This window comes from Pristiophorus japonicus, chromosome 10, assembly GCF_044704955.1.
Source record: "Pristiophorus japonicus isolate sPriJap1 chromosome 10, sPriJap1.hap1, whole genome shotgun sequence".
Classification (NCBI taxonomy): Eukaryota; Metazoa; Chordata; class Chondrichthyes; family Pristiophoridae; genus Pristiophorus; species Pristiophorus japonicus.
The window spans coordinates 180,834,783-180,906,871 of record NC_091986.1 but is presented as its reverse complement, the minus strand read 5'-3'; the positions used below and the strand labels follow the sequence as shown (position 1 = coordinate 180,906,871).

General features: G+C 47.0%; 1 long non-coding RNA gene across 1 annotated transcript; it reads left to right on the top strand.

The window, feature by feature from the left end:
* The first annotated feature begins 45,726 nt into the window (after positions 1-45,726).
* Positions 45,727-60,732, top strand: LOC139274859 (uncharacterized). The gene is made up of 4 exons (XR_011595629.1): positions 45,727-45,865; positions 47,314-47,484; positions 56,733-56,809; positions 59,894-60,732. It is a non-coding gene; the product is annotated as an uncharacterized lncRNA (long non-coding RNA).
* Positions 60,733-72,089: the final 11,357 nt, after the last annotated feature.

The window sequence follows — 72,089 nt, the reverse complement described above, 5'->3', positions numbered from 1 at the left end:
AGCAACAACTTAAAGGGGAGGGATGAAAGCATCAAGAGGGCAGTGGTTTATAGTGGCAGAGAAAAAATTTAGCAGTGGCTACAGCAGCAAGGATATCAATTAATGGGAGCCTCTAAAGCTCAAAACACACAAGCGATTGTAGTAAAAATGTATACCAGACCTGCTTCCAACCTCCTCCCACTGAAGTTGAGGATCCCTTTAAATATCGCTGTCATTGCCTGCCTCCCAACTTCTACTAATCGTGGTTTTTAGGCAGATTAAAGAACTGGCAGGAGCCACACAGGTAGAGAAGCAAATAGATTCAGGATTTTAACTGTAACATTTGACCCTCTTTTCCACATATTAAGGCCTGTTTCCAACAGGAGCTCCAATCACCTAAATCAAGGTGGATGGCTTGCATCCTAGGGTCTTAAGAAAAGCAACGGGAGGGATTGTGGATGCATTGGTTGTAATTTACCAACATTCCCTAGATTCTGGGGAGGTCCCAGCAGATTGGAAAACTGCAAATGTAACACCCCTATTTAAAAAAGGAGGCAGACAAAAAGCAGGAAACTATAAACCAGTTAGCCTAACATGTATGGTTGGGAAAATGTTGGAGTTCATTATTAAAGAAGCAGTAGCAGGACATTTGGAAAAGCAAAATTCGGTCAGGCAGGGTCAACATGGATTTATGAAAGGGAAGTCATGTTTGACAAATTTGTTGGAATTCTTTAAGGATGTAACGAACAGGGTGGATAAAGGGGAACCAGTGGATGTGGTGTATTTGGACTTTCAGAAGGCATTTGACAAGGTGTCACATGAAAGGTTATTGCACAAGATAAAAGTTCACTGGGTTGGGGTAATATATTAGCATGGATAGAGGATTGGCTAACTAACAGAGAGTCGGGATAAATCGTTCATTCTCGGGTTGGCAATCAGTAACTGTGGGGTGCCACAGGGATCTGTGCTGGGAACCCAATTATTTACAATCTATATTAACGACTTGGAAGAAGGGACCGAGTGTAACATAGCTAAGTTTGCTGACGATACAAAGATGGGAGGAAAAGCAATGTGTGAGGGGGACACAAAAAATCTGCAAAAGGACATAGGCAGACTAAGTGAGTGGGCAAAAATTTGGCAGATGGAATATAATGTTGGAAAGTGTGAGGTCATGCACTTTGGCAGAAAAAAAGCGAAGAGCAGTTATTATTTAAATGGAGGAAGATTGCAAAGTGCTGCAGTACAGCGGGACCTGGGGGTACTTGTGCATGAAACACAAAAGGATAGAATGCAGGTACAGCAAGTGATCAGGAAGGCCAATGGAATCTTGGCCTTTATTGCAAAGGGGATGGAGTATAAAAGCAGGGAAGTCTTGCTACAGTCATACAGGTTATTGGTGAGGCCACACCTGGAATATTGCGTGCAGTTTTGGTTTCCATATTTACGAAAGGATATACTTGCTTTGGAGGCAGTTCAGAGAAGGTTCACTAGGTTGATTCCGGAGATGAGGGGTTGACTTATGAGGAAAGATTGAGTAGGTTAGGCCTTTACTGATTGGAATTCAGAAGAATGAGAGGTGATCTTATTGAAACATGTAAGATTATGAGGAGGCTTGACAAGGTTGATGCAGAGAGGATGTTTCCATTGATAGGGGAGAATAGAACTGGAGGGCGTGATCTTAGAATAAAGGGCCGCCCATTTAAAACTGAGATGAGGAGAAATTTCTTCTCTCAGAGGGTTGTGAATTTGTGGAATTCACTACCTCAGAGAGCTGTGGAAGCTGGGACATTGAATAAATTTAAGACAGAAATAGACAGTTTCTTAAACGATAAGGGAATATAGGATTATGAGGAGCGGGCAGGGATGTGGACCTGCCTCCATGATCGGATCAGCGATGATCGTATTAAATGGCGGAGCAGGCCCGAGAGGCCGTATGGCCTACTCCTGCTCCTATTTCTTATGTTTTTATGTTCTTATGTAAGGTCTGCACAAAAATGTAATTGGGTGAAAACCAGCAGTAAGTTGGCAATAAATCCTCAATGGCATTTGGTCCTGATACTGCCCCATTTTTAGTTATTAACAGGGTGGTCTTCTTCTTTGTCCTCCATGTCTAGTGGCATGTAAGACAATCTATTTCTGACACTGGTTTTATGCCCAGCAGATCATGCTGTTCATTGTTTCCCTAACTGAGATCCTTTCTTCTGTGGACAAGTCGTTAGCCTGACTCACAACTCTGTATCAGGAGGATCAGCTAGATACCACGGAGGGGTTGCTAATGCACTCCCATTGAATGTTAATATCCCCCTGGTTAACAGCCCAGCATTCAGAGGCCAGAGCTCACCAGAGCTACACTGGAGGAGGGGAGGCCCCTTCATTCTCATCAGACACAAATGCCCTGCTGGATGTCAACCCAGCATTGAAAGACCGAAGCCCTTGTCTCTGTTCTCCAGTATTGTCTGGAGCAGTGCTCGAACCACATAACCATCTGACTCAGAGGTAGGAATACTACCAAGGCTCACTCTGGACATGGTGGTACTAAGAGGAACATTGTCCTATTATGCATTCATAACAAAATAAACTGTATAAGTGTGCAAAGAACTACGTTAGCAAACATCCCCGTAACTTTTGCCTCATGACCAGAAACTTTCAGGCCATGCAGTGTATAAACTACCTGTTTCTGAGTTTTCTAATGGCCCTTTTTATAGGGTGTAACTTGCATGCGACCTGCAACTAGCATTAGAACAAGAAATCGGACTGCAAATTGTACTGACACCAAAAATGCAATGAAAAATTGCCATATGCATAACAGCGCTTGTTTCAGACATAGCACTGAAGGGGACTTCTGAAATGCGGACAGGATATTCGGCTGTGCAGCACCCATTTTTCAGGTGCCAAAAGGGCACTGAAGCCTCCAATGTGGCAGGCAGGGAACGCACTTTCATTACGAACCAGAAGTACATCACCCGCCACATTGGTAAAGGCCAAAAGATTGTTGTGCGCTGCCGCACCTGAAACAGGTATTAGGCCCTTTGCATGCACAAACAAGGGACCTAACGCCTTTTTTGAGGCCCCCCCTGCAAGATTGGTTTGCTCTGAGGCAGCCTGTGCCAGTGCTGGCTGCACTCAAGGAAACCAGGTCTAAATGCGGCCTAGCAGGTGGTCCTTAAATGGACCACCCATTAGATCACAACCAACAAGAAACGTTTTTAAAATATACTTACCTGAATATAGAACCGGACGGAGCAGGAGTGCTCTTTCTGACTCCACGTTCAAGGAACCCGATCATCCCCATTCCTGACCCGATCGCCCCCCTCACCCCCCCTCTCACATATCTGATCCAATCTCAATCCTGCTTTGCCAGAAAGCTGCCCGTTACTCCCCACAGATTGCCAGCTCGATGGAAATTACAGACCTCTGTCAATATTTTTGGTTGCTGCGTCTCCTGGGATACTTAGTCCAGAAAAATTGGTGGCAGCAAATGTGCAAAATAACAGGAAAATATTGAATAGGAGGCTGTGATTCAGAAAAATCAATTATAGTTTATCAAATATATAACAAGCTTTAATAGGCAGCAGAACTGCTCCAGAAACACCACTTGCTGTTCTGGTGCGTGGGCTGACAGTGTTAGAAGGGTGACAAGGATGATTCATTATTTTAAAGTCTCCAAGAATACCTTCAACAGTCGAACGAAAAACAACAACCTCTAACATTCTGAAAAATGTAAATTGGAATACAACAAAATCATCAAAATATGCCATCTGTCTATAAAAGACAGATTGTCTATTGACAAAATCAGAGAAAATTATGGTACAGATATTTCAACTCTTTTGAAGCTCCTGTGAAATCTGTAGAATAATTGTAATTTATTTTGGAATCAAAAATACATAATATAACTACGGTCGTAATTTTACCAACACTTAGAGGGTGGGATCTGAGGCTGGGTCAGGTGTCAAAATAGAAATGATAGACAGTGGGTTGGGAGCCCGCTGTCAACCCGCCTCCACGCTCGTCTCCCAGGGGTCGGGTCTGTCAGTGCTTAACGGTCCCAACACCAAGCGGCAGGGGAGGCAATTTACATCTAAAAGGTAGTTAAAAGCCAATTAAAGACTATATTACCCTTTACTTACCATTTTTCCAGCTTTTTGACGCAGGTCATGGTGCTCAAGGAACACATCAGGTAAGTAGGTTGGGTGTTCCATCAGTATCCCTTCTTCTGAATAGTTGACAGCTGAAAATGTGGTAAAAAGCTACCATTTCACAGCTGTTCACTTTCCAATCTTAAAAGCTGGAGCCTTCAGGATTTGGAAGACACATACGAGCTTTATGCAAGTTGGAAGTGTTTGGAGTAAACACCTTATCCACTGTCACGTCTTTGGAACAACCTCTCTCACCATTGACAGATCACTTCTGTCATCTAAGCCTCACCTGTCTTCTATATCATCAGCACCGAAAATATCTTAGAAACCGACCACGATCAGCCCCAATACCAACATCACCAGGCTTACCAGCATCACCAGGCACACCAGCAGCACCAGGCACACCAGCAGCAACAACAACAACACCAACCTTCTCCACAATCACCTGACGCTACACAGGACACAGGGCATCAGCACCCGGGACACCAGAGATGGACTCACCATGGTCAGATTTACTTCAGTTGATGCTGTACATCCTGACTGCCTCATGATGTGCCAGGTTGGCACTACCCCACACCAACACCATAAAGTATCCCTGAAATGCCAAAACCATTCCCTTCTCATTCATTAGCATTGCGGGGGTACTCTTATCTCTCACCATTCACTGCAACTCACCAGGCCACTTCCAAAGGCTACAAATTTGTCCAAGAATGCAAAATGTTGAAAATAAAGATATTTATCTTTGACACCAGATTAACAGAAATATCCAAGTGGCTACCCTTGTGTAGTATTTAGTTGGTATGCTTGCACCAAGGTAGGTGTGAGGGGTGGCTAGTGAGATGGGGAAGTGATAATGTAGAATGAGAGAGGGATGGTGAAGGTGCAAGGTAACTTGGTGTAGATAAAGATGCGTAAGAGTAGGGTAGGGAAGGCAGAGTAATGGGGATGTGATGAGTGGCACAGCAGGATGAGGTTGAGTGTGGCTTTGCAGTAACATTTCATGATCTACTGAGATCGTTGAAGGGTTTGCGCCACTGCAGCCTGGTCCCCCTGATGACACCCCTGCTTGTGCCCTCCTGTGCAATGTGCAACTAGGCTGTGTTGGTCTCCTGAGGAGGTCTCTTCCATCCATTGCAAGGGAAGAGAACCACTCTGTGTGCTGTGACTTCCTCCATGAGCATCTGCAGGGAGTCATGTGAGAGCCTGGGTGCAGCCGTGCACCTCTGTGCTGTGCTTGTCAGTGTTTTCAGCATCTCAATGCTGCAGAACATTGACAGCACAACTGTCAAAATGAATGTGGACATGGTCCCTTTAAGGAAACCGGCTGATGACGTGTCATCAAATGACATCATCAGACTTGCTTCCTTTAATTGGCCGGGAACCTCGTTGGGCAGGCTTAACAAGCCCCATCAAGCTAACATCACTTGGAGAGAATGGGCTGCAGCCAGGAGCGGGGCGGCACTTTGCTCCAGACTTCGGCCGCCCCGGACCCGCCTCGGTCGGAGATATTGTGGCCGACAAGATTATAAGATCACTCTGTAATATGCATGTCAACAATAATGTCTAAATAATTCTGTCCACGTGCTAATGTCCAATGTCCTCCCTTGTTGTGTGCGACCTTTTACTATGTTTGATACAGTCTTTCTCCAGGGGAAGGACCAGCACAAACACCCTCAGCATTCAGAATCCTGTTTGTCCAGACCAAATAAGTTATGGTCTTCCTGGAGACCACCGTAATCCCCATTTATTCAATTTCCTTGGCGGGAGGTAGAATTGCAGCATTGCAATAGTCGAGTCTGGAGGTGACAATGGTATGGATGAAGCTTTCAGCAGCAGATGGGCTGAGATGGGGGCTGGTGGCAGTGATATTATGGTAGTAGGCTGCCTTTTCAACAAAGTGGTTATAGGGTCTGAAACTCTAGCTCAGATTCGAATAGGATACTTTGATTGGGAACAGTCTGAGGAAGTGGCCCGCAGGGGATGGAATTGGTGACAAGGATACAGAGCATGTGGTTGGGGCTGAAGCTGATGTTTAGTTGGAGATAATTGTGGCTCATCCAAGATTGGATGTCAGACAACATAAGGCAGTGAGGTATACCAGGTGGTGGAAAGCCAGAGCTGGGTGAAGTCAGCAAAGCTGTGGAAGATGGTCTCATGTCTCCAATGATAACCCCAAGTGGCGCCATTAGCAGCGCTGAAAAGTGTAGGAAGGAATTTTAGCAAGGAAACTCAGGTATACGCAATTTGCATTACTTGGCACCTTTCCCCTGAGATTCATTGATCTTTTTGACCCCTTCCACAATCCACCCGCTGGGCTTAATGCATAAGTGGGCCTATCAGCCAGTGGCACTATCAATGTGAATTTCCTGGATTTACCCACTATTGTACACTGGGTAAGCTATACCCAAATATAGGAGGCACAGTAGCTGCCTGTGTCGCCTGATCATTGTGGATGTATAGGGGCTGAAATTGATCAAAGGCAAGTTCCGCCCATTTACTGTCGAAAAGTCCTCTAAGGTCCTGGTGGTATTTTGGGCGGAAGTTTTGTCAAAAAAGGAAAAAAGCACCCGGCGCCAAAAATTGCCGTTACACGCTGATTCTGGGTGGTAGGTGGGATTCTGAGCGGGCAAATACAAGCCTGGAGAAAGTTATACCGAGGGTGGAGTCGGGCCAAGGGAGGGGAACGCACAAAAAAAAATGTTCAAAAAATAAAAAACAAAACATCACAAAATCTCCAGAGGACCCTTTCACACAAAATCCTGCAAAAGAAGTAAAGAAAAAAATCTCACTTACCTTTTCTTGCAGGTCTTCATACCGACCATCCAGGTAAGACCTGCTTCCATTCGGCAGTCTTTTCTCCTGCAGGAGTGGAGGACCGCTCGGATGAATCTCGGGCAAGAGCGGGCAGAAGGACTTTTTTTGGTATTGCATGCCAGCAGATGCTCCTCAGCGGTCCTTCCAAACCGCCAACGTGAGAGCCTCACCAATCTCCCACGGAGGGGAGAGTGCCGAAAAAATGGGAAAACCGCCGAGAAAACTCGGCGGCAACCGACGGCAGGACCATCAATTTCGGGCCCATGGAATTTTTGAGTTTCAAGAGTCTGCGAACTTTGTTTACTGATTTCTGTTGTTGCCCTGTGCTCACTGACCTACATTGGCTTCCGGTTAAGCAATGCCTCGATTTCAAAATTCTCATCCTTATTTTCAAATCCCTCCATGGCCTTGCTCCTCCCTACCTCTGTAATCTCCTTCAGCCCCACAACCCCCGAGATGTCTGTGCTCCTCTAATTCTGCCCTCTTGAGCATCCCTGATTATTATCGCTCAACCATTGGTGGCCGTACCTTTTGTAGCCTAGGTCCCAAACTCTGGAACTCCTTCAAGACGCTCCTTAAAACATACCTCTTTGACCAAGCTTTTGGTCACCTGCGTTAATTTCTACTTATGCGGCTCAGTGTCAAATTTTTTATCTCATAATACTCCTGTGAAGCATTTTGGGACATTTCATTACTTTAAAGGGGCTATATAAATAGAAGTTGTTGTTGTTTGAAAATGTTTCTTCAACCCATTTGTTGTTCTTTTATTTTCATACTGAGACCTACACTTGATGTTTCTGGGTCAGATCGCTCGAAGCCCGACACTCAGCAACTGAGGTAAAAAATTTGACACTGAGCCACATAAGTAGAAATTAACACAGGTGACCAAAAGCTTGGTCAAAGAGGTATGTTTTAAGGAGCGTCTTGAAGGAGGAAAGAGAGGTAGAGAGGTGGAGAGTTTTAGGCAGGGGTTCCAGAGTTTGGGACCGAGGCAACAAAAGGCACGGCCACCAATGGTTGAGCGATAATAATCAGGGATACTCAAGAGGGCAGATGGGCTAAGATGAGATGGAGGCGGTGACATTACAGAGGTGAAAGTAGGCTGTCTGTTTGAAGGAGATGATATTGGGTCTGATAAACTGAGAGCAGCAGTTATGGCTTTTACCCTGAGCATTCTACTCCATGCCATTATTATTATGGAAAAGGAAGAACAGCGCAGGCTGGAGGTACGGAGAATCCGTCAGCATTCCAGAAGAATGCAGCTCACCAATATTACTCTCAAAATAATTTACAGGTGGCACAGATTTTTAGGACATGTCTGTCAAGCTCTCTGGAGAGTTCACTGCTCAGAAGCTGCAATTGGGCATCTCCATGATCTGCTGTGTGAAGGTCTTGGGCTTGCTCATCTGCCAGCACTGTTTTCTTTGTGGCAATGAAGGTCACCACTATTATCAGCTTTTATAGCTCAGGCTCCTTTCAAGCAGCCATGGGGGATCTCTGCAACATAAGCTATGGGGCAGTAAAGGCAGGCATACACTGACGCGCCGTACAGTAGAGCAATCCTCTTCATTTGCATTGGCGTCACAGCCAGGCAGCAAAGAGAAAGAGCCACACAGTTCTGTGGAGTTGCAAGCTACCACAAGGTACAGCGTGTTTGCCTATTAGCACTACCCTGTTAAACCTTGGTGGAATGGTGACATTGATGGACCTTCCAGCCAATCCCCCGACCCCACCACGTCAATAGAGTAGCGAGTCCAGTCAAGGAGATGCCCAGAAGGTATTTATTTATTTCTGAGGCCAGGAGGAGCAGAAGTGTTCCTCGGGCTTCCAAATTCACTTGGGCCAATGCTGCCACCCGCCCCACCCCCCTCAACCCTCCCGGGCCCCGTCATAAGAATAGAATCCCCGGACCTACTAAATGGCATGTTGGCCTTCATAGCGAGAGGATTTGTGTATAGGAGCAGGGAAGTCTTACTGCAGCTGTACAGGGCCTGGAATATTGTACACAGTTTTGGTCTCCTAATCTGAGGAAGGACATTTTTGCTATTGAGGGAGTGCAGCGAAGGTTCACCAGACTGATTCCCGGGATGGCAGGACTGACATATGACGAAAGACTGGATCGACTAGGCTTATATTCACTGGAATTTAGAAGAATGAGAGGGAATCTCATGGAAACATATAAAATTCTGACAGGATTGGACAGGTTAGATGCAGGAAGAATGTTTCCGATGTTGGGGAAGTCCAAAACCAGGGGTCACAGTCTCATCATCGTCATAGGCGGTCCCTCGAAACGAGGATGACTTGCTTCCATGCCAAAAAAAAAGGATGAGTTCACAGGTGTTTCGAATGAAGAACCCGAACTACATCCTGAAGGGTGGAAGATGCCTGTGCGTGGATTTTTTTAACATGTGGTGGCCGTTGCACACCAGCCACCACACGGGCTTGACAGAGCTAGGTCTTGGTCCAGTGGCAAGGATTACCCAAGACAACTGGAGACCTGCTCTGCTGCACGGACCTAGTGCGCACACATATCGCAGTGTGGGCTGGCCCATGCTGCCTCTGGGTCCTTGGCCCTGAACTCACACTTCCTCTGCACCCCGATCACATCCCTCCACAGTCTCTCGCCGCTCCTGCTGCATCTGTCCACGCTCCAATCACCGACTTGGACCTTGCTGACATCACTCTTCACTGCCGTCACCCTCCTGCACCAGCTCACACTGGACCTTGTAGTGGTATGCCTCCACGCAGTTCCCTGGGCCGCACGCTGCTCCTTTTATGGCCCCGACCTGCCGCTGATGGTTTCTCGCAGGTCAGGGCCTCCATGCTGCACCCTGGGCCGCACATCACTCCTAATGCAGGTACAGCAAGTGATCAGGAAGGCAAATGGAATGCTGGCCTTTATTGCAAGGGGGATGGAGTATAAAAGTAGCGAAGTCCTGCTACAACTGCTCAGGGCATTGGTAAGACCACACCTGGAGTACTGCGTACAGTTTTGGTCTGGACTTGTCTCCATTCCCGTGCCGAGGGGATTGCTACACCATACGGGAGGGGCAGCATTTGGGGACACGGATTCCCCACCAATTCCCATTCCCCTCCTTTCTGGTGGATAATGGAGGGGCCACTGTGTGTAATGTGCAAGTCACTGAGTCACAGTCTAAGGGTAAGGGGAAAGCCATTTAGGACCGAGAAGAGGAGAAACTTCTTTACTCAGAGAATTGTGAACCTGTGGAATTCTCTACCGCATAAAGTTGTTGAGGCCAGTTCATTAGATATATTCAAAAGGGAGTTAGATGTGGCCTTGTGGCTAAAAGGTCCAAGGGGTATGGAGAGAAAGCAGGAATGAGGTACTAAAGTTGCAAAAATGATCAGCCATGATCTTATTGAATGGTGTTGCAGGCTCGAAGGGCCGAATGGCCTACTCCTGCACCTATTTTCTATGTTTCTCTGTTTCTAGTTTCAGATATTGCGGTGGCCTGGAGTCGGTGGACTATCCTGCGGTGCTTATTTTCTGCCTACAACCCTCAATATGTTAATGAGGCCCAGCCCTCAAAATGGGCCGGGTATCCTGCCAGCACTATCAGGCAGTCAGTCAGCGAGTATGGGAGGAAAATCTACTCCTATTTTTGGCCCTCTCCATCTCTTTCATGCCTTTAGCAGCAAAGTAAGTGTCAAGCATTGCGCAGATTTTGGAAATTTACAGTGTTTCCAATAACTCAATGCAATGAGCTAGTTAAAAAATTGTTTCATGTAAGTATGATGCAGTCTCATGCACCATATGGACTGACTCAATGCTCACAAGTCGGTTTCACTCCACACAAATATCCGCAAGAATCTTAAAATTAATAAAATAGCCAAAAGTTCACAGTAACTGCAACTATTTCTAAGTGCAAAGGTAAAGGCACTATTAACATTGTAGGGAGTAATGATGCTGCAGTAAGTCGCAGGAAGTCTTGTATGTCTCTGCAGGAGAAGGCAGCACTTGACTGAAGGCAGGCATAGCTACTGGATGAGGGCTGTTCAGAAAGTTACCCCATGTGAGGAAAAGGGCAATAGGGCTCTGGCATTAACTTGAGAGAGGTGGCAGCAGATGGTGAAATAAGTGGGCATGTCCCCACTGAGAGTCGCTGTTATCGGCCCATCCTTGCCTCCCAGTCCTGGTTAATATGTCTGAAAATGTCAACTTTCTGGATCTTCCAATACAGATGAGAATGATGAAGAAGCCCATTTGTTCACATTCACCTAATTCATTTGCCTTTATGCTTGTTCCTCTTATGTCTTCACAGGGCAAGCATTTGTATAGAACCTTATCAAGTCCTCAGAATGTCTCAAAGCAATTTAAAAACACTGCATTGTTTATTTGAAGTGTAGTCACTGTTATATAGGCGAACATGGCAGACCATTTTTGCACACACCGTGGTCTCACAAACAACAAATAAATGAAAGAGCGCACAATCTGTTTTTGAAGGTGAATGACTGACTATTGGTCAGGACACCAGACAAACTCCCTAATAGAATCATAGAATGATACAGCACAGAAGGAGGCCATTCAGCCCATTGTGCCTGTACCGGCTCTTTGAATGAGCTATTCAATTAGTCCTGCAAAAGTTTCTCCTTCAAATAACGATATGCGCCTGACTAACCAGACAAAACCTTGGTTTCACATTTCATTTGAAAGACTGTATGATAAGCACTCCAGACAATGTAATATTCCATCAGTACTGCACCAAAATGTTGGAAATGGGACTGTGGATAGCTCTTGGAAAGTGCTGTAGAATTCCATACCAACCTATATTGCATGCTTAGGCTTATAAAGAAGCTTTAAACCCACAACCATCTACTTCAGGGGTAAGTTTGCTACTAGCTGAGCCAAGCAAGGTTCCTGAAGTACTCTAGAATGCCTCTATAAAACTCACATGCTTTCTGTCCTAAATCTCTTATATTTAATCTTATATCCATATCATTCGAGACTCATGGGTCCCTGGAAACAATGGGGGGAATTCTAACCTCCAACAATGGGTGGGTTGAGGGCGGGTGAGAAGGAAAAAATGGTAACATTTTCAAACCCGACCCCAACCTGCCTCTACTTCCGAGTTTAACGGAGGTGGTTGATCATTACCACATGCTAATGAGGTGCATTATCAACTGATTTCAACAAGCATTTGAATTTAATGCCTCTAGCATGGGATTCCCGGGCTCGGGAAACTCGCCAGAGGAAAGGAGGCGAGATTGAATAGCACTCCATGGGGGTGTTGAAAGTTCTGATTGCCCGAAATGAATAAAGGCGCAGTGCTTACAGCTGCTTTCTCAGTTCCCTCTGGCAAACATTTTGCAGAGTGTTCTTGTCATCATAGGTGTGCTTGGAAACTTTCAAACGAACAACGTCATGAGGGTGGGGAGGAGGGGGGCGGTGGCAGTGGTAGCGTCATAGACGTTTTAGATTGAGGATGAGGAAGTTGTGTCAGAAACGAGAGTACTATGCTTAAACAAAGGGGACTACAGTGGGATGAGGGCAGAGTTGGCTAAAGTAGACTGGAAACAAGGACTAAACGGTGGCACAATTGAGGAACAGTGGAGGACTTTTAAGGAGCTCTTTCATAATGCGCAACAAAAATATATTCCAGTGAAAAAGAAGGGCGGCAAGAGAAGAGATAACCAGCCGTGGATAACCAAGGAAATAAAAGAAAGTATCAAATCAAAGACCAATGCATATAAGGTGGCCAAGGTTAGTGGGAAACTAGAGGATTGGGAAGATTTTAAGCAACAGCAAAGAATGACTAAAAAAGCAATAAAGAAAGGGAAGATAGATTACGAAGGTAAACTTGCGCAAAACATAAAAACAGATAGTAAAAGCTTTTACAGATATATAAAACGGAAAAGAGTGACTAAAGTAAATGTTGGTCCCTTAGAAGATGAAAAGGGGGATTTAATAATGGGAAATGTGGAAATGGCTGAGACCTTAAACAATTATTTTGCTTCCGTCTTCACAGTGGAAGACACAAAAATCATGCCAAAAATTGCTGCTCATAGGAATGTGGGAAGGGAGGACCTTGAGATGATCACTATCACTAGGGAGGTAGTGCTGGACAGACTAATGGGATTGAAGGTAGACAAGTCCCCTGGTCCTGATGAAATGCATCCCAGGATATTAAAAGAGATGGCGGAAGTTATAGCAGATGCATTTGTTCTAATCTACCAAAATTCTCTGGACTCTGGGGAGGTACCAGCGGATTAGAGAGCTGCTAATGTAACGCCTCTGTTTAAAAAAGGGGGCAGGCAAAAAGCAGGTAACTATAGGCCGGTTAGTTTAACATCTGTAGTGGGGAAAATGCTTGAAACTATCATTAAGGAAGAAATAGCGGGACATCTGGATAGGAATAGTGCAATCAAGCAGACGCAGCATGGATTCATGAAAGGGAAATCATGTTTAACTAACTTACTGGAATTCTTTGAGGATATAACGAGCATGGTGGATAGAGGTGTACCGATGGATGTGGTGTATTTAGATTTCCAAAAGGCATTCGATAAGGTGCCACACAAAAGGTTACTGCAGAAGATAAAGGTACGCGGAGTCAGAGGAAATGTATTAGCATGGATAGAGAATTGGCTGGCAAACAGAAAGCAGAGAGTCGGGATAAATGGATCCTTTTCCGGTTGGAAATCAGTGGTTAGTGGTGTGCCACAGGGATCAGTGCTGGGACCACAACTGTTTACAATATACATAGATGACCTAGAGGAGGGGACAGAGTGTAGTGCAACAAAATTTGCAGATGACACTAAGATTAGTGGGAAAGTGGGTTGTGTAGAGGACTCAGAGAGGCTACAAGGAGATTTGGATAGGTTAAGCGAATGGGTAAGGTTTGGCAGATGGAATACAATGTCGGAAAGTGTGAGGTCATCCACCTTGGGAAAAAAAACAGTAAAAGGGAATATTATTTGAATGGGGAGAAATTACAACATGCTGTGGTGCAGAGGGACCTGGGGGTCCTTGTGCATGAATCCCAAAAGGTTAGTTTGCAGGTGCAGCAGGTAATCAGGAAGGCAAATGGAATGTTGGCCTTCATTACGAAAGGGATGGAGTACAAAAGCAGGGAGGTGTTGCTGCAACTGTATAAGGTATTGGTAAGGCCGCACCTGGAGTACTGCGTGCAGTTTTGGTCACCTTACTTAAGGAAGGATATACTAGCTTTGGAGGGGGTACAGAGACGATTCACTAGGCTGATTCCGGAGATGAGGGGGTTACCTTATGATGATAGATTGAGTAGACTGGGTCTTTACTCCTTGGAGTTCAGAAGGATGAGGGGTGATCTTATAGAAACATTTAAAATCATGAAAGGGATAGACAAGATAGAAGCAGAGAGGTTTTTTCCACTGGTCGGGGAGACTAGAACTAGGGGGCACAGCCTCAAAATACGGAGGAGCTAATTTAAAACCGAGTTGAGAAAGAATTTCTTCTCCCAGAGGGTTGTGAATCTGTGGAATTCTCTGCCCAAGGAAGCAGTTGAGGCTGGCTCATTGAATGTTTTCAAGTCAAAGATAGATAGATTTTTAAGCAATAAGGGAATTAAGGGTTATGGGGCGAGGGCGGGTAAGTGGAGCTGAGTCCACGACCAGATCAGCCATGATCTTGTTGAATGGCGGAGCAGGCTCGAGGGGCTAGATGGCCTACTCCTGTTCCTAATTCTTATGTTCTTATGTTTTCAATTGGACATCGGATGAAGAAGACAATCACAATCCATGGCAGCAATGTGGTGCTGTGGTGGGATCTGCAGGTGCACAAGAAAGAGGTGCACAGCACAGATCTGGGCAACATAGATCTGGAGAGCAAAGTGGTGAACAACAGAGAGCAGAATAGCAGAGAGGAGAACAGAGAGCCATCGGGACACAAGACAGCATGTCAGGTACTAGCTAGAGAAGTGGGTGGAACAATAGGTGAGAAGTGTAAGTGGATTTCCCCTTTCACCATGTTGAGAATGATAGCATAGTGGTTAAGGTACAAGACTAGCAATCTGAGGGGCCTGGACTAATTGGAGATGTCAATTCAAATCCCACCTTGGCTGCTGTAGAAGTTAAATTAAATAATAAAAAGCGAGTGTCATTAATGGTGACCATGAAACTGCTGGATTGTTGTAAAAACCCAGCTGGTTCAATAATGTCCTTTAGGGAAGGAAATCTACCGTCCTTACCTGACCTGGCCCATATTTTACTCCAGGCCCACAGCAATATGACTGACTCTGAAATGGCCTAACAAGTCATTCATTCAGGATAGATTCAAATCTGGGTATCCATGAGGTGCTGTGGGCCATCAGCAGCAGCAGAATTGTATTCCACCACGATCTGTAACCTCATGGCCCGGCATATCCCTCACTCTACCATTATCAGCAAGTTAGGGGATCAATTCTGGTTCAATGAGGCGTGCAGAAGAGCATGCCAGGAGCAGCACCAGGCATGCTACGCAGCAGAAGCAGCATACTATCAACAGAGCTAAGCAATCCCATAATCAATGGATCAGATTAAAACTCTGCAGTCCTGTCACATACAGTCATGAATGGTGTTGGACAATTAAACAACTAACGGGAGGAGGAGGTTCCATGATGACGGAGCCCAGCATGCAGGTTTGCAACCATCTTCAGCCAGAAATGCTGAGTGGATGATCCATATCGGCCTCCTCCTGAGGCCCTCACCATCACAGAAATCAATCTTCATTCAATTCGATTCACTCCACGTGATATTAAGAAGCGGCTGAGCTCATTGGATGCAGCAAAGGCTATGGGCCCCTGTCATGCTGAAGACGTGCTCCAGAACTAGCCGCGCCTCTAGCCAAGCTGTTCCAGTACAGCTGCAACACTGGCATCTATTGGAAAATGTGGAAAATTGCCCAGGTATGTCCTGTCCACAGAAAGCAGGACAAATCCAGTCCGGCCAATTACTGCCCGATCAGTCTACTCTCAATCATCAGAAAAGTGATGGAAGGTGTCATCGACAGTGCTACCAAGTGGCACTTTCTCACCAATAATCTGCTCACCGATGCTCAGTTTGGGTTCCGGAAGGACCACTCGGCTCCAGACCTCATTATAGCCTTGGTCCAAAACATGGATAAAAGAGCTGAATTCCAGAGGTAATGTGTGAGTGACTGCCCTTGACATCAAGGCAGCATTTAACCGAGTGTGGCATCAAGGAGCCCTAGTAAGCCTGAAGTCAATGGGAATCAGGGAAAATTCTCCACTGGCTGGTCATACCTAGCACAAAGGAAGATGGTTGTGGTGGTTGGAGACCAATCATCCCAGCCCCAGGACATCACTGCAGGAGTTCCTCAGGGCAGTGTCTTAGGCCAAACCATCTTCAGCTGCTTCATCAATGACCTTCCTTCCATCATAAGGTCAGAAGTGGGGATATTCACTGATGATTGCACAGTGTTCAGTGCCATTCACAACTCCTTAGAAAATGAAGCAGTCCATGCCTGCATGCAGCAAGACCTGGATGACATTCAGGCTTAGGCTGATATGTGTCAAGTAATGTTCGTGACTCAAGAAGCTCGACACAAGTGTCAGGCAATGACTATCTCCAACAAGGGAGAGTCTCACCACTGCCCTTTGATATTCAACGGCATTACAATTGCTGAAACGCCCACCATCAACATCCTGGGGGGTCACCATTGACCAGAAACTTAACTGGACCAGCCACGTAAATACTCTGGCTACAAGAGCGGGTTAGAGGCTGGGCATTCTGTGGTGAGTGTCTCACCTCCTGACTCTCCAAAGCCTTTCTACCATCTACAAAGCACAAGTCAGAAGTGTGGTGGAATACTCTCCACTTGCCTGGATGAGTGCAGCTCCAACAACATTCAAAAAGCTCAAAACCATCCAGGACAAAGCAGCTCGCTTGATTGGCACCCCATCCACCACCTTCAACTTTCACTCCCTCCACCACCAGCTCACCGTGGCTGCAGTGTGTACCATCTACAAGATTTACTGCAGCAACTTGCCAAGGCTTCTTCGGCAGCACCTCTCAAACCCACAACTTCTACTACTTAGAAGGACAAGGGCAGCAGGCACATGGGAACACCAGCACCTGCAAGTTCCCCTCCAAGTTACACACCATCCTGATTTGGAAATATATCGCCATTCCTTCATCGATGCTGGGTCAAAATCCTGGATCACCATCCTAACAGCACTGTGGGAATTCCTTCACCACAAGGACTGCAGCGGTTCAAGATAGTGGCTCACCACCACCTTCTCAAGGACAATTCGGGATGGGCAATAAATTGCTGGCCCTGATAGCGACGCCCACATCCCGGAATGAATGTTTTAAAAATCATCCTTCTCATGGGCCAGCTTCACATCACTCCTACCACTCTGCTGGAGAGCAACTTGGTGAAAATCAGTGATGCATTGTAAAGCCATGGATAAGGTAACTGTCATCCTGTTTAAGGTGCCAGACACCTCCTGCACGGCCCTGGACCTGTCCCGCTTAGAGTCATTTGAGAGCCTTGCTTGAAGCTCTACGCTTTCTATGGAAGACATTTTTGCAATGACCTGCGACGCCAATCCACTACAGTTGGAGTTGAACTCCTCCAACATCTCCACTATTGTGGAGAGGGTACGTGGCATGTCTGTCAGTAACTCACAAAGTTGCCGCTGTACCGCCATCATCCTTCTTCTCAATGTTGGCCCCCGGGGTTCAGCATCTGTGTTCAGCTGAACTGAACTTGGAGAGGACTCTCCACAGCTGCCCCTGCCACCAGTGTCTGCTCATGCTCACTTGTGAGGTGTGAATCCTCAGGTGAAAACCCAACTAACTGTCTAACTAGCCCCACTGAAGTGTGAGTATCTGCGCTGGTCTATGGCTGTATTTCCCCTGTGAAAGTGCACCCTCAAAGAAATGAGGTCCTCTGAGAACTCATCATTATGCTTGTCCACAGAATCTTTCTCAATGTGTGAAGGCCCTGGAAGGGAAAAGAAATGGATCTTAAATAGTCTTGGCAAAGTCACAATCTTGGCAATCACCATATTCAGACTTCCCATAGTTCAGTCATTGATGAAATAAAGTAAGTATGTGTGTCAGAGATATTTTTAATTCTGTCACCGGGCATCTGCGAGTTCTCAGTTTCTCCATCTCTGATTGAGAGGTCAGATGTGCCATTTATTTTCATGACCTCCTCCTTTGTATCTGTGAGCTGCACAATTTGTGATGAGCCACCTCTAGTCCTCTCCCTCTCCTATGCGTTTTGTATTCTCTTCTCCTACACAGGGCGAAAGAACAGATCTGTGAGCGACTGAAGGTCACATATTCAACCGATGGATGCAGTGCCGTCGCTGAGGGTGTCAATCAGACAGATGTGTCATATTGCATAAGGATTGAAGTGAGTGGCAGCAGTAGATTGATACATGTGGAGGTGAGGAAGTGCACAGAAAATGAATTATGGGTGCTGCTGAAACGTAAGTGGATTTGAGGAGTGATGTGATGGAATACATTTGGCAAGACAGAGGGAGGGAATGTGGGGAGTGGGGCCGGGGGTGTACACCACAGGATGTGGGTGAATCAGCAAATGTACTCACTTTTCTGGACCTGGTTGGGTAATTACTGCACAAGATAAAAGTTCACAGGGTTGGGGGTAATATATTAGCATGGATAGAGGATTGGCTAACTAACAGAGAACAGAGAGTTGGGATAAATGGTTCATTCTCTGGTTGGCAACCAGTAACTAGTGGGGTGCCATAGGGATCAGTGCTGGGTCCCCAACTATTTACAATCTATATTAACGACTTGGAAGAAGGGACTGAATGTAATGTAGCCAGGTTTGCTGACGGTACAAAGATGTGAGGAAAAGCAATGTGTGAGGAGGACACAAAAAAACTGCAAAAGGACATGGACAGGCTAAGTGAGTGGGCAAAAATTTGGCAGATGGAGTATAATATTGGAAAGTGTGAGGTCATGCACTTTGGCAGAAAAAAATCAAAGAGCAAGTTATTATTTAAATGGAGAAAGATTGCAAACTGCCACAGTACAGCGGGACCGGGAGGTAGTTGTGCATGAAACACAAAAGGATAGTATGCAGGTACAGCAGGTGATCAGGAAAGCCAATGGTATCTTGGTCTTTATCGCAAAGGGGATGGAGTATAAAAGCAGGGAAGTCTTACTACAGCTATATAAGGTATTGGGTGAGGCCACACCTGGAATACAGCGTGCAATTTTGATTTCCATATTTACGAAAGGGTATACTTGCTTTGGAGGCAGTTTAGAGAAGGTTCCCTAGGTTGATTGCGGGGATGAAGGGGTTGACTTAAGAGGAAAGGTTGAGTAGGTTGGGCCTCTACTCATTGGAATTCAGAAGAATGAGAGGTGATCTTATCGAAATGTATAAGATTATGAGGAGGCTTGACAAGGTGGATGCAGAGAAGATGTTTCCACTGATAGGTGAGACTAGAACTAGAGGGCACAATCTTAGAATAAGGGGCCGCCCATTTAAGACAGAGATGAGGAGAAATTTCTTCTTTCAGAGGGTTGTAAATCTGTGGAATTTGCTGCCTCAGAGAGCTGTGGAAGCTGGGACATTGAATAAATTTAAGACAGAAATAGACACTTTCTTAAACGATAAGGGAATAAAGGGTTCTGGGGAGCAGGCGGGGAAGTGGAGCTGAGTCCATGATCCGATCAGCCATGATCTTATTGAATGGCGGAGCAGGCTCGAGGGGCCGTATGGCTTATTCCTGTTCCTATTTCTCATGTTCTTATTAAATTGCTTTCTGCACTGCATCAAGACCAAGGCACATCGCCCCTGCTGCTCCCCTCCCCGGCCACCTCCAACCATACCTTCTTGGTAAGAGCAGAGGTTTCTTCCATCCATTGCTCCCTCCTGCTCCTGACTGCACCCAGCAGTAATTCAAGGGAAGCATTGTTAAATGCTGGCCTTGCTCGGTGTGAATCAATGTTAACTATCTCTCACCGTCGCCTCCAAATTCCATTTTTGCATTGGCCCTTTAAATAGTCGACTTGAGATTGCATTATGCAAGTGCGCATCACGCCCATTGCACAGCTTGAAGACCCGAAGCCCGGAAGGAAACATTTAATGAGGCGACCAACTTGAAATCAGATAATCCAACCGGCTAAGTTATTTGCCGGGTTTCGCGTATTCAATTCTAACCCACCCCGCCCCCGCCCCCCCAACCCTCTTTGCATTATTATCATGGTCTATCTGTTTCTATCTACTTTGTCCTATCCCTTCATAACCTTAAACACACCTATCAAATCATCCCATGATTTCCTCTCGTCCAACTAAAACTGCCCCAATTTCTCAAGCCTTTCTTCATATTTGTATTTCCTTATAGAAGACAGCATATTCTGTTGAAACTGCACTGTACCCTCTCTATTGCTTCGACATCCTTCTTATATTTTCTGGTCCAAAACTGCACACAGTACTCCAACTGTGGTCTTTTTAATTTTTGATATTCAATACTCTCTAGAGATGCCCTGTTGTGTATAAGAGCATCTGCACTATGAGCACCAATTTCCAAATCTATGGCATATTAAAAAAAAAGGAATGAAAGAATCCCCACTTCACAAGTAATCCTGGGTTTCTACAATAAATTGTCATGTATACAGAAAGTAATGACTCAGTTGAAGCATTGGAACCAGAACAGTTCCTGATTCAGCACACTGTACGTCAGTGGTTATAAATGGAATGACATGAGAATGAAGAATACGAATGAAAAATTATCACATTGAGATACTGTAACTGGCTGTGGTTAACAGAGAGAACTGAGTGGGCTGAACAGTCTTTTCTTCTTCCTACATTATTTGGTTCTTAAAAGATTTATTTTTGAAACACGATCTGCACCATTGGCAGAAACATAGCAGAGGATTTTAACAGTAACGAGCGCAGGGGTTTGGGTTCGGGACGGTCATTAAAATCGGGGGAAACGTTAGTGTGCCAGGAAGCCATCTCCAATGCGCTGACCTCCGGATGTAACTCAGGTGCGTTTTGATGCGTGTGTGTAATCCCCTCTGAAGAGGCGAATTACCACTTTTAATATTTATATGAGCCAAATTTGGCGAGATTTTAACTGGCATTTCATCATCATAGGCAGTCCCTCGGAATCGAGGAAGACTTGCTTCCACCCTTAGCATGAGTTCTTAGGTGGCTGTACAGTCCAATACAAGAACCACAGACCCTGTCACAGGTGGGACAGACAGTGGTTGAGGGGAAGGGTGGGCGGGGAGCCTGGTTTGCCGCTCGCTCCTTCTGCTGCCTGCGCTTGATTTCTGCATGCTCTCGGCGACGATACTCGAGGAGCTCAGCGCCCTCCTAGATGCACTTCCTCCACTTAGGGCGGTCTTTGGCCAGGGACTTCCAGGTGTCAGTGGGGATGTCACACTTTATCAGGAAGGCTTTGAGGGTGTCCTTGTAACGTTTCCTCTGCCCACCTTTGGCTCATTTGCTGTGGACGAGTTCCGAGTAGAGCGCTTGCTTTGGGAGTCTCGTGTCTGGCATGCGAACTATGTGGCCTGTCCAGCGGAGCTGATCAAGTGTGGTCAGTGCTTCAATGCTGGGGATGTTGACCTGTTTGTGCGTCTGTCCTCCCAGGGGATTTGTTGGATCTTGCGGAGACATCGCTGGTGGTTTGAGGTGTCTTGAGCGACTTGAGGTGTCTACTGTACATGGTCCACGTCTCTGAGCCATACAGGAGGGCGGGTATTACGATGGCCCTGTAGACCATGAACTTGGTGTCAGTTTTGAGGGCCTGATCTTCAAACACTCTTTTCCTCAGGCGGCCAAAGGCTGCACTGGTGCACTCGAGACGGTGTTGGATCTCGTCGTCAATGCCTGCTCTTGTTGATAGGAGGCTCCCGAGATAAGGGAAGTGGTCTACGTTGTCAAGTGTGGTCAGGACGAGGATGCCATTGAAACCAAGGCGAGAACAGAATGTCAGTTCATGGGGTTTATTAAAGGAAAATGTCATCGATAAGACTGTATGACCTCTCTATTCCCAAACCCTTTGAAAACAGACTATTCATGTAAACAGTTTGCCGTTGTTTACTTCAGAACTATTTCCCCTAAACAAGACTTCCTGCTGTAACAGTCCCTTAACCATTTGAAGAAAAAGCTTTACCAGCTAATGGATTTGCTAATCCTGTTTTATTCCCTAAACTAACGTTACATATTATTACTAACACTTATTTCCTTACACAAGCACTTTACATATCAGAAGACAAGCCACGCTTTCTCCTCACCACACTTCAAAGTCATCCTGTTTATATTCAAGAGACAAAGATGTTCGACTGTTAACCCTTAACTCCCCAAGATGTTCAACATACATCTCTCCAGGATGGCCATCAGTGTTGAGAGGCTAATTTGTGCAATTTGAAGGTATTGAGACTGAAGATAAAGATCATGGATGCTTTAGAATGTACATTGGATAAGAAGCAAGATGACCATCATCAGCAGCAACAGTAGTGACTTGCAGGTGGCCGGAAGCAGAGAGGGGAGCAGAGAGACCAAGTTGCAGGAGGCACTACCTGTGTAACAGTGTACAGGCTGAGACTCAGCTTCCTTAACCTCTTGGAAGAGCAGTGCCTCTGGGGACTCAGGATGTCATGTCATGTGGTGGCAGAAATCTGTAGCCTCATAGAAGAAGACCTGCTCCCTGCTAGCCATGCATTACATGTGGCTGTGAAAGTGACCACCGCCTTCAACAATTTTGCCTCCGGATTCTTCCAGGATGCTACATAAGAAATAGGACCAGGAGTAGGCTCTTTGACCCCTCGAGCCTGCTCCACCATTTAATAAAATCATGGCTGATCTGATCATGGACTCAGCTCCACTTCCCCGCCTGCCCCCATTAACCCCTTATTCCCTTATCGTTTAAGAAACTGTCTATTTCTGTCTTAAATTTATTCAATGTCTCAGCTTCCACAGCTCTCTGAGGCAGCGAATTCCACAGATCCACAACCCTCTGAGAGAAGAAATTTCTTCTCATCTCAGTTTTAAATAGGTGGCCCCTTATTCTAAGATTATGCCCTCTAGTTCTAGTCTCACCTATCAGTGGAAACATCCTCTCTGCATCCACCTTGTCAAGCCCCCTCATAATCTTACACGTTTCGATAAGATCACCTCTCATTCTTCTGAATTCCAATGAGTAAAGGCCCAACCTCCTCAATCTTTCCTCATAAGTCAACCCCCTCATCTCCGGAATCAACCTAGTGAACCTTCTCTGAACTGCCTGAAAAGCAAGTATATCCTTTCGTCAATATGGAAACCAAAACTGCACGCAGTATTCCAGGTGTGGCCTCACCAATAACCTGTATAGCTGTAGCAAGACTTCCCTGCTTTTATACTCCATCCCCTTTGCAATAAAGGCCAAGATTCCATTGGCCTTCCTGATCACTTGCTGTACCTGCATACTAACCTTTTGTGTTTCATGCACAAGTACCCCCAGGTACAGGCATCAACCCTAGTGAACCTTCTCTGAACAGCCTCCAATGCAAGTATATCCTGCCTTAAATACGGAGACCAAAATTGTACGCAGTACTCCAGGTGTGGCCTCAGTTTCTTAACCGATAAGGGATTAAGGGGTTATGGGGAGCGGGCAGGGAAGTGGAGCTGAGTCCATGATCGGATCAGCCATGATCGTATTAAATGGCGGAACAGGCTCGAGGGGCCGTATGGCCTACTCCTGCTCCTATTTCTTATATTCTTATGTTCTTATGACTTCTCTGTTTTTATACTCCAGCTCCCTTGCAATAAAGGCCAACATTCCATTTGCCTTCCTGGTTATTGCTGTATCTGCATACTAAACTTTTGTGTTTCATGCACAAGGACCCCCAGGTCCCTCTGTACTGTATGGGGGTCCCTCTGTACTGTAGCACTTTGCAATTTTTCTCCATTTAAATTATAATTTGCTTTTCTATTTTTTCTGACAAAGTGTATAACCTCACATTTTCCCACACTGTACTCCGTCTGCCAAATGTTTGCCCACTCACTTAGCTTGTCTATATCCCTTTGCAGATTTTTTGTGTCCTCCTCACAATTTGCTTTCCCACCCATCTTTATAGCATCAGCAAACTTGACTACATTACACTAGGTCCCTTCATCCAAGTCATTAAAACAGATTGTAAATATTTGAGGCCCCTGCGGCACCCTACTAGTTACTGTTTACCAACCGGAAAGTGACCCGTTTATCCCGACTCTGTTTTCTGTTAGTTACCCAATCCTATATCCATGCTAATATATTACCCCCAACCCCGTGAAATTTTATCTTGTGCAGTAAACTTTTATGTGGCACCTTATCAAATGCCTTCTGGAAATCCAAATACACCACATCCACTGGTTCCCCTTATCCATCCTACACGTTACATCCTCAAAGAACTCCAGCAAATTTGTCAAACACAATTTCCCTTTCATAAAACCATGTAACTTTGCTTGATTGAATTTTGCTTTTCCAAATGTCCTGCTATTACTTCCTTAATAATGGACTCCAGCATTTTCCCAACAACAGATGTTAGGCTAACTGGTCTTTAGTTTCCTGCTTTCTGTCTGTCTCTCCACCGTCATCCATCTGGGTGGGACTGTACTTGCCTGGTTCCATTCTTATCTATCTAATCGTAACCAGTGAATCACCTGCAATGGCTTATCTTCCCATCCCAGCATCGTTACCTCTGATGTCCCCCAAAGATCTATCCTTGGCCCCCTCCTATTCCTTATCTACATGCTGCCCCTTAGCGACATCATCTGAAAACACAGCGTCAGTTTCCACATGTATGTCGATGACACCCAGCTCTATCTCACTACCACTTCTCTCGACCCCTCCATGGTCTCTAAATTGTCAGAGTGCTTGTCCGACATCCAGTTCTGGATGAACAGAAATTTTTTCCAATTGAATATCGGGAAGGCCGAAGCCATTGTTTTCGGTCCCCGCCACAAACTCCGTTCCCTAGCCACTGACTCCATCCCTCTCCCCAACTTCTGTCTGAGGCTGAACCAGACTATTCGCAACCCTTGGTATCATATTTGACCCTGAAATTAGCTTTTGACCACATATCCGCAGCATAACTAAGACCGCCTATTTCCACCTCCATAGCATCTGCTGCTGAAGCCCTCATCCATGCCTTTGTTACCTCTAAACTTGACTACTCCAATGCACTTGGGACTGGCCTCCCACATTATACCCTACGTAAACTAAAGGTGATCCAAAACTCAGCTGCCCATGTCCTAACTCGTACCAAGTCCCGTTCACCCATCACCCCTGTGCTCGCTGACTTACATTGGCTTCCGGTTAAGCCTCACCCCTCCCGATCTCTGTAATCTCCTCCAGCCCCACAACCCCAGCCGAGATGTCTGCACTCCTCTAATTCTGTCCTCTTGAGCATCCCTGATTATAATCGCTCAACCATTGGTGCCGTGCCTTCTGTTGCCTAGGCCCCAAGCTCTGGAACTCCCTGCCCAAAACTCTCCACCTCTCTGCCTCTCTTTCCTCCTTAAAACATATCTCTTTGACCAAGCTTTTGGTCACCTGCGCTAACTTCTACTTATGCCGCTTGATGTCAAATTTTTTAAATCTCATAATACTCCTGTGAAGCGCTTTGGGACGTTTCACTACATCAAAGGTACTATATAAATACAAGTTGTTGTTGATGCTTTCATCCCGCGGCTGTTCAAACTCCCCGACCTCTTTGGACCTGCAAGCAGAGCGCTCATTCTCAGCAATGGTGGCTGATAGGAGACAAAGGATACCCCCTTCAAACTTGGCGGATGACACCCGTGAGGAATCCCACCAATGAAGCCCAAGAGCAGTACAACGACAGCCATCTGACCATCAGATGTGTCATTGGTAAGCGATTGGCATGCTCTTCTGCAAAGATGTACTTCTGGTACCTGGACCGATCTGGAGGTGCCCATCAGTACTCACCAACAAGGGTCTCCAGAATGATCATGGTATGTTGTGTTCTGCACTACATTGTGCAGTCGCGAGGATTGGAGCTGCAGTAGGAGCAAGGCACTGAGCACATACTGTCTGCGGACAAATCCACTGAAGAGAAGGAAGATGAGGAGGGGGCAGAGGGTAAAGAGGGTGACCACAACGCAGCACTAACCACTCACTTTGCTGCCCAGGATGCCAGGGCTTCTCTTATAGCTGTACGGTTCAGTTAGCCACTACTACTGGACTGATGTCACAACTACATCCAACAACCACTCTGATCCTCTTCCCCAATCCCACCGACATAAAGAAGTCTTGTAACCAACCAACCACACATTGCATATCCCCCATTGGTCCCTGTCAAGTCATGTCTTCCCATTCATCAACAAGCAACTGAAAAGGTAAGTTGCTACTGGCAACCAAGAATGGGAAACACGGGAAAGTGGTGCAAAGTAATACATTTTATATGATTCTACTAAACAACGGAAACTTTAACAACATAACATTTTCCCATACACCCCTGTGCACCCCTGTACTCTTCCTTTTCATACCATTCCTACGAGGTGCAATCCCTGTGGCTTTAGCAGAGGTAGAGGCAGGCTGCTCAGATCCCTGCTCTGACTGCTGAGATGCTCTTGGCCGACGTCCTCTGGGTGTTGGAGCCCATGAGGGCCCTGCCAAAAACTGCTCCACTTGCACTTGTGCAGGGGCAGACTTGGCCATCAGGAGAGGAGGCAGCATGGCTGAGACCGGGACAGGTAAGAAGTGGGAGAGCTTTGAGTTGGACAGCAGCTTGGTGCAGATCAGTGACACGCTGTAAGGCCAAGGCTGACATGTCTGTCATCCTAGTTAAGGCACCAGACATGTTAGTGCCAGAGTATGCACAGCCATGGTCCAGGCATGCAGCGACTTATTTGATTGCCATGATTGATGTTCCACCGAGTTGACCAATCTAACCATGGAAGAAGACATCATCACAAGAAGACATCATCACATTCTCTCTGCAATCATGGACAGTGTGCGTGGAAGGGCTGCCAGTACGTCACAGATTTTCTGCTGCCCCTCAAATGATTATCCTTTTCATTGATGGCCCCCGGGTTACAGCATCAATGTCCAGTTGAGCAGAGCTTGGAGAGGGCTGTGCCCTCCGACAAGGACTCTCCACAGCTGTCCCTGCCACTGGTGTCTGCTCCTGCTCACTTGTGAACTGGGAGCCACCAGGTGAAATCCTAACTATCTGTCTAACTGGACCCACTAAAGTGTGAGAACCTACACCGGTAAGCATGAGTCCTGTGATGGTGCACCCTCAGAAGGAATCGGCTCCTCTGAGGATTCGGTGTCTGGGAGGTCCACCCACTTCTGGTAGAAGTGTGAAGGCCCTGGTGGGGAGTAAAGCTCCACCAGTACTGGCAAGGTAAGAATGTTGCAACGTAGCATTATGAAAATGATCATATTTCACTTGCTGCTAAAATCAAGTCAACATGACTGAGTGTTGTATGACATGTGAGTTTCTGATATTTAATTCTGTAACCATGTGATTGGGAGGTCCTAATCTCACCATCTCCGATGGTCAGGGATAACAAAATGAAATGAATCTCCAGTGCTTCCTCCTCTGCAGTTGTCAGCTGTGAGATCTGTGGAGGCCCACCTCCAGTTCTCTCTCTCCCCCTTGTGTTTTACACTCTCCTATCCTGCAATGGGGGAAATAAAAGATCTATGAGTGACTGTAATGGCTTATGCTCACCCGATGGGTAGCATGCATTTGGTGAGGCTGACTATCAGAGAGAGGCATCAAATTGCATAAGGGTGAGGGTGAGTGACAGTGGTGCTGGATAGATGGGGATCAGTGGAAGTGCATAGAAAGAGAAGGATGGGAGGGCTTGGAAAATAAGAACATAAGAATTGGGAGCAGGAGTAGGCCATTTGGCCCCTTGAGCCTGCTCCACCATTTAATAAGATCATGGCTGATCTGATCATGGACTCAACTCCACTTTCCTGCCCGCACCCCATAACCCTTGACTCCATTACCGACTTCAAAAATCGGTCTATCTTCACCTTAAATATATTCAATGACCCAGCCTCCACTGCTCTCTGGGGTAGAGAATTCCAAAGATTCATGATCCTTTGAGAGAAGAAATTCCTCTTCATTTCTGTTTTAAATGGGCGACCCCTTATTCCCAAACTATGCCCCCTAGTTCTGGATTTCCCCACGAGGGGAAACATCCTCTCTGCATCTACCCTGTCAAGCCCCCTCAGCATCTTATACGTTTCAATAAGATCATCTCTAATTTGTCTAAACTCCAATGGGTCCAACCTGCTCAATCTTTCTTCATAAGACAACCCCTTCATCTCAGGGATCAATCTCGTGAACCTTCTCTGAACTGCCTCCTTAAATAAGGAGACCAAAACTGTACGCAGTACTCTAGGTGTGGTCTCACCAATACCCTGTATAGTTGTAGCAGAACTTCCCTACTTTTATACTCCATCCCCCTGCAATAAAGGCCAACATTCCATTTGCCTTCCTGATTACTTGCCTTACCTGCATACTAATTTTTTGTGTTTCATGTACAAGGTCCCCTAGATCCCTCTGTACTGCAACATTTTGTAATCTCTCCCCATTTAACTAATAATTTGCTTTTGTATTTTTCGTACCAAAGGGGATAACCTCATATGAAGAAAGGTTGAGCAGGTTGGGCCAATACTCATTGGAGTTTAGAAGAATGAGAGGTGTTCTTATTGAAACGTATAAGATTCTGAGGGGTCTTGGAAATGCAAATGAGGAGGAATTTCTTCTCTCAGAGGGTCGTGAATCTTTGGAATTCTCTACCCCAGAGAGCTGTGGAGGCTGGGTCATTGAATATATTTAAGGTGGAAATAGACCGATTTTTGAGTGTTAAGGGAATCAAGGGTTATGGGGAGCGGTCAGGAAAGTGGAGTTAAGGCCAACATCAGATCAGCCATGAACTTATTGAGAATTCAAGCTCTTACATCCCCTGCCGCTGCGCCGGGCGATAACACCGAAACGTCGGGGGGTGCATATTGGACGGCCGGCTGCTACCAGGGTAAAAATTAAAGGTGAGGTGGCTGAGTACAGAAAAAAAACATATACCTTTTTGTTGCCGCTCCTGGTGCGGTTTCTTCGCGGGGTGCTTGAGTGCCAGGCTTATTGCGCGGCACCCCTGCTCCCCGGTGGTCCAGATAAGTGCCTTTTTATTTTGCAGAGTCAGCAGCATGGGACCTACCCTTTAATTGAAGGAAGAGCCCCTTGGACGCGGCAGCGCTGTGTGGCCTAGTGCGTGGTGCTGCTGAAGCGTCCGCCCCGTTACAGCAGTCCACTTTGTTCCAGGGGCGGTAACCCAAATTTATCGCAGGGGCGGGACTTCTGCACCTGGCACTAAGTCTCGTGCCTCCCGAATGTTACCGCCCCCATAGACTCATACAGCATAGAAGGAGGCAATTCGGTACATTGTGCCTGTGCCAACTCTCTGAAAGAGCTATCAATTTGTCCCACACCCCTGCTCTTTCCACATAGCCCTGCACATGTTTCCTTTTTAAGTACATATCCAATTTCCTTTACTGTTGAATCTGCTTCCACCATCCTTTCAGGCAGTGGTCCAATGGCCTCGTTCTACACTGTATCATTCTATGATTCTATCTTTGGCTCTAAAGTGACCAATGTGCTCTCAGATCACTTGCCAACATCGAGTCATAGATTATCTGAAATCTTCTCCAATGTAACATTGGTAAGATCAAAGCCTTTTTGTTTGGGCTCCTGCCAAAAAATCTGTGGGGGTGAATTACTGTTTACATCAATTTTCTGGTGTTTCTGCAGCTATTCTGATGAAGTTCTGGCAGACGAAGTAGAAGAACCCCTACAGAAATTCACCCCCTGTCTATTCACTCAACTGCACCCGCTCCTTGGCTGCTCACTCAGGCTCAAGCCATTGGTGTGTAACAAATGTTGTGCCCTGTTCGAACCTGAGCTGAGTTTGAAACCCCATAAGCTATCCATCACCAAGACTATTCATTCACCTCTGCAACATTGCTTTCCTCCGCCTTTACCTCCTCCCATTGCCACTGAGATCTTTATTCATATTTTTGTTATCTCTAGGCCTACCTTCTCAAAGGTCCTTCTCAATGACCTCCTGACGGCCACTAAACATAGCAGCAGAAATTGCCCTCCGGCCGAAAGGGGGGGCGCACTCACCGATCTTCAAGATTTTTCTCCGCCCCAATCCATGGGGCGGAGAGTAGAGCAAAATTCAGCTCTTTAATTTTTTTTGTCCTTCCGTGCATTGTTCAGGGCGGAAGTCAGCGTGGAGTCACCAGTGCCACACTGATAACGTCAGCGCTGTAGTGTCCCTGCACCTTACTACAAATTCACACGAGGCATGGATATATCAGGCACGGTCACTCTGTGACCTTCACCTTTATTGCCAGGACCAAGGAGTGCTGACCCTGGGTGAGACCTCCTCTTTTATACCTGGAAACCCAGGTGAGGAGCGTCTCCTGCAAGTTCACCCCCTGTGGTCAGGGTATGCATTTCTAGGGTACAGGTACAGTGTACAGGAGTTATAGTTACATGACTATGTCATTGCAAGATGGTTGAATACATGACATCACCTCCCCCCTGAAGTCTTTTTGTTTCAGAGGTTAAGTCTGTCAGGTGGTTGACGCTCTCTCGTGGAGAGCCGCGGTTGTGGCTCTGGTGTCTGAGCCTCGGCACACGTCTCTGTCACTTGAGGTGATTCCGGCCTGTCCGGGCTGGCCGCAGGGACTGTGCATGCTGAGGACTGTCTTTGTTGCTCGTCCGCTGGCAGTGGTGTGGGTGCCATCTCATGCTCTTCTTCAGATTCCTCCGTGTCTATGCTGAACCTTTTCTTTACTTGGTCCAAGTGTTTGCGGCATATCTGCCCATTGTTTATTCGGACCACCATTACTCTATTTCCTTCTTTGCCAATTACGGTGCCCTCACGCCACTTGGGTCCCAAAGCATGGTTAAGAACAAATACCGGGCCATCTATTTCTATACACCTCCCCCTTGAGTTTCGATCATGGAGCTCGGTTTGGGATTGGCGCTTGCCCTCAACAATGTCTGCCAGGGCTGGGTGAATGAGGGACAGCCGTGTCTTGAGCATGTGTTTCATGAGGAGTTCTGCTGGCGGGACTCCCGTGAGCGAGTGCGGGCGGAACCTGTAGGCCAGCAGGAGGCGCGATAGGCGGTACTGAAGGGAGGGTCCTTGGATACGTAGCATGCCCTGTTTTATGACATGGACCGCCCGTTCCGCCTGGCCATTGGAAGCCGGCTTGAACGGCGCTGTCCGGACGTGCTTGATACCATTGCCCGACATAAACTCCTGGAATTCATGGCTGGTAAAACACGGGCCATTATCGCTGACCAGGATGTCCGGCAAGCCATTGATCGTGAAAACCATACGCAGACTCTCCATGGTGATGGATGTTGTGCACGAGTTCAATATGATGCACTCGATCTACTTCGAGTATGCATCGACAACGATCAGGAACATTTTCCCCATGAATGGGCCCGCATAGTCTATGTGAATACATGACCATGGTCTGGTGGGCCAGGGCCACGGGCTTAGTGGGGCTTCCCTGGGGGCATTGTCCAGCTGGGCACACGTCGTGCACCTGTGAACCCAGTGTTCCAGGTCTGAGTCAATCCCCGGCCACCATACATGTGACCGGGCAATGGCCTTCATTAACACGATGCCAGGGTGCTCGCTGTGGAGATCCCTGATGAACGCTTCCCTTCCTTTCTGGGGCATGACTACCTGGCTGTCCTATAGTAGGTAGTCGGCTTGGATGGAGAGCTCATCCATCCGTCTCTGAAACGGCCTGACTTTCTCGGGGCCCGCCCTGTGTGCGGGCGCCCAATCCCCAGTCAGGATACATTTCTTTATCATGGATAGAAGGGGGTCCCTGTTGGTCCAGAGTTTGATCTGGCGGGCTGTGATGGGAGAGCCCGCAATGTCAAAAGCCTCAACGGCCATGACCATCTCGGCGCTCTGCTCCGATGCCCCCTCGGTGGTGGCCAGTGGGAGCCTGCTGAGCTTGTCAGCGCAATTTTCGGTGCCTGGCCGATGCCATATGGTGTAGTCATACGCAGCCAGCATGAGGGCCCAGCGCTGTATGCGAGCTGACACATTGGCGTTGACAGCCTTGCTGTCGGACAACAAGGATGTTAACTGCTTAGGGTCTGTCTCTAGCTCAAACTATCTACCAAAAAGGTACTGGTGCATCTTTTTCACACCGTAAACACACACGAGTGCCTCCTTCTTGACCATGCCATATCCACGCTCTGCCTGGGAGAGCGACCTGGAGGCGTAAGCCACCGGTTGGAGTCGGCCGTCATCGTTGCCCTGCTGCAACACACACCCAATCCAGTAGGATGACGCATCGCATGTGAAGACCAGTTTTTTACAGGGGTCATACAAAGTCAACAGTTTGTTGGAACACAGCAGGTTCCTCGCCTTATTGAAAGCCCATTCTTGACAGCCTCCCCAAAACCATTCACAACCTTTACGGAGGAGCATGTGTAACGCCTCCAACAATGTGCTTAAGTTCGGCAGAAAGTTCCCGAAATAGCTCAAAAGTCCCAGGAATAATCGCAACTCCGACGTGTTGCCGGGTCTGGGCGCCCGGCGGATCACCTCCGTTTTTTATTCAGTGGGCCGGATCCCGTCTGCGGCAACCCTCCTGCCCAAAAACTCGAACTCTGGGGCCAAAAACACACACTTGGCCTTTTTCAGTCACAAGCCTACCCGATCCAATCGGCGTAGCACCTCCTCAAGGTTATGGAGATGTTCCTCGGTGTCTCGACCCATTATAAGGATGTCATCTTGGAATATGATTGTTCCAGGAATGGATTTGAGCAAGCTTTCCATGTTTCGCTGAAAGATAGCCGCTGCCGAACGAATGCCAAACGGACACCTGTTGTAGACAAATAATCCCTTGTGTGTCGTGATGGTGGTCAGAAGCTTAGATTGTTCAGCCTGTTCCTGAGTCATGTCGGCCAAAGTGAGGTCCAACTTCATGAATAGCTTGCCACCTGCTCTCGGAAGTGGGTATTGGTCTTGCAGCGATACTCAGTTAATGGTGGCTTTGTAGTCGCCACAAATCCTAACCGAGCCATCTATTTTGTGGATGGGAACGATGGGACTTGCCCAGTTGCTGAATTCAACGGCCTAAATTATGCCCTCTCTGAGCAGCCTGTCCAGTTCACATTCAATTTTTTCACGCATCACATATGGCACCGCTGTGGCTTTGTGGTGCACTGGTCTGGCGTCCGGAGTGATGTTACTTTAGTGCCCTTGAACGTTCCGACACCAGGTTGAAACAGTGACCCGAATTTTTGCAGGACCTGTGAGCATGAACTTCGCTCCAAGGATGAAATGGCGTGCACATCCCCCCATTTCCAATTCATCTCAGCTAGCCAACTCCTCCCCAAGAGCGCAGGGCCATTTCCCGGAACGATCCAGAGTGGCAGCCGGTTCTGTAATCCATTATGTGTTACCACCAAGTTTGCACTGCCCAGCACTGGGATGATCTCTTTGGTGTACATACGTAGCTGCGTCTCAATGCGTTCCAGTTTGGGCCTGCTAGCTCTGTGTGGCCATCGTCTCTCAAATTGTTGGGCACTCATGAGTGACTGGCTAGCTCCCGTATCCAGCTCCATGTGCACCGGGATGCCATTCAGTAAGACTTTCATCATCATGGGTGGCATTTTCGTGTATGAGCTGTGGACGTCAGCCACATGAACCTGCTGAACTTCAGCACCTATGGCTTTACCTCAGGCCTCATCCTGCATTGCAGACCCCTCGTCTAGTTCCTCTGTCTCGCAGATTAGCCTTGCTACTGCCTTTTTGCACATCCTGGCCAAGTGACCACTGACATTACAAATCCTACAGGTATATTGCTAGAACCTGCAGCTTTTCGCAGTGTGTCTACCCCCGCACCTCCAGCATGAGCTGAGATTGAGATTGCTGTTAACAAAAGGACTATTACCAGGCATTCCTCTCTGATTGCCTATTTGGCTGTATCTAAGCACTCTGGTTATGGGTGTTAATGGTCCCATCGCGGGACGCATTGTTCCTCGAGATGGCGTGAATTTCCGATCTCCTTTCCATTGTCCTTGTTGCGGGCCCACCCTGGAGCCTGTTGCTACCTGGGCGGTTTTGAAATGCCCCAGCCTGCCTGCGGAGTTCTAGCCGCGTTCACAATGTTAACTCCCTGGTCCGTCGCCATGTTTGGACCAGGGCTGCACGCGTAAATTAGCTCGGTCTCCTCTTCCCCTGCCATAAAGGTCTGAGCTATCAACGCCACCCCTTCTAAAGTCAAGTCCTTAGTCTTTATGAGCTTCCTGAAAATGGCGGCATGATTAATGCCTTCGATGAAAAAGTCCCTTAACATCTCCCCCCTGTAGGCATCGGAGAACTTATAGAGACTGGCCAAGCGCTGCAGTTCCGCCACGAAGTCCGAAACGTTTTGTCCCTCCCGGTGAGAGTAGAACCGGTGCCGGGCCATATGTACGCTACTTGCCGGCTTGAGATGCTCACTGATCAGCTGGCTGAGCTCTTCAAAGGACTTGTCCGCCAGCTTTTGGGGTGCGAGCAGGTCTTTCATCAGCGCATACGTCTATGGTCCGCAGCTGGTCAGTAGATGTGCCCTCCGCTTGTCAGCTGCTGTCTCTTCCAGCCAGTCCTTTGTGACAAAGCTCTGCTGGAGTTTTTCCACAAAGTCGTCCCAGTCCTCACCCACACAGTAACGTTCCTCTGTGCCACCGGTGGCCATCCTCGTGGTTCTGTGATTCCCGTTTCTCGTCACCAAATGTAGTGTCCCTGCACCTTACTACAAACTCACATGAGGCATGGATATATCAGTCACGGTCACTCTGTGACCTTCACCTTTATTGCCAGGACCAAGGAGTGCTGACCCTGGGTGGGACCTCCCCTTTTATACCTGGAAACCCAGGTGAGGAGTGTCCCCCGCAAGTTCACCCCCTGTGGTCAGGGTGTGCATTTCTAGGGTACAGGTACAGTGTACATGAGTTACAGTGACATGACTATGTCATTGCAAGATGGTTAAATACATGACACTTACCTTGTGTATTGTTAGTTAGTATGATTAGACTAGGATGAGGGTGAGTGTGAGGGGTGGCTAATGAGATGGTGATGTGATAATGTAGATAGAGCAAGAGGGATGAGTGGAGGTGTGAGTAAGGATGTGCAGCAGTTGGGTAGGGAAGGCAAAGTGATGGGGCACTGAGTTAAAGGGGAGGGCCGCTGCGAACTCTGCCTATCGTTTAGTTTGGCCCACTGGGCCACTAGGGAGGGTTTCAGGGTACCCAAGAGGGGGTGCTGTGTTGCCTCTTGGCGGCCCGGCCGAACCCGTGGGTGCCATTGTCAGGCCGAACTTGGAGTCGGCCGACAATTAAAATAAAATGGCGGCCGCGGCAGCGTGCCCTCCCCTTTCTGCAAATTTATCCATTGTCTAGTTTGACTACAAACACCCTATTCCCTTCTTTAGCTATCACCAAGCCCGCAATCCACTTGGGACCATGTCCATAGTTTAGCACATACACAGGGTCATTCAGATCAATTTCCCGTGACACAGTGGTGCGACCATTGTTTACATATTGTTGCTGCCACCTGCTCTCTGCAGGTTGGGGTGAACCAGCGAGAGTCTGGTTTTAAGTGTCCTTTTCATGAGTAGCTCAGCCGGGGGCACCCCTGTGAGTGAGTGGGGTCTCGTGCGGTAGTTGAGCAGTACTCGGGTTTGGAGTGATTCTTCTGTGACTCGTTTGAGGCTCTGTTTGATTGTTTGTACTGCCCGCTCTGCCTGCCCATTGGAGGCTGGTTTAAATGGGGCCGAGGTGACATATTTGATCCCATTGCAGGTCATGAATTCTTTAAATTCGACACTGGTGAAACATGGCCCGTTGTCACTGACCAGTATGTCAGGCAGGCCGTGGGTGGCAAACATGGCCCTCAGGCTTTCAATGGTGGTGGTGGCGGTGCTTCCCGACATTATTTCACATTCAATCCATTTTGAAAAAGCATCCACCACCACCAGGAACATTTTACCGAGAAAGGGGCCCGCATAGTCGACATGGATCCTCGACCATGATCTGGAGGGCCAGGATCACAAACTTAGTAGTGCCTCTCTGGGCGCATTGCTCAACTGAGCACATACGCTGCATTGCAGTACACAGGACTCTAAGTCAGAGTCGATACTGGGCCACCACACGTGGGATCTGGCTATCGCTTTCATCATTACTATACCCAGGTGTGTGCTGTGGAGGTCCGAGATGAATGTCTCCCTGTCCTTTTTTTGTAGCACTATGCGGTTACCCCACAACAGGCAGTCTGCCTGAATGCACAGCTCGTCCTTTCGCCGCTGGAACGGCTTGATTAGCTCTTGCATTTCAACAGGGATGCTGGCCCAGCTCCCATGCAGTACACAGTTTTTTTACTAGGGACAGCAGAGGATCTTGGCTGGTCCAAGTCCTAATCTGGTGGGCCGTGACAGGTGATTTATCATTTTCAAATGCTTCCATGACCCTCAACAAGTCTGCGGGCTGCCACAAGTTTGCAGGCTGTGCCATTTCCACCCCCGTGGTGGGCAATGGTAGCCGACTGAGAGCATCCGCACAGTTCTCGGTGCCTGGCCTGTGGCAGATGGTATAATTGTACGCTGATAGCGCGAGTGCCCACCTTTGTATGCAGGCTGAGGCATTAGTATTTATCCCCTTGTTTTCAGCGAACAGGGATATGAGGGGCTTGTGATCGGTTTCCAGCTCAAATTTAAGGCATTTTCTTTGCTCCGAACACACACGCTAATGCCTCTTTCTCAATCATGCTGTAGGCCCTCTTGGCCTTAGACAAGCGCCTGGAGGCATAGGCGACAGATTGCAACTTCCCCGCAACGTTAGCTTGTTGTAATACACACCCGACTCCGTACGACGACACGTCACATGCTCGCACACGTCTTTTACACGGGTTATACAATGCAAGCAGCTTGTTAGAGCATAAAATGTTTCTGGCTTTCACAAAAGCAATTACTTGTTTTTATCCCCATACCCAGTTCTCACCTTTATGCAATAACACATGTAGGGGCTCTAAAAGGGTGCTTATTAACTCCAGTAGGAAGTTACCAAAATAGTTGAGGAGTCCCAGATACGACCGCAGCTCCGTGACGTTCTGTGGCCTGGGCGCGTTCCTGATAGCCTCTGTCTTGGCGTCTGTGGGCCGAATGCCATCCGCCGCGATCTTTCTCCCCAAAAACTCCACTTCTGTTGCTATGAAGATGCATTTCAGCCTCTTCAGCAGCAGCCCTACGCGATCCAGTCGCGGGAGAACCTCCTCCAGGTTTTGTAGGTGCTCGGCGGTGTCCCAACCCGTGACCAATATGTCGTTCTGAAAGACCACAGTGTGTGGTACCGACTTGAGTAGGCTCTCCATGTTTTTCTGGAAGATCGCTGCAGCTGACCAAATTTCAAACGGGCATCTGTTGTAGATGAACAGTCCCTTGTGCATGTTGATGCAGGTGAGGCCCTTCGAAAACTCCTCCAGCTCCAGCATCATGTAGGTCGAAGTCATAGAAACATAGAAAATAGGTGCAGGAGTAGGCCATTCGGCCCTGCGAGCCTGCACCGCCATTCAATGAGTTCATGGCTGAACATGTAACTTCAGTACCCCATTCCTGCTTTCTCGCCATACTACTAGGGGGATCAAGGGGTAAAGACTACATCTAACTCCTTTTTGAATATATTTAGTGAATTGGCCTCAACAACTTTCTGTGGTAGAGAATTCCACAGGTTCACCACTCTCTGGGTGAAGAAATTTCTCCTCATCTCGGTCCTAAATGGCTTACCACTTATCCTTAGACGGTGACCCCTGGTTCTGGACTTCCCCAACATTCCCCAAAATTCTGACGGGTTTAGACAGGTTAGATGCAGAAACATTGAGAACATTTTTCCTGCATCTAACCTGTCTAAACCCGTCAGAATTTTAAACGTTTCTATGAGATCCCCTCTCATTCTTATGAAGTCAAGTCGAGCTTGGTGAACGTCTTGCCTCCTTCCAGCGTCGCAAATAGGTCGTCTGCCTTAGGTAGCAGGTATTGATCCTGCAGCGAGAAACGATTAATAGTGACTTTATAATCGCCGCAAATCCTGACCATGCCATCACTTTTGAGTACTGGAACAATCGGGCTGGCCCACTCACTCAATTCCACTGGGGAGATGATGCCCTCACGTTGCAGCCAATCCAGCTCGATTTCCACTCTCTCCCTCATCATTTGAGATACTGCTCGCACTTTGTGCTGAATGGGTCGTGCCTCTGGGACCAAATGGATCCGCACCTTTGCCCCGGAAAAGTTTCCAATGCCTGGCTCAAAAAGGGAAGGAAGTTTGTTAAGAACCTGGGTACATGAGGACTCATCGACATGTGATAGCGCTCGGATTGTCATCCCAGTTCCAGCGGATTTTGCCCAGCCAGCTCCTTCCAAGCAGTGTGGGGCAATCGCCCGGGACAATCCAGAGTGGCAGTTTGTGCACCATGCCCTCATAGGTGACCTTGACCATGGCGCTGCCTAGGACAATGATAAGCTCTTTGGTGTATGTTCTCAGTTTTGTGTGGATGGGGCTCAGGGCTGGTTTGAATGCCTTGTTGCACCACAGTCTCTCAAACATCTTTTTACTCATGATGGATTGGCTAGCACCAGTGTCCAGTTCCATGGCTACGGGTAAGCCATTCAATTTTACATTTAGCATTATAGGTGGACATTTCGTCGAAAATGTGTGCACCCCGTGTACTTCAGCATCTGCCTCCTCTGAGGCTTGAAATTGCTTTGATCCACCATGGACCGATCTTCCTCTGCCACATGGGGTTAGCAGGATTTGCAGAGCAATTTGGAGGTGCCCCATTGTTCCACAGCTCTTGAAAACATATCCTTTGAAGCGGCATGAATAGGCTGAATGGAAGCCTCCACAACGCCAACAAGGTGTGAATTGCCTTGCATTTATCCTTTGTTGGGGACTCTGATCATCTGGGTCACCTGAGGCCTGTTGGCAGTTGCAGACTCGTGGGTTCTGCCCTGTACATGTCTGCTCACAAACACAGTTCCAGTTAATTTATGCAAATTGCTAGCACTTGTGTGCTGAGAGATTTGTTTGGTGTTATCACTGGTGGATATAAATGCTTGTGCTATCGTAATGGCCTTACTGAGGGTCGGTGTCCCTACAGTCAAAGGTTTTCGTAGGATGGTCTCGTGGCCAATGCCCAGTACAAAAAAGTCTCTGAGCATTTGCTCCAGGTAGACATCAAGCTCACATTATCCTGCAAGTCGCCTTAGCTCGGCGACATAGCTCGCCACTTCCTGACCTTCAGATCGCTGGCACGTTAAGAACCGATACCTCGCCATCAGCACGCTCTCCCTCGGGTTAAGATGCTCCCGAACCAGTGTACACAGCTCCCAGTATAATTTATCTGTGGGTTTCACCGGAGCCAGAAGATTCTTCATGAGGCTGTAGGTCGGTGCCCCGCAGACTGTGAGGAGGACCGCTCTCCTTTTTGCAGCGATTCCTTCACCATCCAGCTCGTTGGCTACAAAGTACTGGTCTAGCCATTCGACATAGGCTTCCCAGTCCTCACCCTCCGAGAACTTCTCGAGCTGCCCAACGTTTGCTGCATCTTTGCATTGGATTCGTATTCTTGTCACCAGTTATTGTGTTCCGAACACAGATGAGGCTGCACACAGGGAGGTTAAAGTAACAGTGACCTCAGTCTTTAATAAGACACTCCAGAGTGAGGAACAGACCTTAGGGGCCGGCTTATATACAGTGCTCCCAAGGGATGCTGGGATCCCTTGGGACTTCAGGGGATGAGCTCCCTGGTGGCGGAACATGGGAATGCATGCTTTACAGATACACAACAAATATAGCCACGACTGAGCCTCCATATCCCTTTGGGGTAGAGAATCCCAAAAATTCACCACCCTCTGAGTGAAGAATTTTCTCCTCATCTCAGTTCTAAATGGCCGACCCCTTATTCTGAGTCTGTGGCCCCTTGCTCTAGCCTCCCCTTGCCAGAGGAAACATCCTCTCTGCCAAGCCCTGTATGTTTCAATGAGATCACCTCTCATTATTCTAAACTGTTGTTATCACTTGTGTGGAAAGTAAATTTTGCTTTTACAAAACAAAAGTTCTAAGGAGTTGAAAAGAGGCAAATTAAGATCATGTTTAAGTATTTTTACTTTTACAAACAAACTTTCATAGAAAAAAATGACAGGATTAAATGGGCCCGAAATTCACTGTCGCCAAAGGGATGGCTACCGCGGAGTATGGGCGGTCGATCGAAAAAATCTATCAGCCGTCGCGGTCGGGTACTTTTCCCTCCCTGAACCATATTCAGCTCGGGGAGGATCACTTCTGCCGGAAATGGCGTTGTGAAGCCGCGGTAAAGGTAAGTTCCCAGCGGACAGGGAAGCAGCATGCGGATCGCTGAAAAGCCACCAGAACAGCAAAATTCACCGAGGGAAAGGTAGGACTTTTCCCGGTAGTGCCCCTGCGAGGTTTACGATGCGGTGCTCGAACGCGACACCGCTGGGGCCCTTTGGTAGGTAAATAGTTTTATTACTTATCATTTTCCAGCAGCCGCAGTATTTATCTTTTGATATAGTTTTATTAATTATTAATGTTTTTATTTCATTTTGCAGCATCCGCATTATTTGTCTTTTGACATAGTTTTATTAATTATTCGTGTTTTTATTTCATTTTCCATGGTCCGCAGTATTTAGCTTTTCATATAGTTTTATTTATTGTTTTGGCTCCATTAAATCTGCTCAGTGTTGCTCAGAGGTTTGCACACACCCCTGTACTTTTGTACAACTTTCAGGTCTGGCTCTTCAGTGGAGTCCTGTGGGCTGCAGAGACCTGCTTGGCAGGGTTCACCCTGAGGATGGGAGGAGTGTTGGAAGGGCGACACCTGGTCAGAAGCAGGGCGGCACGCAGGAGAAGGTGTCGCCATCACCACCGTGCAGGCAGGCAGTGGGCAAGGGAGGCAGCAGCCATGATTCGTTCATTCTGTGCCAGACCAGTGTGCCCGCCGTCTTCACCGGCCCGAGCCAGGATTGCGGTTGGCTGCTTGGGGACAAGGGATATCCCCTGTACACTTGGCTGTTCACTCCTCTGTGGAACCCCAGGACAGCGCCAGAGCATGCATACAATGATGCTCATTGTGCCACCAGGTGCAGAATTGAGCAGTGCATAGGCATCCTTAAGCAGAGATTCCGGTGCCTGGACCGCGCTGGTGGCACCTTACAGTACCCTCCTCAATGGGTCTCCATCATCGTCGTGGTCTGCTGCATGCTGCACAACCTGGCCATCATGAGGGGACAGCCGTTGGAGGTCGAGCCAGCAGCACCACCTGAGGAGGAGGAGGCACAGGAGGAGGAGGAGGATGAGGAGGAGGTGGTGCAGGAGGAGGAGGTGGCGCAGGAGGAGGAGGAGGATTCCCGTCGCCCCAGAGCTGGGAGGCATCAACCCATTGCCACCCTGGAAGGATCGGATACAGACTGGCTGCGTCCTCACATATATGGAGGTGCCTGTCACCTCCCCTGCAATCTCCCTCCATGCATTATGTACTGCCTGTCAGCCAGGTCTCACCATGTCAGGAAACAGTATTCTTCTGTCCTCCACACCATCCATCAGTGTCTCCAGCTCCATATCAGTGAACCTGTTGGCACTCCTTGCACCTCTTACACCAGTCATCCTTCCAAACTTCTTCCAAACTCCTTCTCCCCTCAGGGCCTTGCTGCAAACCCCGGCCTTTAAAAAGGCCAGCGAGCAGCTAGCTTATTAGAAACCCTTACCTGCATGCTGAATTTCTCAGTGGTGATAACGCACAAATTAAGACAGCCACACCACTGAAAAATCCACTTCAGAAGGGTTCATTAGCGCTGGAATCCATTTGTTCACTTCTGGAGCTGAATATGGGCTGGCCCAGCCATGAAAAAATTTCAGTGCTAATGGCCAGAAAAAGGTGGGGGGAACACCAGCTTTCCAGCAGTACTGAATTTCGGGCCCAATATATTCTGCAAGGAATTGATTACCATATATATCCTGACATTTGTCAAAATGGTTATCCAGACTTTTGGAAACTATATTATGAAATTTCTACCTAGATTATCCTATTTCTCAGTATTAGAATCAGGCCTGAAGAACTTCGGGCAAAAATGCAAATCATCCACAATGGCTGGATATGTAAAATTTAAGATTGATCTGCTGCAAGTGTGTGTGCCCTCTGGGTATTTAAAACTCTGCATACTTCTAAAATCTTCATTCACATTCAATTAGTAAATTTGCTAATTTATAACAAAATTGAATTTCACGACATGGAGCAGTAAAACTGATAATTTGTCTGGGAACATACTCCATCCTTCAATTTACCAAAAGACACATGATCTAAATACAATTGTTCAACTGTGTAACATTGACTTAATAACAAATAATAGCCAATGAACCAAGGTGTTCTAGTCATCAAGTATGCATTCAGTTGTCAGATTGCTGGAAAGGAGATTTGAGTAGTGTAATACAAAACAGATTATGACAATTTGAAGTCATGCAGTATATCTGCCGATCTGGCCTTGTCTTTATCATATTTTAAATTCGCACAGATCTTTATACAAGCACAATTTATTTATTTAATCAAATGAATCACGGATCAGTGCTATGCTGTCAACCTATCATTAATTTCATCACAGAGCCAAATAATAACATGATCATTAATATACACCCACACCCATTATAAGTCTGACAAATAACTCAGTCAGTGTGAAGACTACTGGACTGAATGGCTCCCAGATTTTGTATTATATTTATTAGTAGCTTACTTGACACTCACAATAACACGAATCTCATAACATGTAAAATGTTTGTCTCCAAGAAATATGTTCCAGTGAGGGAGAATGTACAGTTATAGCTAAAATAACTACTGATTAGAATGCTAGCAGAAGAGGCTGTGTTGTGGAACATGACAAGAAACCTACATGCTGAGTGATTCTGACAACACTGCTACTTAACTGCAATTTCTTGGCTATTATTTTTTAAAGGCATATTCTTGAACAGTTAAATCGTCTACATTTATATAAGATTTTACAATATGCAACTGTGGGAAAAGAAAGACTTGCATTTATATAGCACCTTTCACGACCACCAGAGGTCTCAAAGTGCTTTACAGCCTATGAAGAACTTTTGTTGTGTGGCAAGCGCGGCAGCCAACTTACGCACAGGAAACTCCCACAAACAGCAGGTTGACAATGACCAGATCATCTGTTTTTGTTATGTTGATTAAGAGATAAATATTGGCCAGAACACCGGTGATAACTCCCCTGCTCTTCTTCGAAATAGTGCCATGAGATCTTTTATGTCCACCTGAAAGAGCAGGGGGGGGCCCTCGGTTTAACGTCTCATCCGAAAGACAGCACCTCCGACAGTGCAGTGCTCCCTCAGCACTGCAGTGTCAGCCTAGATTTATATGCTCAAGTTCTTGGAGTGGGACTTGAACTCACAACCTTCTGACTCAGAGGTGAGTGTGCTGCCCACTGAGCCACAGCTGACAGAGTACCTGTTGAAAATAACAGGGGTCTAATAATAACAACTTGAGAGTACCTTCACCACATTGACCACTGGCGGGCAATTAGGAATGGGCATGGGCTTGATAGGCCGAATGGCCTTCTTCCATGCTGTATCCATTCTACGATGCTATGATTGCATTTATATAGTGCCTTTAGCGAAGTACAATTGCCCTCGAGAAGGTCGTGGTGATCCGCTGCGGTCCATGTGGTGAAGGTATTCTCACTATGCTGCAATACTTCTTTGTAGCGGTTTGGTGCAACTGAGTGGCTTGCTGGGCCATTTCAGAGGGCAGTTAAGAGTCAACCACATTGCTGTGCGTCTGGAGTCACATATAGGCCAGATGGGTAAGGACGGCAGATTTCCTTCCCTAAAGGACATTAGTGAACCAGATGGGTTTTTACGACAATCCGGTAGTTTCATGGTCAGCATCACTGGCAGTAGCTTTTTATTCCAGATTTATTTAATGAACTGAATTTAAATTCCTTAGCTATCATGGTGTGATTCGAACTCACGCCTCTGGATCATTAGTCCAAGAAGTAGGTTTTAAAGTGCGTCTTAAAGGAATGGAGAGAGTGGTAGTGAGGCTTAGCGAGGGTATTTCAGAGCTTAGGGCTGAGGCAGCTGAAGGCACGGCCGCGAATCGTGGGGATGGCCAAGAGCCAGAATTGGAGGAGCATAGAGATTTCGGAGGGTTGTAGGACTGGAGAAGATTACAGAGATAGGGAGGGGGCGAGGCCATGGAGGGAGTTGAAAACAAGGATGAGAATTTTAAATTCCAGTTGTTGCTGGACCGAGAGCCAATGTATGTTGGCACAGTGGCAAAGAACAGGCACAATATTTTGTGACCTTGCACAGTGTTAAAGTGCAGGAGAGTTAATCATTTTTGGCCTAGTTCCAGAGCAAAGTTCCGTATTAACTTATTGTCTTAATCTTCAAAAGGACAATTTAAAAATCTTTTATAAAAAAATCATAGGAATAAATCTGTGGGATTGCTGAAAGCAAAACAGAATGGGAATGTAGGGGTGGAAGTGAGCAACAGCAGGAAAGGAAGTCATAATAAAAATGCTTTTCAGTATAGTTAAGAGTACAGCAATGCACACAGGTGTGCAGCATACATACAAACAGTGTATCACAAGTTAATCGGTTTCGGTTAATAGTGACTAGATTCATGGTACTATAATGTGAGTTATATAATGCTTTGGTGAGATCGCATCTAGTTTGTTCCTCCCACCTCACAAGTGATATTGTGGATTTCGAGAAGATATGGAGAATAGCAACAAGGATGATTCCTGGCTTAAGTGCATTGCGCTATGGAGATAGACTTCATGTGTTAAGTTTGGATTTGCTGGAGATGCTATGATTTAGAGATAATCAGTTTCAGGTCTTTAAAATTAGTAAGGGCATTGATAACATACAATTAAATGGATTGTTCAAGGTGATAGGGCTGGGTAGGACTCGTCCACCCACTTAAATTGAGAAAGCAAGGAGTGAGGTTGGATGTTCAGAAGTTTTATTTTTCTCAGGAGCAATCAAACTGTGGAGCACAATTCTTGAGGTGATGGTGAGGACTGACTCTTTGCAGTCCATCAACAAGGTGTTAGACACATTTTTGAAAAATGATGTGATGATGGCAAAAGGAAAGTAAGACAAATGATTCTGGGTAAGAACTGATGAGCTTGAGACCTCCCGGGGCTTGTCTGATCACCTTCGAGGGATCAAAGAGGATTTTTTGACAGACAATTCCTGAATTAGCTATGAGTTGCTGCATGTTTTCCTCCCGAGAAGGTGGTGGGGAGGAAGGATAGTTACATAGGGGTGAGTTCAGCAAAAAATGGGGCCTGATGCCTTTTCCTGTCCTAGGTGAATACAACACCCATTTACTCTGTTTCCTGTTTATCAGCCAACTTTCATTTTCTCGTCCTTCATGTTATTCAGTGCATTATCTTTTTCTCACTATTTCAGTAGACTTATGAGCCTGTAAATTGATTAACACTTCATTAAACTAACAGAACGAGGACTTTCAGACAATTACATTAAACATTTGTACATAATGATCTCACAGCATAATTTCAAGGTCATTCAGAGATAACCAAACTCTTTCATTCTCACACTTCCTGAGGAATGAAACATGTTGAATGTTTCTTTCTGTATTAACCTTGATTAAAGGTTTCTCCCCAATTACAGCCTTGGTTCTCAAAGCAACTTCTTTTTATTATTTCTGGAGAGGAACAGAACACCTTCAAAGTTGGCTTTCCTGGACGGACAGTGGCAGTGAATTGAAAAACAGAAGCAAAAAAGAAAATACAGTACTGGAAATCTAGAGCTAAAATAGAAAATGGAAACACTCCGCCAACTGGTCCACATCTATGGTCAGAATAGACAAGATAACGATTCAAATACTGATGAAGGGTTTACCTGAAATGTTAACTTGTTTGTTCTCTTCACAGATGCTGACTGACTTGTTGAATGTTTCCAGCATTTTATATTTGTTTCAGATTTCCAGCACCTGCAGTTTTTTTAATTTTTATTATCACTCTTCAACATGTTTCATTCCTCAGGAAGTGTGAGGATGAAAGAGTTTGGTTATCTCTGAATGACCTTGAAATTATGCTGTGAGATCATTATGTACAAATGTTTAATGTAATTGTCTGAAAGTCCTCGTTCTGTTAGTTTAATGAAGTGTTAATCAATTTACAGGCTCATAAGTCTACTGAAATAGTGAGAAAAAGATAATGCACTGAATAACATGAAGGACGAGAAAATGAAAGTTGGCTGATAAACAGGAAACAGAGTAAATGGGTGTTGTATTCACCTAGGACAGGAAAAGGCATCAGGTCCCATTTTTTGCTGAACTCACCCCTATGTAACTATCCTTCCTCCCCACCACCTTCTCGGGAGGAAAAACATGCAGCAACTCATAGCTAATTCAGGAATTGTCTGTCAAAAAATCCTCTTTGATCCCTCGAAGGTGATCAGACAAGCCCCGGGAGGTCTCAAGCTCATCAGTTCTTACCCAGAATCATTTGTCTTACTTTCCTTTTGCCATCATCACATCATTTTTCAAAAATGTGTCTAACACCTTGTTGATGGACTGCAAAGAGTCAGTCCTCACCATCACCTCAAGAATTGTGCTCCACAGTTTGATTGCTCCTGAGAAAAATAAAACTTCTGAACATCCAACCTCACTCCTTGCTTTCTCAATTTAAGTGGGTGGACGAGTCCTACCCAGCCCTATCACCTTGAACAATCCATTTAATTGTATGTTATCAATGCCCTTACTAATTTTAAAGACCTGAAACTGATTATCTCTAAATCATAGCATCTCCAGCAAATCCAAACTTAACACATGAAGTCTATCTCCATAGCGCAATGCACTTAAGCCAGGAATCATCCTTGTTGCTATTCTCCATATCTTCTCGAAATCCACAATATCACTTGTGAGGTGGGAGGAACAAACTAGATGCGATCTCACCAAAGCATTATATAACTCACATTATAGTACCATGAATCTAGTCACTATTAACCGAAACCGATTAACTTGTGATACACTGTTTGTATGTATGCTGCACACCTGTGTGCATTGCTGTACTCTTAACTATACTGAAAAGCATTTGTCAGTCTTGGGCCCACCTCCCCAATCTATCCAAATCCAGCTGAAGTTTATATTCTTCTAAGGCCCGTAAGGGGAGAAATTCGGCTGCTTTGCGCTTCCTGTTAGCGCCTGCTGGTAACAGGCGCTAAGGGGTTACTGACCAGGCGTCGGTGAATTTGCTGGTGGTTTTGCGCTGGCACTAACACTTACCACCTTGGTTTCTAGTGCCCCATAGATCGTAGATCATCAGGTGTGCAACATCCCGTTACCAACCTGGATATGAAATTCGCTCCCACTCCCTGCTACATCACTGAGTGTCAACAACGGCAGCAACAGGAGACATTGTCACCTTGGCAGGCTGCTTGGGGAGCGATAATTAAAGGCAGTGATGTTCAGGTAGGCAATCTTTATTCTTTGCACCAGCCTGGTGTCTGCTGAATGCTTTTGACTGCTGTGCGATGTCCAAGCCTCCAGTCTCTGAGAGTGATTGGGGCTATAATGACAGTCACGCAGTTCCCTGGCCACACAGAACTGACTACAAGAATGTTGCAAACCATTATTGCCCCTTCCCTATAAGCGAGGAAAGGGGCCTCTGATGCCAGTAACATTGCACTCCACATAGTTCAGCGCTCTGCCGCTACCGCTCCCTATTACACATTTAGCACCTGAAGAGAAGTGGTTAGCGCTTGATTTAGCACTCCACTTCCCTCTTAGAGTGATAAAGCTGAAGTTCCTGGTATCAAAAAAGGATTATCATCTGCCGATACTTTTCTCAGATTTCAAAAGTTATCGCCCCAAATGGGGCGCAACGGAAATTCTAGCCTTTAGTGTTATGCCTGAAGTTAATTATTGTGCGATCTTATGCCTTGGTCCAGATTATTAATGAACATACACTGACAGGAACCTAATACTGAACCATGAGGATTTCCAGTAGAAGCTAAATAGTTTATAACCACCCTTACGGGGTTTTCTTTTGCCAATTCACCTCACTCCATTATCCTTCATGCCATCAGACTTCATTTTAGCACACAGTCCCTCATGTGACACTTTTCCAAAAACGTTTTTGGAAATTCAAGTAAACGATGTCGACCATAGCCACTGTTCCAATGATGTGGGTTCACAATATCTGTTTCCTGAAGCTGTATTGGATATCCCCCAGCCAGCCTGAGCATTCGAGATGATCATTCACAGCATGTCGAATGAGACTTTCCATTAACATCATCACCACAGAGCTTAAACTCATAGGTCAATATTTTCCAAGCAATGATGTTAATCCTTTTTTAAATAAAGGCAGCATATGTGCTTTGCTCCAATCATCTGACATTTCCTTATTCGCAGTGAGCTACTGAAAATATTTACTAGCGCATATTAAGAAGCTCAGCCATTTCCTTTAGTATCATAGGATAAATTAAATCTGGCTTTGGTGCTTTGTAAATTAGCTTGCACTATTTCCCTTGAGATACAAGCAATAAATTCAATGTTCAGTTTTATCTGCTCTGCAAGGAGCAAATCCAGCGGTCCCACAGTTCAAATTAAAGAGAAAAGTATTGTGTTCCTAACACAGATGAGGCTGCACACAGGGAGGTTAAAGTAACAGTGACCTCAGTCTTTATTAAGACACTCCAGAGTGAGGAACAGGCCTTAGGGGCCGGCTTATATACAGTGCTCCCAAGGGATGCTGGGATCCCTTGGGACTTCAGGGGATGCACTCCCTGGTGGCGAAACATGGGAGTGCATGCTTTACAGATACACAACATCACTCCCCCGCAAAGTAAACGTGAACTATTTACAAGGTGAGGCGGTCGGGAGCCTTTCTTTCCCTGGTGGACCGCCTCGGTACAAATGTCTGTTCTGGTGTGTTGGCTGTGCCCTCGCTGGGCTGGTGTGTTGTTGGCCCTGCAGGGCTGCTGGGTGAGCCTGGCCTTGCTGGGCTGTTGGGCGTGATGGGTTCAATTTCCTGGTCCGGGGTGGTGTCGTTGATCCTTTGGGTGTGTGTTGTGGGATCGAAAAAGGTGGTGTCTGCTGTGGGTTGTTCAGAGCAGTCTGTGAACCGCAGCCTCATTTGGTCCAGGTGCATTCTGCAAATTTGGCCATTGTCTAGTTTGACTACAAACACCCTACTCCCTTCTTTAGCTATCGCCGTCCCGCGATCCACTTGGGACCATGTCCATAGTTTAGCACATACACAGGGTCATTCAGATCAATTTCCCGTGACACAGTGGCACGACCATCGTTTACATTTTGTTGCTGCCGCCTGCTCTCTACATGATCATGCAGGATGGGGTGAACCAGCGAGAGTCTGGTTTTAAGTGTCCTTTTCATGAGTAGCTCAGCAGGGGGTACTCCTGTGAGCGAGTGGGGTCTCGTGCCGTAGCTGAGCAGTACTCGGGACAGGCGGGTTTGGAGTGAGCCTTCTGTGACTCGTTTAAGGCTCTGTTTGATGGTTTGTACTGCCCGCTCTGCCTGCCCATTGGAGGCTGGTTTAAACGGGGCTGAGGTGACATGTTTGATCCCATTGCGGGTCATGAATTCTTTAAATTCGGCACTGGTGAAACATGACCCGTTGTCACTGACCAGTATGTCAGGCAGGCTGTGGGTGGCAAACATGGCCCTCAACTTTCAATGGTGGCGGTGGCGGTGCTTCCCGACATTATTTCACGTTCAATCCATTTTGAAAAGGCATCCACCACCACCAGGAACATTTTACCGAGAAACGGGCCCACATAGTCTACATGGATCCTTGACCATGGTCTGGAGGGCCAGGACCACAAACTTAGTGGTGCCTCTCTGGGCGCGTTGCTCAACTGAGCACACACACGGCATTGCCGCACACAGGACTCTAAGTCAGAGTCGATACCGGGCCACCACACGTGGGATCTGGCTATCGCTTTCATCATTATTCTACCCATCATTACTATGCAGATCCGAGATGAACGTCTCCCTGCCCTTTTTGGGTAGCACTACGCAGTTACCCCACAACAGGCACTCTGCCTGAATGGTCAGCCCGTCCTTTTGCCGCTGGAACGGCTTGATTAGCTCTTGCATTTCAACGGGGATGCTGGTCCAGCTCCCATGCAGTACAGAGTTTTTTACTAGGGACAGCAGAGGATCTTGGTTGGTCCAAGTCCTAATCTGGCGGGCCGTCACAGGTGACTTATCATTTTCAAATGCTTCCAACCATCAACAAGTCTGCGGGCTGCGCCACCATCACCAAGTTTGCAGGCTGGGCCATTTCCACCCCCGCGGTGGGTAATGGTAGCCGACTGAGAGCATCTGCACAGTTCTCGGTGCCTGGCCTGTGGCGGATGGTATAGTTATACGCTGATAGCGCGAGTGCCCACCTTTGTATGCGGGCTGAGGCATTAGTATTTATCCCCTTGTTTTCAGCGAACAGAGATATGAGGGGCTTATGATCGGTTTCCAGCTCAAATTTGAGGCATTTTCTTTACCCCGAACACACACGCTAATGCCTCTTTCTCAATCATGCTGTAGGCCCACTTGGCCTTAGAAAAGCTCCTGGAGACATAGGCAACAGGTTGCAACTTCCCCGCAATGTTAGCTTGTAATACACACCCGACGCTGTACAGCGACGCATCACATGCTAGCAGAAGTCTTTTACATGGGTTATCCAATACAAGCAGCTTGTTGGAGCATATAATGTTTCTGGCTTTCTCAAAAGCAGTTACTTGTTTTTTTCCCCACACCCAGTTCTCACCTTTACGCAATAACACATGTAGCGGCTCTAAGAGGGTGCTTAACCCCGGTAGGAAGTTACCAAAATAGTTGAGGAGTCCCAGGAACGACCGCAGCTTCACGATGTTCTGTGGCCTGGGCGCGTTCCTGATAGCCTCTATTTTGTTGTCTGTGGGCCGATGCCATCCGCCGCGATCTTTCTCCCCAAAAACTCCACTTCTGTTGCCATGAAGACGCATTTCGACCTCTTCAGCCGCAGCCCTACGCGATCCAGTCGCTGGAGGACCTCCTCCAGGTTTTGTAGGTGCTCGACGGTGTCCCGAACCGTGACCAATATGTCGTTCTGAAAAACCACCATGCATGGTACCGACTTGAGTAGGCTGTCCATGTTTCTCTGGAAGATCGCTGCAGCTGACCGAATTCCAAACAGGCATCTGTTGTAGATCAACAGTCCCTTGTGCGTGTTGATGCAGGTGAGGCCCTTCGAAGACTCCTCCAGCTCGGGCATCATGTAGGCCGAAGTCAGGTCGAGCTTGGTGAACGTTTTGCCTCCTGCCAGCGCAGCAAATAGGTCGTCTGCCTTAGGTAGCGGGTATTGGTCCTGCAGCGAGAACAATTAATAGTTACTTTATAATCGCCGCAAATCCTGACCGTGCCATCACTTTTGAGTACTTGAACAATCGGGCTGGCCCACTCGCTGAATTCCACTGGGGAGATGATGCCCTCGTGTTGCAGCCTGTCCAGCTTGATTTCCACTCTCTCCCTCATCATGTGAGGTACCGCTCGTGCCTTGTGGTGACTGGGTCATGCCTCTGGGACCAAGTAGATCTGCACCTTCGCCCCGGAAAAGTTTCCAATGCCTAGCTCAAAAAGGGAAGGAAATTTGTTTCGAACCTGGGTACATGAGGCCTCATCGACATGTGATAGCGCTCGGATGTCATCCCAGTTCCAGCGGATTTTGCCCAGCCAGCTCCTTCCAAACAGTGTGGGGCCATCGCCCGGGACAATCCAGAGTTACAGTTCGTGCACCGTACCCTCGTAGGTGACCTTGACAATGGCGCTGCCCAGGACAGTGATGAGCTCTTTGGTGTACGTTCTCAGTTTCGTGTGGATGAGGCTCAGGACTGGTCTGAGTGCCTTGTTGCACCACAGTCTCTCAAACATCTTTTTACTCATGATGGATTGGCTAGCGCCAGTGTCCAGTTCCATGGCTATGGGTAAGCCATTCAATTTTACATTTAGCATTGTAGGTGGACATTTTGTCGAAAATGTGTGCACCCCATGAACTTCAGCATCTGCTTCCTCTCTCTGAGGCTCGAAATTGCTTTGATCCACCATGGACCAATATTCCTTTGCCACGTGGTAGTTAGCAGGTTTTACAGAGCTTGCAGATCATCTGCAAGCTCGTTGGAGGTGCCCCATTGTTCCACAGCTCTTGCAAACATACCCTTTGAAGCTGCATGAATAGGCTGAATGGAAGTCTCCACAATGCCAACAAGGTGCGAATTGCCTTGCATTAATCCTTTGTTGGGGACTCTGAGTCATCTGGGTCACCTGAGGCCTGCTGACAGTTGCAGACTCATGGTTTCTGCCCTGTACATTTCTGCTCACAAACACAGTTCCAGTTAATTTATGAACATTGCTGGCACTTGTGTGCTGAGAGATTTGTTTGGTGTTATCACTGGTGAACATAAACGCCTGTGCTATCGCAATGGCCTTACTGAGGGTCGGTGTCTCTACAGTCAAAGGTTTTCGTAGGATGGTCTCGTGGCCAATGCACAGTACAAAAAAGTCTCTGAGCATCTGCTCCAGGTAGCCATCAAACTCACATTGTCCTGCAAATTGCCTTAGCTCGGCGACGTAGCTCGCCACTTCCTGACCTTCAGATCGCTGGCACGTGTAGAACCGATACCTCGCCATCAGCACGCTCTCCCTTGGGTTAAGATGCTCCCGAACCAGTGTACACAGCTCCTCATACGACTTATCTGTGAGTTTCACCGGAGCCAGAAGATTCTTCATGAGGCTGTAGGTCGGTGCCCCGCAGACCGTGAGGAGGACTTTTTGCAGCGCTTCCTTCTCCGTCCAGCTCATTGGCTACAAAGTACTGGTCTAGCTGTTCGACATAGGCTTCCCAGTCCTCACCCTCCGAGAACTTTTCCAGGATGCCCACAGTTTGCTGCATCTTTGCATTGGATTCATATACTCATCGCCAGTTATTGTGTTCCTAACACAGATGAGACTGCACACAGGGAGATTAAAGTAACAGTGACCTCAGTCTTCACTACTCCAGAGTGAGGAACAGGCCTTAGGGGCCGGCTTATATACAGTGCTCCCAAGGGATGCTGCGATCCCTTGGGACTTCAGGGGATGAGCTCCCTGGTGGTGGAACATGGGAGTGCATGCTTTACAGATACACAACAAAAGGGATAGCTTTTTGTCTTCCCGGTCTGTGCTGTAACTTGGAGGAGTGAATTGCCTTCCCGTTATATTACCTGCCTGATTTTCATTCCATTGATTAGAATAGAATGAAAATTGGACAGGTTCTTCAATACGCGACTAATCAACTCCATCAGCTTACTGCACAGGCAGTAAAGTTGAAAATTTAACCTAAAGCATCTGTTCAACACTTCTGCCATGCCCTTCCAATCATTTATAATCCTGCTGGAGTCATCCTGCAATAATCCTATTTGCTCACATAAGAACATAAGAAATAGGAGCAGGAGTAGGCCATTTGGCCGCTCGAGCCTGTTCCGCCATTCAATAAGATCATGGCTGATCTTCTACCTCAACTCCACTTGCCTGCACTATCTCCATGTCCTTTAATTCCCTTAATATCCAAAAGCATATTGATCTCCGTCTTGAATATGCTCAAAGACTGAGCCTCCACAGCCCTCTGGGGTAGAGAATTCCAGAGATTCACCACCTTCAGAGTGAAGAAGTTTCTCCTCTTCTCAGTTCTAAATGGCCAACCTCTTATTCTGAGACTGTGACCCCTGGTTCTAGATTCCTCAGCCAAAGGAAACATCCTCCCTGCATCTACCCTGTCAAGCCCTGTAAGAATGTTGTATGTTTCAATGAGATCACCTCTCATTCTTCTAAACTCTAGAGAATACTAGTCTACTCAATCTCTCCTCATATGACAATCTCCCCCATCCCAGGAACCAGTTTAGTTGCGCTCCCTCTATGGCAAGTATATCCTTCCTTAGGTAAGGAGACCAAAACTGTGCACAATACTCTCACCCGGGCCTATATAATTGCAGTAAGACGTCTTTACTCTTATATTCAAATCCTCTTGTAATAAAGGCCAACATACCATTTTCTCTCTTAATTGCTTGCTGTACCTGCATGTTAACTTTCAGTGATTTGTGTACAAGGACACCCAGGTCCCTCTGAACACCAACATTTCACAATCTCTCACCATTTAAAAAATACTCTGCTATTCTACTTTTCCTACCAAAGTGGATTACATCACATTTCTCCACATTATATTCCATTTGCCATGTTCTTGCCCACTCACTTAGCCTGTCAAGAAACATAGAAACATAGAAAATAGGTGCAGGAGTAGGCCATTCGGTCTATATCCCCTTGAAGCCATTTTGGTATCCTCCTCACAACTTCAATTCCCACCTAGCTTTGTATCATCAGCAAACTTGGATATATTACATGTGGTCCCCTTCCAAATCATTGTTATAGATTGTGAATACTAACTACCTCTGACTTCTAACAGAAGCAAATAACACTTTTCCTATTATTTTGGCTTTTTCCACAATCCTCCTCTCCAGATTCTTTTTAGCTTGCCTTTTGATGGTGCTAACTGCGTTTTACACCTATCCCTGCCTAAGTTCCGATTTTAACTCAGGACAAGAATCGAGCGGGTGAGGGCAGAGGAAGGCAGCAAGTGATCTCAGCAGTGTGAGAACTGGCAATTTTTAGCTCCTGTGCCTCAACTGCCTGCTTGGAACTAGTGGGAAGTGGCAGCCGGCCGTTCGATGAGCGGGCTACCCGTTTTCTCAGACCAGCAGTTTAAACTCGAAGGCTGCAGGAAGGGGGCTAAATGTAGGCAGCGAAGTCCCCCAGGCGATTTTTACTGCCCGTATTTTAAATCTTAGAATCAGAGTGATCCGAATGGGCAAGGTGCTTCCCTGCCTCTATCAGCTCTGGCTCATTACAGAGCATTAGTCCAAGATATTATCACATCTAGTGCTAATCATCACATGCTGAATTAAGGAGCAATTAATGGTTGCAGAAACAAAGGCCTCTTGAGGGCCTCCCAGCTCTGTGCCTGTGCCTTGTTTATCCAACTGGTAAGTGGATAATTTAAATCTCCCATCACTGTGACCTTCCCTTCATTGGCTGCTTTCATGATTTGATGATACAGTTGTAGATACCTCTTCCTCTCTTGATTTGATGGTCTGTAACACAGTCCCAGAATCACTCTGGTATTTCTGTTGAAGTGCAGTTGGAGCTACAGGGACCGCTTTTCACCTCTCTACCAACCGGTTTACCTCTATAAATTTGGCGGTTGAAGGATGAAAATTGCAAAATGAACATCGACTTACCACAGAGGTGCCACAAACAAGCACTGCATTACTGATTCCGATTTCCGGGCTGGCCTCAATTTGGTGACCACTGGCAGCATCCAGGGGACTAATTAAAATAATGAAATAGGAATCAGATGGCACAATTAAGACCCCAACATTATTTGCATGTCAATCACTCTTGCCACAACTCATGGGCAGAACAGATCAGGAGGCGGTTATGTCCAACATTACTTAAAGGATTCCTCATCTGCTCTTACTTAAAATGCTGCAAAGGTTTGGCAGACATTTTGCTGGTAGTTTATGATTTTTTTTTGGTCAATTTACTTGATTTTAAAGCATTTCTAGTGGCTTCTGAAATATTAAGGGGATACTGGCAGTGCACTTATTTCAAAATGGCCATCAGGCCAACAGTGACCCACAATAGTGCTGTGGAGCCAGAGGTGCACTCTTGCTTCCCCATCCTGACATGAAGCTAAAATAAATACTTACTTTCCTGATTAGGCTGCTGATGGGGAGCATACTAACAAATCTGAGGGGAACATACTAACAAATTCCTGACAGCGATCCTGAGACAGGCTCCTCATTAACATAACACCTGTTTTAGGCAGCCGCCATGAATGCTTGAAAACAAAGGCAGGGGAGCCCAATTTCTCCCCTGTTGCTTCTAGCTTTGACCTAATCAAAGTGCTGTTTTTACAATATTGCATGTAAGGAGAATTTTAACTCCCTCAATACCCTCAGGAGGATGGCTGGTGGCAGGTTAAAATTTCAAAAATCTGAAACCAACTCAAACCCGCCTCGAACATTAACCGAGGCGGTTTGGGAGGAAGGTGACTAACCTACTCCCAATGGGTGGGGTCAGTTATTTAAATATTCAAATGAGGCTGCATTCCTCCAACTTTAACAGACTTTTAGAATTAACGGCTGCAGGCTGAGTTTCAGAGGACTTGGCTGCTCCTGGGCACGGCCAAGGGTGCCATCAGCCGGTCCAGGCAGCGGGCGGTCGAGGGGGTCGTTCAACCTGACTGCCTGCCTCTCTTCCGCTCTTACATCCGGTCCAGGGTGTCCTTGGAGATCGAGCACGCGGTGTCCACCGGTACGCTCGCGGCCTTCCGCGAGAGGTGGGCACCGGAGGGACTGAAGTGCATCATCACGCCCGGCAACCAAATTTTAATTTGATTTTACGTTTTTAAGTTTAATTTGTTTTAATTGCCGGTGCTTTTAGTGTCCCCCTTCCCTTTTATAGGGGGCACTGGGGAAAATTGTGATTTTAGTGCCCAAAAAAAAACCAAAAAAAGGAAAACACAAAAAAAAAAACCAAAAAAAAGGGGGAAAAAAAAAGGGCCTTATAAATGTCTGGAGTGTCACCCAGGTCGGGTGGCACCGTTTAATGTTTTTTTTGTTTTGCAGATGAACTCCAAAAAGAGTTTCAGAGGACTTGGCAAACACGACAGCTGATTGGTGTCAATAAGAGCCGAAGGTAGCAGGTAAGTGCCTTTCCAGCACTGTTTGTGGAGTAGGAGGAGCAAGGGTTCTCCCCACCCTCACCGGCCCCTTATGATCGGGCCCCTCCCTGGGATCCAAAGCCCCCCCCCAACCCATGATCCAAAGCCCCCACGCTCTCGCTGACCGCAACCGTCCCCACCCTAGATCTCTCCTCCCCAATCCACGATCTCGCCCCTGACCCCACAAACTCCTCCTCCCATTCACATCCTCGCACGATATCTCCCTCCCTCCCTGCTCTCTGCTCCCCGGCTGTGACCTGCCAGCAGAGGACTTCCCACCCGACAACCAGCCTCTCAATCTCAGAACACCTTGGGAAATAAAAATGTAAATGATGTCCTGCCATTAAATTCCGCAGGATCTCCTCATTACCCACATTTCTGGGTTCCACAGTCGCTATGAACCCCACGACCTCCACCTACAGCTCCCCCCACCCCCATCCCACCCATTCGGCCCCTTGGGCCTGCTCTGCCATTCAATAAGACCATGGCTGATCTTCTACCTCAACTCCACAGTCAATATGAACCCCACCTCCACTCCCTCCCTGTTTATACAAGGGCCTAAAACTCTATATTGATAAGAGATTCATGTAATGATCATTTTTTAAATAATTGTTAATAAGCTTTAGGATTTTATTGTCTTTTTAAAGATTATGTGCAAATCACTTAAAATAACAAATTCTGTTCCATGTCATTATAGAAAAATAGCCAAGATCCATGAAAACAGTCCTGGAAAAAGTCAGCTTTAAGAACGTAAAAACATAAGAATTAGGAGCAGGAGTAGGCCATTTGGCCTTTCGAGCCTGCTCCACCATTCAATAAGATCATGGCTGATCTTCTACCTCAATTCTACTTTCCCTGTACTGTCCACATATCCCTTGATTCCCTTAATGTTCAAAAATCTATCGATCTCTGTCTTGAATATACCCCACAGCCCACTGGGGTAGTGAATTCCAAAGATTCAATGAGATCACCTCTCTTTCTTCTAAACTTCGGGTCAGGTTGGGTCGGGTCCGGTCCGGGTGGGGGGGGGGGGGGTCGGTTCGGTTCGGGTCGGGGAGGGAGGGAGAGGGAGGTCAGGTAGGGTGGGGGGGGGGAGCGTGGGTCGGGTCCAGTCCGGGGAGTCGGGTCCGGTCCGGTCCGGGGGCGGGGGGTGGGGGGGGGGATGCGGGGGTCGGGTCCGGGGGCGGGGGGGGGGGGGGCGGAAGCAGGAGTCAAATCGGGTCGGGAAGAAGCAGGAGCTGGGCGTGGGAGGCAGCCTTATGCACGCAGCCCCAGTGAGGCCATTCGGTCAGGGCTAGGGGCTGCATGCTTCGGGCCCCTCCCACACAGTTTTGGACGCATGTGCAGAGGTCCCGGCACTGTTTTCAGCGCAGGGACCTAGCTCCGCCCCCCACAGCTTGTGCTGCGCCGCGCCCGGCTCCAGAGGACCAGCAGGGAGCCGGAGAATCTGTAAGTTATTTTTAGGCGCACTTTGTGGCGCGAAAAACAGGCATCCAGGTCGGGGCTGCGCCGTTCTAGGCGCGGCCCGAAACTTGGGCCCTATATTCCATTTGTCATGTTCTTGCCCATTCAGTTCACCTGTCTATATCCACTTGAAGTCTCTTTGCATCCTCCTCACAACTTACATTCCCACCAAGCTTTGTATCATCAGCAACCTTGGATATATTACATTTTGGTCCCCTCATCCAAATCATTGATATAGATTGTGAATAGCTGGGGTCCAAGAACTGATCCTTGCGGCACCCCACTAGTTACAGCCTGCCAACCCGAAAATTTTATTCCTACTCCATTTTCTGTCCATTAACCAATCCTCAATCCATGCTAATATATTACCCCCAATCCTATGAGCCCTAATTTTGTTTCATAACCTTGTGTGGCACCTTCTGAAAATCCAAATACTCCACATCCACTGGTTCCCCCTTATCTATTCTGCTAGTTACAGCCTCAAAAAACAGATTTGGCAAACATGATTTCCCTTTCATAAATCCGTGTTGACTCTGCCCAATCTTATTATTATTTTCTAAGTGCCCTGTTACCATGTCCTTAATAATAGATTCTAGCATTTTCCCTACAACTGATGTCAGGCTAACTGGCCTGTAGTTCCCTGTTTTCTCTCTCCCTCCTTTCTTAAATAGCAGGGTTACATTAGTTACCTTTCAATTTGTGGGACCCATCCTCGAATCAATGGAATTTTGAAAGATGATAACCAATGCATTGACTATCTCTATTGCCACCTCTTTCAAAGCCCTAGAATGTAGGCCATCAGGTCCAGGGGATTTATTGGCTTTCAATCCCATTAAGTTCTTCAGTACTATTTTTTCATCTAATACTAATTTCTTACAGTTCCTCATTCTCGCGAAGCCCTTCTCCACTATTTCTGGGAGTTTTTTTGCGTCTTCCATGAAGATAGACACAAAAGGCTGGATTTTCGGCGTTTTGCGATTTTGCCTGTTTCCGGGCGCAAATCACAGCGAAATCAAAACCGGGTTAGCGTTAGCGCCAGAGCGTGCAACTTTCGCCAAATGAAAGTTCATGACGGGCATTAGCGCTATCTCTGGCGTTGCACCACAGAATTTGTGGGCCGGAGCCGAAAGTTGCGGTACTAAAGAAAATCGGCCGTTCTGTGCATGCGCAATTTTTTTTTCTTCCCGTGCTTCTGCTCTGGTGTCCAATTGCAAAAGCTAATGCAGGGCGTAGCCGCGCACATGTGCAGTACACCCGGGGCTCAATCAGCCATTTCATAATTTGGTTTTGATCATGGAGGAGGAGGAAGCAAGACAGCATGCCAGGCGATTTTCTCAAGAGGCTAATGAAGCTCTTATGGGGGCTGTGGAGAGGAGATGGGAAGAATTATATTGGAGGGGTGGATCTAGACCCCTGCCAGCCATTCTTAATAGAATATTGAGGGAAATCGCTGAGTAGGTCTCTGCCTCAGACACAGTGTCTCTGGCCTAGATATAATGGAGTAGTATGGTCATTCAAATGAGCCTGTGCTATGCAACTTCCTCATGTCACCCTGCCCCCTCCCCTGCTGCTAACCACTCATCTGTTGCTTTCTACTTCCAGATGACCAGTCACAGGCACTGCATCCCTCAGATCAACCCTCCACATCAGGCCATCATGTGGAGGATGAGGAGGAGGAAGAGGAGGAAGAGGAGTTCACAGAGCAGCCGACTCTGGGGCAGATGCACTCTACACCTCTTTTTCTACCAGAAAACATCTCATCTAAGGATGATGTAACTTTCCCGGGCTTTGAGACCTCCGAGGCTCCTGGGACAAGTGACGTGCAACAATGCAGTTCTGGGGTCGAATCCCATAGGGCATCTCTCCCGAGGGTGAGTCGGCAAAGTTGGTCTGCTGACAGACAGGCAGACGTGGAACTGGAGGTGGTGGAAATGTCCAGGGAGAGCCTCCAGCTCACCCGTCAGCTCCTTGATGTCCTGGGTAGGATTCCCACGATAATCGAGGATCTCACTTCGACCATTACAGAGGTAGGGTCGCAGATTGTCGGTGTGAGCCGCGAAATCTGTGAGGCCATCAGTGCCCACATGAGGCTGGTGGCCTCTAGCAGTCACACTGGCGTTCCAGAGAGTGTGGCGAGAAGCCTTTCCGAATATGGTGCTTCACAGGCACAAGCTCTGCTTCAGCTTGGGCAGGTGGTGCAGTCCATAAACCATTCCGCTATACTCTCTGCGTTCCCCAGTGTGACACCCAGACCCACAGCACCTGTGACTGGCGACTCCGATGAAGAGGCTCGCCAGTCAGAAGCTGGGCCTTCCATGCCACGAGTTGGTCCAGTGTCTCCCCAGGTGGCGACTCTAATGCCTCTCCCCCTCAACACAGCAGCGCTCTGGCAACTTTGCTGCATGCCACCTTGGTGCCACTTTGGGTATGAACAGCAGGTAAGGGAGGGTGATAGGGTAAGGGTAAGGGGGGTGGGGAAGCCGATGGTAAAAGACAGTCGGGCAGGGATTGCTGCATTATGTTGTGCATTCTGTTGGTTATAATGTTGTTGTTTAATCACACTGATGAATGCAGATAATTTTTTGTTTTATTAAAGTTTCAAAGTTTGCAAATTATGTTAACAAAGTTCTAACAGTTGACACTGTTTGATAAATTGTTCACCTTAATCATTCCTATGTAGTGTCTCATTTGCAGAATAAGAGTGGGAATAGTCAACCTGGTGGGATAGAGTGGCCAGGCAACAGTCAAACGTGCCATAGAAACATAGAAACATAGAAAATAGGTGCAGGAGTAGGCCATTCGGCCCTTCGAGCCTGCACCGCCATTCAATGAGTTCATGGCTGAACATGCAACTTCAGTACGCCATTCCTGCTTTCTCGCCATACCCCTTGATACCCCTCATAGTAAGGACTACATCTAACTCCTTTTTGAATGTATTTAGTGAATTGGCCTCAACAACTTTCTGTGGTAGAGAGTTCCACAGGTTTACCATTCTCTGGGTGAAGAAGTTTCTCCTCATCTCGGTCCTAAGTGGCTTACCCCTTATCCTGAGACTGTGACCCCTGGTTCTGGACTTCCCCAACATTGGGAATATTCTTCCTGCATCTAACCTGTCTAAACCCGTCAGAATTTTAAACGTTTCGATGAGATCCTCCTCTCATTCTTCTGAACTCCAGTGAATACAAGCCCAGTTGATCCAGTCTTTCTTGATATGTCAGTCCCGCCATCCCGGGAATCAGTCTGCTGAACCTTCGCTGCACTCCCTCAATAGCAAGAATGTCCTTCCTCAAGTTAGGAGACCAAAACTGTACACAATACTCCAGGTGTGGCCTCACCAAGGCCCTGTACAACTGTAGCAACACCTCCCTCCCCCTGTACTCAAATCCCCTCGCTATGAAGGCCAACATGCCATTTGCTTTCTTAACTGCCTGCTGTACCTGCATGCCAACCTTCAATGACTGATGTACCATGACACCCAGGTCTCTTTGCATCTCCCCTTTTCCTAATCTGTCACCATTCAGATAATAGTCTGTCTCTCTGTTTTTACCACCAAAGTGGATAACCTCACATTTATCCACATTATACTTCATCTGCCATGCATTTGCCCACTCACCTAACCTATCTAAGTCACTCTGCAGCCTCATAGCATCCTCCTCACAGCTCACACTGTCACCCAACTTAGTGTCATCTGCAAATTTGGAGATACTACATTTAATCCCCTCGTCTAAATCATTAATGTAAACAGCTAGGGCCCCAGCACAGAACCTTGTTGTACCCCAATAGTCACTGCCTGCAATTCTGAAAAGTACCCATTTACTCCTACTCTTTGCTTCCTGTCTGCCAACCAGTTCTCAATCTCATGTGCTTTAACTTTGCACATTAATCTCTTGTGTGGGACCTTGTCGAAAACCTTCTGAAAGTCCAAATATACCACATCAACTGGTTCTCCTTTGTCCACTTTACTGGAAACATCCTCAAAAAATTCCAGAAGATTTGTCAAGCATGATTTCCCTTTCACAAATCCATGCTGACTTGGACCTATCATGTCACCATTTTCCAAATGCGCTGCTATGACATCCTTAATAATTGATTCCATCATTTTACCCACTACCGATGTCAGGCTGACCGGTCTATAATTCCTTGTTTTCTCCCTCCCTCCTTTTTTAAAAAGTGGGGTTACATTGGCTACCCTCCATTCGATAGGAACTGATCCAGAGTCTATGGAATGTTGGAAAATGACTGTCAATGCATCCGCTATTTCCAAGGCCACCTCCTTAAGTACTCTGAGATGCAGTCCATCAGGCCCTGGGGATTTATCGGCCTTTAATCCCATCAATTTTCCCAACACAATTTCCCGACTAATAAGGATTTCCCTCAGTTCCTCCTTCTTACTAGACCCTCTGACCCCTTTTATATCCAGAAGGTTGTTTGTGTCCTCCTTAATGAATATCGAACCAAAGTACTTGTTCAATTGGTCTGCCATTTCTTTGTTCCCCGTTATGACTTCCCCTGATTCTGACTGCAGGGGACCTATGTTTTTCTTTACTAACCTTTTTCTCTTTGCATATCTATAGAAACTTTTGCAGTCCGTCTTAATGTTCCCTGCAAGCTTCTTCTCGTACTCTATTTTCCCTGCCCTAATCAAACCCTTTGTCCTCCTCTGCTGAGTTCTAAATTTCTCCCAGTCCCCAGGTTCACTGCTATTTCTGGCCAATTAGTATGCCACTTCCTTGTCTTTAATACTACCCTGATTTCCCTTGATAGCCACGGTTGAGCCACCTTCCCTTTTTTATTTTTACGCCAGACAGGGATGTACAATTGTTGTAGTTCATTTATGCGGTCTCTAAATGTCTGCCATTGCCCATTCACAGTCAACCCCTTAAGTATCATTCGCCAATCTATCCTAGCCAATTCACGCCTCATACCTTCAAAGTTACCCTTCTTTAAGTTCTGGACCATGGTCTCTGAAATTACTGTTTCATTCTCCATCCTAACGCAGAATTCCACCATATTATGGTCACTCTTCCCCAAGAGGCCTCGCACAATGAGGTTGCTAATTAATCCTCACTCATTACACAACACCCAGTCTAAGATGGCCTCCCCCCTAGTTGGTTCCTCGACATATTGGTCTAGAAAACCATCCCTTATGCACTCCAGGAAATCCTCCTCCATCGTATTGCTTCCAGTTTGGTTAGCCCAATCTATGTGCATATTAAAATCACCCATGATAACTGCTGCACCTTTATTGCATGCACCCCTAATTTCCTGTTTGATGCCCTCCCCAACATCACTACTGCTGTTTGCAGGTCTGTACACAACTCCCACTAACGCTTTTTGCCCTTTGGTGTTCTGCAGCTCTACCCATATAGATTCCACATCATCCAAGCTAATGTCCTTCCTAACTATTACATTAATCTCCTCGTTAACCAGCAATGCTACCCCACCTCCTTTTCCTTTTATTCTATCCTTCCTGAATGTTGAATACCCTTGGATGTTGAGTTCCCAGCCCTGATCATCCTGGAGCCACGTCTCTGTAATCCCAATCACATCATATCCGTTAACATCTATTTGCACAGTTAATTCATCCACCTTATTATGGATACTCCTTGTATTAAGACACAAAGCCTTCAGGCTTTTTTTTAAACACCCTTTGTCCTTTTAGAATTATGAAGTAGTGTGGCCCTTTTGTTTCTTGCCTTTGTTTACTCGTTCTTCCACTATTGCTTTTTACCTTTCTACCATCTGTTTCTGACTCCATATTCACCCTATCTCGCTGCATAGGTTCCTATCCCCCTGCCATATTAGTTTAAACTGCATTAGCAAATGTTACCCCAAGGACATCAGTTCCAGTCCTGTACAAGTGCAGACCGTCCCTTTTGTACAGGTCCCACTTCCCCCAGAACTGCTTCCAATGTCCCAGGAATTTGAATCCCTCCCTCTTGCACCACTGCTCAAGCCATGTATTTATCTAACTATCCTGCTCCCTCTACTCTGATTAGCACGTGGCACTGGTAGAAATCCAGAGATTACTACCTTTGAGTTCCTACTTTTTAATTTAACTCCTAGCTCCCTAAATTCAGCTTGTAGGACCTCTTCCCACTTCTTACCTATATCATTGGTACCTACATGTACCATGACAACTGGCTGTTCACCCTCCCTCTCCAGAATGCTCTGCAGCCGCTCCGAGACATCCTTGACCCTTGCACCAGGGAGGCAACATACCATCCTGGAGTCTCGGTTGCGGCCGCAGAAACTCCTATCTATTCCCCTTACAATAGAGTCCCCTATCACTATAGCTCTCCCACTCTTTTTCCCACCCTTCTGTGCAGCAGAGCCAGCCACGGTGCCATGAACTTGGCTGCTGCTGCCCTCCCCTGATGAGTCATCCTCCTCAACAGTACCCAAAGCGGTGTATCTGTTTTGCAGGGGGCTGACCGCAGGAGACCCCTGCACTACCTTCCTTGCACTGCTCTTCCTGCTGATCTTCCATTCCCTAGCTGGCTGTGGACCCTTCACCTGCGGTAAGACCAACTTGCTACAAGTGCTACCTCACGTCATTCTCAGCATCGTGGATGCTCCAGAGTAAATCTATCCTCCGCTCGAATTCCGCAACGTGGTCCGTCAGGAGCTGGAGCTGGATACACTTCCCGCACATGTAGTCGTCAGGAACACCGGAAGTGTCCCTGAGTTCCCACATGTTACAGGAGGAGCATATCACGTGACCGAGCTCTCCTGTCATGACTTAACCCTTAGATTAACTTAAATTGACAACAACAATGCTAAAGTTTACTCACTGTTGTAGAAGAGAAAAAAGAAAAACTACTCACCAATCACCAGCCAATCACTTACCCCCTTGGCTGTGACGTCCCCTTTCTGTTTCTTTCTACTTCTTTTTTGCCTCCCTGCTGCACAAGTTGGGCCTTTATAGGCCTCTCGCGGACCCTGGACTCACGCCTCTCCACGCACCACCGACGCTGCTCCCGACTGCCGCCGCGTTGGTCCTTTATAGGCCTCTGCCGAACCCCGGACTCATGCCTCACCACGCATCATTGACACTGCCGTTCACTCTTCAAGCAAAGCATTCAATTATGATCTGCTGACGTAAGGCTTTTGTAGTGGTGTAATTTATACGATGCCTCCCCTGTGGTTGTGGTGGAGGTAATGGTGGCATGGGTTCCTCACCAAGCTCCTCTTCCTCATCTTCCTCATCCTCCTCCTCCCTCTTCCCTCTCCTGAGATGGTTCTGCAATCCCCATTGGCAATTCCTGTCCCCTCATGATGGCTAAGTTGTGCAGCATGTAGCACACCACAATGAACTCAGAAACCTACTGAGGGGAGTATTGCAGACAGCCTCCAGAGTGGTCCAGGCATCGGAAGCGCTGCTTAAGCACTCCAATTGTCTGTTCGACGATGTTGCATGTGTCTGCACGGCTCTCATTATAGCGATGCTCGGCTTCTGTCGGAGGGTTCTGGAGGGGGTCATGAGCTAGGTGGTGAGGCCGTAACCCAGCATCCAGGCCTGGCCTTATGGTTGACGCTGGAACAGGCCTGAGACACTTCTGTCTCACAAGATGAAAGCATCAATAATGCTCCCTGGATATTGGGCATTGACTGCCATGATGCACTGAGTATGGTCGCAGACGATCTGTACGTTCATGGAGTGGAATCCCTTTCAGTTTTGGTAAACCTCTGGATTCTGTAAAGGTGCTCGCAGGGCGATCTGCGGCCAACAAAGGGCACCCTGAACCTTGGGAAAGCCAGAAAATCATCCAAAGCTTACAGCCCTCTCATTCTGGGTCTTCTTGGTCATTGGGAAGTTTATGAAGTCCATCCTGCGTGCGTACAGTGCAGTAGTCACTTGGCAAATGCAGCAACGTGAAGCATACTGCGAGATGGAGCATATGTCCCCTGGTGATGCCTGAAAGGAGCCGGAGGCAGAGAAGGCAAGTGCCGCAGTCACCTTCACCTCAACGGGCAGTGCAGTCCTGTTGCCGCTGGTAGGCTGTAGGTCTGCCTTTATGAGCTATCATATCTCTGTCAGCACTTCTTTTCGGAAGCACAGCCTTCTAATGCACTGTTAGACTAACACACTGAGAGCTGCAGGTATGAGCAATGTTCCCTGTAAAGTTTTTGGGGGTAAGGCCTCCTTCCCATATGTCTGTGACCTCTTCGATTATGTTGAAAATGATCAACAATAAGCCTTCTTCCAGCTTGATGCCGTATAAGTCCAGTAGCCAGGATTAATGGCTGACATAGTATGGCCCCCATCTTTTTAAATGTCCTTAAATGTCCTTTAAAACAAACTATAAACTTACATAAACTTCACAATGAAAAGTATGCAGTAATGCAGCGTTCTTTTCCCAATGCTTTCAATCACTCAGAACTCTGACTTTCTCCTCCGTTTTAAAGATGGCGCCGTTAGTGCCTGGTGCACCCTGGGTCCGTTTAGTCTTTCTGGGCAGGTTCTCGGGTGGGCGCTAAATCGGGTGATATGCTCGAAAGTTTCGCCCGGGGCACTAGCGCAGTGATGCACGACGATTTACGTCATCCAAACGGTCAATACAGCAGTGGACAGTAAGTTTTAGCACCGCTGCAAAACCATTGCCGAATATTCCACCCAGGCGCAAAATCTTGTGCGCCTCGTTTTACGCCAAAAAAATAGTTTCTGCACCCCGCCCAGGCGCTAAACCAGGGCGCAAAGCAGCCGAAAATCCATACCTTTGTTTAATTTCACTGCCATTTCCTTATTCCCCATTATAGCTTTCTCGAAGAAAACCTGTTTGAAAAGAAGAATATATTACCAATGTCCCCGTCTGTATCATGTGAAAACCATCATTAATACATTGGAAATAAATTCTTTCATGATTAATTTTTATTTGCTACAGAGCTGCTGGTCTTAAAAAGGGGTTTTGCTATAATAAAAATATTTTAACACTTTGCTGCCATATCTATTTTCTGCCACTTGGAGTTGCTCATTCGTTTAGTGCCTTTCGCGTTTTGCCGGATTTCGGAGCTTGCTGCTCAAAACCCGGCACGGATTCGGTCGAGGGTTCCGGATTTCAGATTATTGATTTTCTTGTCTGAAATCCGGGAAAACCCCAAAACCGGCATGGACTCAGTCCAGAGGATTCGCGAGTTCAGATGTTGTACCTGTATTGTTAAATCAAAGTTTCAGTAACACCAGAAACCAAATGACATTGGTTCTGTATCTTACACCAACATCTTTACCATCGCGGTTTATCCCACAGAGTGTGACTATCAGGCCTTGATGCTAACCAGGAACTAAAACATCTCCAGAGTTTAAAAAAATCTTATCAGAATCCAGCATCAGGATAGAGTCTGTCCATCAGTGATTCAGTAAAGGATTGGCTTAATCCCGAAATCAGATTTTTCACATAGCTGTTTCGTTGTTGTTCACTTGGCTTTATTGGCCACCTTTGGGCAGCAGTAAAGTGATGCAAGCATCTTTAAAATGTCCTTTTAGGTTGAATGAGGATACGGGGCCCAGAAGAGCTGAAGGCCCAGCGGCAGCATGGGCCTGCTCACACTGCGATATGTGTGCGCACTAGGTCCGTGCAGTAGAGCAGGTCTCCAGTCGTCCTGGTTAACTCTTGCCACTGGATAAAGGCCTGGCTCTGTCAAGCCCGTGTGGTGGCTGATGTGCAACGGTCACCACACGTTAAAAAAATCCACGCACAGGCATCTTCCACCCCTTCAACTGGAGTTCAGGACTGGAACATCGGGTCCTTCATTGAAACATCTGTGAACTCATGTGGAAGCAAGTAATCCTCATTTGAGGGACCGCCTATGATGATGATGATTGAACTATAGATTGCGGAAAGCAGTTTCAAAGTCTGTTGGACATACTTTTGACACTGCCTTAATTAGCAATCTCAATGTGCTGTGAGTCATCCCTAATGTAATAACTAGACAAAAAGGATATGGCTTCAAAATAAGATGGGACAGCATAAACATCCTTTTGCTTTTTTGTGAGAACAATCTTGCACTATATGGTTACACTTCTGGGTACAAAAGGCTTTTGTGTTCGAATCTGGCTAAGACGGCACAGTGCAAAATAAACACAGAATATTATTTAATATCCTTCACACCATCGTATGTGATTTTGAATCTGTATCTTAACGGTTGTTTAGATGAGTTAAGATGTAATCAAAATTGTGCAGATTCTGAAATTTGCCCATATATCGACTCTTATATGATTTGTTGCAAAAATCTCTAAATAGATCATAGCAGGTGCATCATTTTGTGAACTGACTACATGCTGTAAGATTTCTTTCTCTAAGGGATTTATTGATTTTTATTGAAGATTGAAGAATAAAACGGTTTGTCCAACTTCCAGGCCTGCAAATCATGTCCTGTCATTACAAAATCACATCATCATAGAATTATACAGCTCAGAAGGAGGTCTTTCAGCCCATTGTGCCTCTGCTAGCTCTTTGGTAGAGCTATCCAATTAGTCCCACTCCCCTGCTTTTTCCCTATAGCCCTGTCAATGTTTTCCTTCCAAGTATTTATCCAATTCTATTTTGAAATTTAGAATTGAATCTGCTTCCATCATCCTTTCAGGCAGTGCATTCCAGATCACAACTTGCTGTGTAAAATCCTCATGTCACCCCTGATTCTTTAGCCAATCACCTTAAATTTGTACCCTCTGATTATCGACCTTCTGCCACTGGAAACAATTTCTCCTCACACACTCTATCAAAACCATTCATGACTTTGAACACCTCTATCAACTCTCCTCTTAACCTTTTCTGCTCTAAGGAGAACAATCCCAGCTTCTCCAGTCTCTCCACATAACTAAAGTTCCTCATCCCTGGTTAATGAACTCTAGAAAAGAGATGACACCACTCTGCAATTTTTCTCTCATCAGCTTTTATTAAATCTAGTTTGATATAGATTGAGGTATGCAGAAAGGATTAGTCAAGCTTTGGGGGATATGAGTTCAATTACATTTTCTAACACATTTCAGATCAGCTTATATAGAAGAGGGTAAATCAGCTATTTGGCCAGTTCAATCTCTCAGTGTGGAGGTGTTCTGTGTTGCACAGATCTGATTGCTGCTGCATCTAAGAGGAACTGGGGATAGAAGCTATAATTCATAAACACATTTTATTTAATTATGTCCATAAGACATTTCCTTAATTACTTTTATTGTATATTCATATTTACATTTGACAATTGAACAACAGGATAAGTCCATGTTTAAGGTAACCCTTAGGCTGCCAACAGGCACAACCAATGGCTTAGTCCATCTTCATCAATGAACTGATTAAGCAGATCAGTATTGGAATGACCTGAGTTGTAGAATTATGAATCTGAAATTCTTTCACTGTGCTGAACTTAATCATTTGCAGAAAATTGTTTCAGTTATTCAGCTGCTATGTTCAGTTTTCAGGAACATTAGAAGTTACAGAATTAAGCCTAGAAATTGGCCTCCTTAGCGCCGCCTGTTATTGCCTCCGGGGGGGCGATAACGGGATGCTAACCACTTATTGACCAGGCGTGGTGAGCTGAACGACTCCTGTTAACTTCGGCGGGCAGTTTGAGGCAGCAGTAGGACGTTGCGTGTGGATATCCTGCGCCCAGAGATAGTGATGTCATTGCCGTGCGCATTGCCCAGGTAACGCGCCAGACCCAAACTTCGGTTCCTCCCCCTGCAGCATTGTCGGGCAAAACACTGGCAGCTGCAGAAGGCATTGATCGGGAGGCAGGGCGCTTCAGGGGCGAAAGTTAAAGGGAAGGTGGCCGAGGTACGTACAATATTTCAAAAATGGTGCTTTGCGATTTTTTTTTCTTTCATTTTTGGCCGTGATCGGTCAGCCCGGCACTCTGCTGGAGTGCTTGTGGCTGATCAGGCTGGATCGTGGCTACTGTTGGGGACCAGCTCAATGCAGAGTCTGCAGTGGTGACCCTTCCCTTTAAGGGAAGGAAAGTGTGGTGTTCCTGCACCGTACTACAAACTCACACGAGGCATGTACTGCAGACACAGTCACTATGTGACCTTAACCTTTATTCCCAGGACCAAGGAGTGCTGACCCTGGGTGGGACCTCCCCTTTTATACCTGGAAACACAGGTGAGGAGTGTCTCCCACAAGTTCACCCCCTGTGGTCAGGGTGTGCATTTCTAGGGTATAAGTACAGTGTACAGGAGTTGCATGAAGGTTACAGTTACATGAAGATTACCGTTGCATGATGGTTACATATATGACATCACCTCCCCCTTACGTCTTTTTGTGTCAAAGGTTAAGTCTGTCAGCTGGTCGACGCAGTTGTGGCTCTGGTGGCTGAGCCTCGGCACGCGTCTCTGTCCCTGAGATGACTCCGGCCTGTCCGGGCTGGCCGCAGGGACTGTGCATGCTGTGGATTGTCCTCATTGCTCGTCCACTGGCAGTGGTGTGGGTGACATCTCATGCTCTTCTTCAGGTTCCTCTGTGTCTATGCTGAACCTTTTCTTTACTTGGTCCAAGTGTTTGCGGCATATCTGCCCATTGTTTAGTCTGACCACTATGACCCTATTCCCTTCTTTGCCAATTACTGTGCCCTCAAGCCACTTGGGTCCCAAAGTATGGTTAAGAACAAATACCGGGTCATCCATTTCTATACACCTCCCCCTGGAGTTTCGATCATGGAACTCGGTTTGGGACTGGCACTTGCCGCCAACAATATCTGCCAGGTCTGGGTGAATGAGGGACAGCCGCGTCTTGAGCGTGCGTTTCATGAGGAGTTCCGCTGGCGGGACTCCTGTGAGCGAGTGCGGGTGGGACCTGTAGGCCAGCAGGAGGCGCGATAGACGGTACTGAAGGGAGGGTCCTTGGATGCGTAGCATGCCCTGTTTTATGACTTGGACCGCACGTTCCGCCTGGCCATTGGAAGCCGGCTTGAACGGCGCTTTCTGGGCGTGTTTGATACCATTGCCCGACATAAACTCCTGGAATTCATGGCTGGTGAAACACGGGCCATTGTCGCTGACCAGGATGTCTGGCAAGCCGTGGGTCATGAAAACTGTACGCAGACTCTCCACGGTGATGGATGTCATGCACAAGTTTAATATGATGCACTCGATCCATTTCGAGTATGCATCGATCAGGAACATTTTCCCCATGAACGGGCCCGCATAGTCTATGTGAATACGTGACCATGGCCTGGTGGGCCAGGGCCACGGGCTGAGTGGGGCCTCCCTGCACCTGTGAACCCAGTGTTCCAGGTCTGAGTCAATCCCCGGCCACCATACATGTGACTGGACGATGCCAGGGTGCTCGTTGTTGAGTTCCCTGATGAACGCTTCCCTGCCTTTCTGGGGCATGATTACCCGGCTGCCCCATAGCAGGCAGTCGGCTTGGATGGAGAGCTCATCCATCCATCTCTGAAACGGTCTGACTTCCTCGGGGCACACCCTGTGTGCGGGCGCCCAATCCCCAGTCAGGACACATTTCTTTATCATGGATAGAAGGGGGTCTCTGTTGGTCCAGAGTTTGATCTGGCGGGCTGTGATGGGGGAGCCTGCGGTGTCAAAAGCCTCAATGGCCATGACCATCTCAGTGATTTGCTCCGCTGCCCCCTCAGTGGTGGCCAGTGGGGGCCTGCTGAGCGCGTTAGCGCAATTTCCGGTGCCTGGCCGGTGCCGTATGGTGTAGTCATACGCAGCCAGCGTGAGAGCCCATCGCTGTATATGAGCTGACGCATTGGCGTTGACAGCCTTGCTGTCGGACAACAGGGATGTTAACGGCTTGTGGTCCGTCTCTAGCTCGAACTGTCTACCGAAAAGATACTGGTGCAT